This window comes from Diplotaxodon limnothrissa, linkage group LG9, assembly GCF_057381915.1.
Source record: "Diplotaxodon limnothrissa isolate DT_005_m linkage group LG9, D_limnothrissa_male_GT1.1, whole genome shotgun sequence".
Classification (NCBI taxonomy): Eukaryota; Metazoa; Chordata; class Actinopteri; order Cichliformes; family Cichlidae; genus Diplotaxodon; species Diplotaxodon limnothrissa.
In genome coordinates this window covers 34,437,769-34,509,857 of record NC_140604.1, presented here as the reverse complement: position 1 = coordinate 34,509,857, position 72,089 = coordinate 34,437,769, and the positions used below count along the sequence as shown (strand labels likewise).

Below are 72,089 nucleotides of genomic sequence, written 5' to 3'. Positions count from 1 at the left end.
GATCCTGTCCATGGCCCTGAAGATTTGCCCAATAATTAAGCATAAGCTGTGTTCTTCTCAGTCCTAGTGGCTTTTCCCCCATTTCCACCTGCAAAGCTGCAGTAGGAGTTGTTTTAAAAGCACCTGTACAGAGTCTTAGCGCCTGATGTTGAACAATGTCTAACTTAACTAGAGTTGTGTCTTCAGCTGAATAGTATGCTACACATAATCTAACACAGATCTGACCAACCCCACACATGTGGCTCTCAAGGACTTCCTATCTGCTCCCCACTCCTTCCCAACCAAACACCTCAATATATTTGATACTTTTTTGCATTTATCCACCATTTTCTGAATATGAAAAGCCCATGTCAGCCTTTCATCCAACCACATTCCCAGAAACTCAAACTGCCTAACTCTTTCTAACTCTAAACCATACAACTTTATCTTAACTTCCTCACTAACCCCTTTTCCTTGTAAAGAACATTGTCTTAGTCTTATTCACTGAATATTTTAAACCCCACTTATACGACCACTCTTTAACTTTCCCAAGTGCTCCCTGCAGTTTCTTCACAATAAAGTCAACATTTTTCCCTCTCTTCCATATTGCCATCATGTGAAGCCTTCCTCATAAGTAGATGGCTTTTACCCTTTATATACCATCAGCAAAAAGCCAACACCCCAATCCACCCTCTATGTCATCAAACACATCATTTATCATTAAAGAAAACAACAAAGGGCTCACTATGCTCCATTGAAGTGTACTGTTTTCTACCAAAAACCATCCATCCATCCATCCATCTTCATCCGCTTTGTCCGGGGCCGGGTCGCGGGGGCAGCAGCCTAAGCAAAGAGGCCCAGACCTCCCTCTCCCCAGCCACCTCCTCCAGCTTGTCCGGGGGAATACCAAGGCGTTCCCAGGCCAGCCGAGAGATATAATCTCTCCAGCGTGTCCTGGGTCTGCCCCGGGGCCTCCTCCCAGTGGGACATGCCTGGAACACCTCACCCAGGAGGCGCCCAGGGGGCATCCTTGTCAGATGCCCGAACCACCTCAGCTGGCTCCTTTCGATGTGGAGCAGCAGCTGCTCTACTCTGAGCCCCTCCCGGATGGCCGAACTTCTCACCCTATCTCTAAGGGAGAGGCCAGCCACCCTTCGGAGGAAGCTCATTTCTGCCGCTTGTATCCACGATCTCGTTCTTTCGGTCACTACCCACAGCTCGTGGCCATAGGTGAGGGTAGGGACGTAGATCGACCGGTAAATTGAGAGCTTCGCTTTTACACTCAGCTCCCTCTTCACCACGACGGACCGGTGCAGCGTCCGCATTACTGCAGCTGCAGCCCCAATCCGTCTGTCCATCTCCGGCTCCCTTCTCCCATCACTGCTACCAAAAACCTTTCAGAATAAACCTCCCCAATCCTCACTTGAATTTGTCTTCCCTTTAAAAAATCCATTATCCCCCTAATACCAAATTTACAGATTTTAATTAGTATGTTTTCTCTCCACATCATATCACAGGCTTTCTCTATATCAAAAAACAACTACACTTTCTTTGTTTATTTGTGCTTTTCTAACTTCATGTTCCAAACACAATACTGGTCCATGGTATTCCTCCCTGTCCTAAACCCACTTTGATGTTCAGAGATAAATCCTCTAGTTTCTAAATAGTACGTTAATCTTTAATTTATCATACGCTTCATTACTTTACAAATATGCGATGTTAAAGCTATAGGTCTAAAATTTCCTGGATTTGTGTCATCCTTTCCTGGTTTCCGTATGGGTACCACCACAGCTTCCTTCCAGCTTTTCGGCAGCCTCCCACCCTCCCAAACCCTACCCTATCCTACAACTCTAACAAAAGCTCTTTACCTGACTGACTAAGATGGTTTAACATGATATAACACACCTGATCTTTTCCTGGTCCTGATATTTTTAATTTCTGGTGCACTCAATGCAGTTCTGACTTCGTAAAAAGAATATTCAATAGATCATCTGTATCTTCTACCATATCCAATAAATCTATATTCTCTGTGACTGTCAATTCTCTTCCTCTTCGCCCTACTTCACTAGCATTGCCTGAACTATGGATTTTGACAAATTATTTTGCCAACATGTTAACCTTTTCCTCATCTTTAATCGTTGCTACTTCTCCATGCCTCAGAATTGGATACCCATACTCCCTTTTTATGCCATTCATGCTTCTAATGACCAAACGCTGTGTATTTTAGTCTCCCTCCCAACTGAGTTACAAAAACCTCTCCAGAAATCCTTCTTTGCTTTTTTAACAGTTTGACTTACTTTAACTTATAACTTTCTGTATCCAACAAGATTCTGAAAATTGTGATTCCTCTTTAAAATCTTAAAAACCTCAAAGTTTAATCACTTCCAGACACTCCTTTGTCCACCAAGGTACAATCCTCTTTTCCCTTCCTTCTTCCTTATTGCCCTACGTGCCACCTCTAACACTGCCTTACAAATAGAATCCTATAAATCATCAACTTCAACATTCATATCGATCCTTTGCATTTCTTGATCACTAATTAATCCAAATGTATCCCAATTAGCATCACTGAAACACCACTTCTTGACACCTCTTATATCCTGTTTCTCAACACCCAGCTCTACCTCAATCAGAATAGGATAATAGTCACTCCCTACAGTAGTCTCTTTCAATATCTCCCATTAACAAATGCCTGCCACTGAGTCCGATACTAAAGTAAGATCAATGGCTGATTCGACCCCTGTTCTAACATTTACCCTAGTGCCCCCTATATCATTCAAACATGCATAATTCTTTACCTCCATCAATTCCTCAATCACCGCCCCATTCCAATCATTACTCTTACCCCACAACGTGCTGTGTGCATTAAAGTCCCCACACCAGATTACTCTTACCCCTTAAATATGCACCAGGTTCCTCCACTGCTAATAGTTTGTTAGCTGGATTATGAAAGTTTACCACTCTAATGCTGCCAGTTCCTCCCCATATATCAAGAATTATAAATTCGAACTGCCTTCCTGTAGCTACAACTCTATATTAGATCCCTTGTTTCACAAACGTTACACATCCTCCTCTATTACCCTCCTTCCTATTCCTCTGGACACTATCATCAGGGTTACGCCCCTTCATGCGTCACAAATGAACATAATATGATTGAACCTTGACACCACACCCATTGCTTGTGCAATATCTGGTCGTGTGGCCATGGCAGCATACAATAAACTTCCAACCATTGACTGATACATGCTTGGGTTTACAGGTTGACTGACGTCATCACTCTTTCTTAATTTGACATTTGTGTTAGCTGGAATTTCTACTGGATTTGCACTGTCCATTCCATACTTTTGTAGTATGTTTTCAGTAAACTGTCTCTGATGAAGCACAACATGGTTTTTGTCCTTGTCTTGGACCACTGAGATGCCCAGAATGTAGGATAGCTCAGCCATGTCCTTCATTTTGTAGTGTTTCCTCAGAGTGTCCTTTAAGTTCTTCGTGCTCTCTGTTGATTCGGTAATCAAAATCAGATCATCAACATACACAGCCAATATTTCCAACTCCTGACCTGTTCTAACAAACACACAATGATCTGAAGTACTCTGTGTAAAACCAATGCTTTTCATAAACTCTGTAAAAGCTTTGCTCCAGCAACGTGGAGACTGCTTCAGTCCATATATTGACTTGTTTAGTTTGCACACTAGATGTTCCTGCCCAGGTTTGATGTAACCCTCTGGCTGCTCATGTAGATTTCCTCTTCCAGGTGTCCATTCAAGAATGCAGTCACAACATCCATTTGAAGCACATTTAGATTGTTTTGCACAGCAAATGATAAAGTACGAATTGAACCAAATCGTACAACCGGAGAGAATGTTTCATCATAGTCTGCACCATAAATCTGTGAATAGCCTTTGGCATTAAGTCTGCACTTGAATCTTCCCACTTGTGCATCACTGTGATGCTTAACTTTAAAGATCCATTTTGATCCAACTGCTTTGCAATCCTTTGGTAGAGCCACTAAATCCCATGTGCCATTTTCCAGCAGTGACTCATATTCCAAATCAGCTGCTTCTTTCCACTCCTTTGCATTTGGACTTGACATAGCCTCTTCCAGTGTATTTGGTTCTGTGACACAACAGATGTTTGCATAATGGTCAACTGTAACTACGTCAGCAAACTCCTCAAATCCATATCTCTTTGGAGGTCTTCTGATCCGCTAATCTCCTTTTGTAGCCTCACTGGTGACAGTCTCCTCAGTATTGTTTGTCTTTCACCCGTGTGTAGTGTCACTTCATTCCCCAAACAGAGATCATTTTCACTTTCTTTGCAATTAAAATCTGTTTCATTGAAGACCACATCTTGTCAAATCAGTATTTTTCTTTTTTCCTCATCCCGCAGTCGGTAGCCTTTTGCATTCGTTGCATATCCCATGACGAACTTGCCTTTTTGTCCAGCTTCTTTCTCTCGGTGTTTGGAACATGTGCATAAGCAACACATCCAAATACTTTCATATGACTAATGTCTGTTTTTTTCCATACCATCTCTGATAGGGTGTTTCATTCTTTTAAGCAGATGTTGGGAGCCTATTCTGTATGTAAGCTGCAGTAGCAACAGCTTCTGCCCAGAATGTGTTTAGCAACTTTGCATGTGATGGCATACTTCTAGCTGATTCCACTAGAGTTCTGTTTTTTCTCTCTGCAACACAATTTTGCTGCAGTGTATGTGGCACAGTCACTTCATGGTGGATGCCTTGAGCTTTCAAATATACTTGAAACTCTTTAGATGTGTATTCCCCACCATTGTCAGTTCTGAGTAGGGATGGGTACCGGTATCCACATAATAGATACCGGTACCCATCAAGTATCTATTACCGGATGGGTACCGGCAACTTTTTCCATAATGGCACCGGTTCTGACATAAACATAAGATATTGGGCCGCTATTGTGTTGCTTTAAATGTGTATTTTTTGGTGGTTAAAAAAATGTTGTTTATTTCTTTAATAAATAATTTTGACCAGTAAACTCTCCTTGTTTAAACATGCACCATTGTGTGATCTTTCTTTGCTTGTGACTTCTTGATGTTGGTAAATACAATAATGTCTGTGAAGGTTCTCAGTCATCCAGGTCATCGTAGTCTAAGGAGCTTGGAAAGAAAAGGGTCTGGACTTCTTTAAGTTGCTTGAAGACGTTTCACCTCTCATCCGAGAAACTTCTTCAGTTCTAAGGTCAAATGGTGGAGAGTCCCAGATATAAACCTAGTGGGAGAAACCCCCCACAGAGGGACAAAAGGACCCCTGATGATCCTCTAATCGCCTGAGACAAGGTGTGAAACTGGGTGTGGGTCCCAATCAGCCAGAGTTTCGGGTGAGCTCATTGTGAAACCTGGCCCCACCTTATCATGAGAATTCCTGAGATCAGATGGCCCAGGATGTGAGTGGGCGTTAAGGCGTCTAGGGAGGGAACTCAAAACTGGATTATAGATGGCAGAGAGTTGGTGTCGTAAACCACCGCCTCTGGTCGCTCACAGTGGACATAGATGGCTTCTTTTACTCCTCTTTCAAACCATCTGTCCTCTCTGTCCAAAATGTGAACATTGGCATCCTCGAAAGAGTGTCCTTTATCCTTAAGATGCAGATGGACTGCTGAGTCTTGTCCTGTGCAGGTGGCTCTTCTGTATTGTGCCATGCGCTTGTGAAGTGGCTGTTTGGTCTCTCCAATGTAGAGGTCTGGGCATTCCTCGCTGCACTGTACAGCATACACCACATTGTTAAGTCTTTTTCGTGCTTTTCTTAGATGACACCCAACTTTTTCTATCCATGAAGCCAAAACACAACAAATAGTTAAACTGCAGGAATGTCTTAAAGACAAAGACTTTATCCCAATTCAAGGTCTGCAGCCTTAAATGCAGCGTTTTAAGGCCGATTACGTCACAGCGATGTGACAAAGATCGTCCCAATTAAAAGAGTCCTCCAATTGCCCCCTTCTTTTCCCAAGATTTGAAGGCTGGGTCCAGTGTAGCCTTCGTGGCCCAACATATCCCACAATTCCTTGTGCAGTGGTGGGTGCGGATAATTTTTTGGGAAAAAAACGGCGGCTCTCTGAAACAGATTGACTGAAGAGTAAACTTTTAAAAGTAAGTACTGGACATTATGTCACTTATTTATGTGCAAATCTTTAATAGCGAAGAACAATAAAACATTACTGTTGGCCACATGTCTGCAAAGTTATGTGATATTAGTGATGATAAAACTTTCAGCGTCAACTTGTTTTTAAAGCCTTTACTTTAGAATAGTTCAATAGTTAACCTTAATCTTACATTGAATGTGATGATTTTATGGATGACTAAACTCAGTAATATATGACCTTTCTTTTTCTGTTCTAAATTCAGGTCATACTGAGGTCACGCACGTGGCACTTTAAACAAAAAAAAAAAAAAAACATGCAGTAGAAATACTCCTGTTCATGACTTTAAGTAACAAACTGATACAGTGTCTCTTTTTAGCCGTTTAATGTCAAATGACCATTCCTTCTTTAAAATTCAAAGCTTTGTATAACCTTTCCATATCATTTTCCAGAAACTCTCCGCATTTAAATGACAATAAAACAGCAGTTACAACAAAAGATGCACATTTTGTAGTCCATCTTCACCTATTGTTTAGGAGAGACAATAGTAAGACTGTTCAAATTCGCAGCACCGCTCTTCTCTTCTACTGAGTCCTTAGCAATTCTCCTACCAGTGATGAACTTTTCGTCAAGGCCAGGAAAAAAGATTAATAGAAGGAAATAGGATGTACCTCACCTACTTGCGAAGCGCAGCTGCGTCACGTGACCGCAAAGTAACGAATCACAGCAGAGCAGGAAGAAGGGGCGGAGCAAAGCGTGTGTGCAGGGAAGAGGAGTCGCGCAGAGAGAGCTCCCTTTTCACGAAACGGGAGTAAAGTAGTGAACTTAGAGGAGAGAAACAAACTGAAATGTCGATCATAAACCACTACCAACGTCCTGATCGATATCTGCATCGATCTGCCCACCCTTGTCTCCTGGATCGTAGCTGAGATCAGCGTGAACCACGTGGGTCTCCGCTCCCTGATCTGTTTCCTGTGTTTGGAAAGAGTTGCAGCTTCATCGCGGAGTTTCTCTCGGTTTGTGGGCTCATCTAAAGGTAAGCACCGAGCTAACTTTACTGTGAGTTCAGTTCATGTTGAGTTTAGCTCCTGAATGAGGTCTTCTGCTGCTCTCCTCGGTGTCTGTTCACAGTTTATTGTGAACACGTTGAGAGAAGAGTGAGAGAGTGTTTGGAGAAAAACACCAACTAATCATTAGCTCAGCATGCTGGGAGAAGTTGGAGCAGAAAAGTCTTTTCATTGTCCCTGCAGCTGTTTTTCTGCCTGCACCAAACCTCTACAGCCTCGTTTCTATTTGAAGTGATAACAGGAAGTCAGAGCGATCTGCTGCAGTATCAGGGTCACAATAAACTTTATTGTCCAGCTGCTGTGGATGAACACATGAGAGGAAGTGAACTCCTACAAAGTCTCATTTTAATGAGTGTGGCTGCTGTAAAGTGATGCACAGGAAGATGTTAACAAAAACTAATGAAACAGATGAAAGTAAACAGTGTTCATATTTGAAAGCACAGAGAATAAAAATATATTGTGGTGGTTAATGTGCAGCTCTTTTTGATTTGGGAGAAGAAGAATGTTTTTAATCATGTTGTGGATTGAATGTTGGACTTTATTTAGTTTTGCATATCAACGGCAGAAGTTCTTTCCACTTGTCATTGATCAGATATTTTTACTCACTTGAATATTTGAAGGTTTAAAGCTTTTTTTTTTTCCACAGGTAAACCCGACTATAATTGCATTTGTTCATTCTACACAGCAAATCCAGCATGTCCAAATTAACACTGTCAGATTTGATTTCAACACTATTAAAGTGTCTATATGGGTCCACACCAGAGAGTGTTAATTTAACTCTTTTTGGAGAGTTTGTACGTTAACTCTGATTCAGTGTTAAACACCAAATCTGTCTGGAGTTGATAATTTAACACTTACTAATGCTAACTAGGTGTTAAGAGTTTATATATTAACTCTCAAAGACTATTTTAGTTTAACTACGTAAGAGTTATCTTCTAATTAACAGAGGTGGGACCAAGTCATTGTTTTGCAAGTCTCAAGTAAGTCTCAAGTCTTTATCCTCAAGTCTCAAGTCAAGTCTCAAGTAATGTCAGGCAAGTCAGAGTCGAGTCTCAAGTCACTGGTGTAAAAGTCCGAGTCAAGTCACAAGTCTGAAACTTTGAATTTCAAGTCCTTTCGAGTCTTTAAAAAAAAAACAAACGAAAAAATAATGTTGCAGTTATATGCTAAATGTAAATATTAGACCATGTAATTTTAAAATCTGTGTTTTTCTCAACACATGACAAAATAGTGAACTTAGAAAATATACACAAATTGTGAAATTGCACCTCTTTAAAATGCAGCTCAATTAAACCTAGCTCCAAGAATAATTTTCACCGACAGTTCTGAGATAAGCTGCATGTTATTCTTGGATGCGGTTGTAGGACCAGCTTTAAAATCGCATGACAAAAATATCATACACATTAAAAAAAACTGTATCACCAACGTAGCCTGGACAACATTTGCTAGTTAGATGAAGTCAGCTATCTCATCCTAGCATATTTATATGCATATTTATAATTACACGGTTCTTGGAGTGAGTGCATACACTCATGAAGTTTAGTAACTTCAGGTCACTGCAACAAGCCCAGGTACAGTTTACCGACGGATGGGTGCAGGACCTTGAAATGCACCGTGTAGAACGAAAGACCATCGTACGTATCATAAGTTTACCAGTCTCACAAATTGTCGTCATAAATACACATTCGTTAACCGTTTATTAATAGGACCTTTGAGCTCAACGGTAATTAATTAGTAGTGGAAATAATTTCTGGTACCCATCACAGAAATGTAGCAGTGACAACAATATTGTATGCTGTAATCGTACTGGACAATTAGTGATACAAAAAACCTGTTTTATCCTGTGAATAAAAGTATATGTTTTTGTCAATGTACCATAATAACAGAGGCGAAACGCAATATTGTGTCAGGACAATTCACTATTTATGCACAATAAACAAAGGAGCATAGCGCGACAATTTCTGTTCAGCGCCAGACTTGCTTGTAACCTATATCACCAATTATGTTGAGAAAAATGACGTATTAACTACTAAAAAACACTGACCTTCGTGTAAATGCTTGGAGCAGACTAACCTGTGAGCTGGAGTGTTCTGGGACGTTATATTTTATCTTTGAATGGCTGCAATCCAGGCCATCCGTCGCGTCTTTGTTACTTCGGAAACATGGCTTGAACAATTTCTCTTCAACGACGTAATCCGATAACAACCGATCTCTTTACCCGTCGGCTTCCCGTGGCTGTCATGCGACCGGCTATTGCAGTTAATAATACAACAGCTTCTTGACATTTTTGTGTTTCTTTTTATCGCTGTATAACTGATTTTAATTGAAAGCCTGCGTGCGCTAGTACCGCTTGCCACGAGTTCCCAGAATCCTTTGCGGTTCTACCCGTGAATGACGTCACATTTTCAATCTCTATATAATATGCATGTTAAATTTTATATTTGGGGTAAAATATCAAGTCTTTTCAAGTAAACCGGTTCAAGTCCAATTCAAGTCCCAAGTCATTGGTGTAAAAGTCCAAGTCAAGTCACAAGTCTTAGAACATTTTTTCAAGTCAAGTCTAAAGTCATAAAATTAATGACTCGAGTCTGACTCGAGTCCAAGTCATGTGACTCGAGTCCACACCTCTGCTAATTAATTCTAAAAAACGGGAATTTTACTGTTCTGAACTTCTAGAAATTTCTTTTGGAAATAAACATTTACTAAATAGATGCAATGGTTTTTAAAAAACTTTTATTCTGAACTGTGCACCACAATTTCAAAACATTTTCTGAAAGATGTAACAGTATACATGTTCTCACTTTCATTAGAATTTTGTTTGTCAAAAGGTCTGACATGGTAAATGCAAATAACAGCATCTCATCACTTATTTCTTCAATACAACATGCATGTCCTTCATTCATCCCTTTGTGGAACTTCAACGGACTTCTGCTCTCCCCCATATTCCATCTTCACAAGCATATCCTGTGTGGAGATAGAATAAAAATTAGTTGACACTAATTAATGGTACAAATAATCCGGTAATCAATTGCAGCACAGCAAAAAAAAGGAATCCTCTTTAAGCCATTACTTGTGTAAAGTATTTTCCCAAAAGACAAGGACACAGGCAACAGGTAATACTGAACTAAATGTAAAACCTCAACCTTTTTCATTTTTACCTAAACCGTGTGCACAAAACTCTAAATGCTAACCCCAGTCAGGACGTCAGCTACTGCTGTTTGCTCGATTTTAAATTTTTTTTTTTTTTTTTTATGGGAGATCATTTTCAGGCTTTAAGTAGCACCATTATACCAACATTTCACGTTCTACACATTGTTTTAGGTGTATTTGACCAAAAATCTGACTGAAAATTCACATGCAAGCTTTTTTTCAAGGCTGTGGTATTTGCCCGCAAACAATACCTTTCAGCTAGCTAAAACAGAATATTATGCTATCAGCGAGCAACATGGCTAATGCCTTTCACACAGCTTTGTCTCAACTCCAAAGAGCCACAGAAGTAAAAACTAATAATAATAATTGAAACAATCTTTGAAAAAATGACTTACCAAGCATGGCAAACAACTCAAATATGTAGAGCAAAATGTTCTGAAACGGCTTCACTTCAGCTTCGATTGGAGCCGTGCTGGGGGCGGAGTCTGTGAATTTACTCTGTTGGTGTCATAGCCCCTCTAGGAGTTCAGAGTTAAGAGGTCAAGAGTTAATGTTTCCATTGTAACACCTCCAGATTTGAAATAGAAACACTAATTTTTAACACTTGATTTTAACTACTATCATTTTACACCTCAGAGTTTAATTAAAAGAATGTGACTCTGCTTAGAGTAAAATTAACTCTACTTTTGCAAGAAGACTATTAACACCAAAACATTTAACACTTTTGAATTTGGTGTGTGTGAAATAAATGTTTAACAAAGAGTGAATTTATGTGTTTTATTCAGTTGTCTTTCTATAGTTGAAGTATATATATGTATATGTATGTATATATGTGTATATATGTATATGTATATGTGTATATATGTATATGTGTATGTGTATATATATATGTATATGTGTATATATATATGTATATGTGTATATATATATGTATATGTGTATATATATATGTATATGTATGTGTATATATATATGTGTATATGTGTATATATATATGTGTATATATGTATGTATATATGTGTATATATGTATGTATATATGTGTGTGTGTGTATGTGTGTGTATATATATATATATATATATATATATATATATTTTTGTGCTGCCAGACGCTCGTGGAGTGCAGTCAGCTTCTTCAGCCAGTAGGCGTGAACCATGTCGGGCCCTGGTGCTGTCCAACTCTTCATACTGGAGACCCTTTCTTGGATATCTGCCACTGTGATGGTTACTGGACCCTGTTCAGGGAGGTCGCTGTGGTCTGCCCTCAGATCCTCTAGCCACTGAGCATTGCCGTTATGGGTTGCATCCTTCTCCCATATGCTCTTCCAGTATTGCTCCGTCTCCAGCCTTGGTGGTGCTGTTCTCTTATTGTTCCCTTGCCACTGAGAGTACACCTTTGCTGGTTCTGTGGAGAACAGCTGGTTTATTCTCCTGCCTTCTATCTCTCTGGTGTACCTCCTCAAGCGGCTGGCCAAGGCTGTGAGTCTTTGCTTGGCAGTTTCCAAGGCCTCAGGTATGGACAACTTGCTGTATTTCTTAGGCACCTTATTTGTCGCACCTTTCTGCAACTCCGTTAGTTGGCAGCACAAATGAACCAGCTGCTAGTTAACGAAAGACACCCGGAATGGCTAACTGAAGGCCGGACGGTCCTGATCCCCAAGGACCCCAAGAAGGGACCGGTCCCCTCCAACTACCGACCAATAACCTGCCTCAGTACTACATGGAAGCTCCTGTCAGGCATCATATCGGCTAAGATGAACAGGCACATGGGTCAATACATGAGCGGGACACAGAAAGGAATTGGCAAGAATACCAGAGGTGCAAAACACCAGCTACTGGTAGACAGAACAATCAGCCGAGACTGCAAGACCAGACTGACCAACCTGTGCACTGCCTGGATTGATTACAAGAAGGCCTATGACTCAATGCCCCACAGCTGGATACTGGAATGCCTAGAATTGTACAAGATCAATGGGACCCTAAGAGCCTTCATCAGGAACTCAATGGGGATGTGGCGTACAACACTAGAGGCCAACTCCAAGCCCATAGCACAAGTTACCATCAAGTGCGGGATCTACCAAGGAGATGCTCTGTCCCCACTGCTGTTCTGCATAGGCCTGAACCCCCTCAGTGAGATCATTAACAAGACTGGCTACGGATACCGACTACGGAACGGAGCAGTTGTCAGCCACCTCCTGTACATGGATGACATCAAGCTGTATGCCAAGAGTGAACGAGACATCGATTCACTGATCCACACTACCAGGCTATACAGCAATGACATTGGAATGTCATTCGGACTGGAGAAGTGTAGTCGGATGGTAACAAAGAGAGGGAAGGTAGTCAGAACTGAGGGGATTGAACTACCAGAAGGCAACATTGCAGACATAGAGGACAGTTACAAGTACCTGGGGATCCCGCAGGCAAATGGGAACCATGAAGAGGCCGCTAGAAAGGCTGCAACCACCAAGTACCTGCAGAGGGTCAGGCAAGTCCTGAGGAGTCAGCTGAATGGTAAGAACAAGATCCGGGCCATCAACACATACGCCCTGCCCGTGATCAGGTACCCTGCTGGGGTAATAAGCTGGCCAAAGGAGGAGATAGAAGCCACTGACATAAAGACAAGAAAGCTCCTGACCATGCATGGAGGGTTTCACCCCAAGTCCAGCACCCTGAGGCTGTACGCTAAGCGGAAGGAAGGGGGCCGGGGACTGGTGAGTGTCAGCACCACAGTCCAGGATGAGACAAGGAACATCCAAGAATACATTGGGAAGATGGCCCCAACTGACCGAGTGCTCAGTGAATACCTCAGGCAGCAGAAACCCAAGAAAGAGGAGGGAGACGAGGAACCATCATGGAAGGACAGGCCCCTGCACGGTATGTACCACCGGCAGATAGAGGAGGTGGCTGATATCCAGAAATCCTACCAGTGGCTGGACAAAGCTGGACTGAAAGACAGCACAGAGGCACTAATCATGGCAGCACAAGAACAAGCTCTGAGTACAAGATCCATAGAGGCTGGGGTCTATCACACCAGGCAAGACCCCAGGTGCAGGCTGTGTAAAGATGCCCCAGAGACTATCCAGCACATAACAGCAGGGTGCAAGATGCTAGCAGGCAAGGCATACATGGAACGCCATAACCAAGTGGCCGGCATAGTGTACAGGAACATCTGTGCCGAGTATAACCTAGAAGTCCCGAGGTCAAAATGGGAGATGCCCCCAAGGGTGGTGGAGAATGACCGAGCTAAGATCCTGTGGGACTTCCAGATACAGACGGACAAAATGGTGGTGGCTAACCAACCGGATATAGTGGTGGTAGACAAACAGAAGAAGACGGCCGTAGTGATCGATGTAGCGGTTCCCAATGACAGCAATATCAGGAAGAAGGAACACGAGAAGCTGGAGAAATACCAAGGGCTCAGAGAAGAGCTCGAGAGGATGTGGAGGGTGAAGGTAACGGTGGTCCCCGTGGTAATCGGAGCACTAGGTGCGGTGACTCCCAAGCTAGGCGAGTGGCTCCAGCAGATCCCGGGAAAAACATCGGAGATCTCTGTCCAGAAGAGCGCAGTCCTGGGAACAGCTAAGATACTGCGCAGGACCCTCAAGCTCCCAGGCCTCTGGTAGAGGACCCGAGCTTGAAGGATAAACCGCCCGCAGGGGCGTGCTGGGTGTTTTTTTTTTGTTATATATATATATATATATATATATATATATATATATATATACACACACACACACATATATACATACATACATATATGTATGTATATATGTGTGTGTGTGTATGTGTATATATATATATATATATATATATATATATATATATATATATATATATATATATAAAAGATTAACAAAATGATATGAGACCACTCGATTTAATTCTGCCCATAATCGCTCAATTCTTTGATTATGCACTGACCTGCCAGTGATAACACTATGCCTGTTCAGTCCTTGCCTGTAAAGCATGAAACAGGCAACACCAGTGTTTTCTAGTCCGTGATCACACAGGCGACCACTCACCGCTGAGCATCAACGGCTCCTCTGTGGAGATCGTTGACAGCACCAAATTCCTGGGCGTACACCTGGAGAAGGACCTCGGCTGGTCCCTCAACACCAGCTCCCTGCACAAGAAAGCCCAACAGCGTCTCTTCTTTCTGAGAAGACTGAGAAAGGCCCGGCTTCCACCACCGATCCTGACCACCTTCTATAGAGGAACTATTGAGAGCATCCTGAGCGGCTGCATCACTGTCTGGTTTGGGAGCTGTGCCATATCAGACCGCAAGACCCTACAGCGGATAGTGGGAACAGCAGAGAAGATCATCGGGGTCTCTCTACCCTCTATTGAGGACATCTACACCACACGCTGCATTCGCAAAGCCACCAGCATTGTGGCTGATCGGACACACCCCTCTCACACACTCTTTACACTCCTGCCATCTGGAAAAAGGTACCGAAGCATTCGGGCACGCACATCCAGACTGTGCAACAGCTTTTTTCCACAAGCCATCCGTCTCCTCAGCAAAAAGGGACTGACTGATAAACACGCACACACACACATACACTAACATTATCACTCAGCTTAACTCAAATACCTCAAAACATTGAGACTGGACTGACTAACCAACACAAGCGCAAACACACTGACCTACACCACCAAACCATCGCACACACCAACCTGTAAATGCTCTTTTGCACAATATTATTACTAGATATATTATATATTATTATTTTTTTTTTTTTTGCACTAACTTGTCTTGTAGCACCTTGGTTCCTGGAGGAACGTTGTTTCGCCTCACTGTGTATTTTTAAACTGTATATGGTTGAAGTGACAATAAAGTTGAACTTGAACTTGAACTTGAACATCTCACTCTGGATGGCATTCCAAAGTTCTGAACACCAACCATGAACAGTGACAAAACACTTGATGCCCTGTTGTTATCTAAACACGCAAGGTAGATGTTGGTTCTACTGAAACCATCCACACAGCCATGGAACACCATCCTCCATCTCACAAGTTTGTGGTTTTCATCTATATGCCTATAGAAAAATGAAATAAGTATAAGTTATGTATGGGGAAACTATGACATGGTCGAGGATATGCACAAGTTTGAGTAAATAAAACAATGAGTTATTTTTCTTTAGATAATCCATTTCGCTATAGACTTAGAATCAGGACTGTTTTTCTGTTAGAATTTTCTCACCATAACTGATTGGGGAAAGGAACACTGTACAGTCGTCAACGTATTGCATTGCGTCTTCTGAGGGAACGTCCAAAGGGGTCAATTTCTTGTAGACTTTGTCTTACATGCCACCTTTGGATGCGTAACCCACGTGATCTCAAGCTGTCATGCACATATCGTTCACCTGCATTTGTGGTATACTGAAGAATTTCCCTAACAACCCTGTTCAGGTTTTCATCGGAAAATGTTGCATAAGTCAGTGGCTCAATGCCAAGGTCCTCTCTGTGCCTGTACAGAGTACGGGAGCTAACCCCTAAGCATGTTGCAATGCTTTGCCAGTTCATTCCAAGAGATACTAAATGAGATATTTGCTCTCTTGAAATGCTGTATCGCGGTCGACCTTGAGAGCAAGTCATGAGAGGTGGAGGTAACAAGACAAGTCTGTTCTCAGATATAGTTCGTTGACTGGTTTCATAAGCAGTCAGTAAAAAAATTAGCCATCCATTTAAGGACTGTAATGTATTCACTGCTTCTCTATTTCTTGCATCGTCAACAAATCTTGAGATGGACAAAATTCCAGATAAGGTTTGAATGTGATCACAAAGTTCTCTATGGAGCCTCTGACGAACAAAAGAATCTGTAGCTTCTCTTTGAATTTGTTCCAAACATTCTAATACATTATTTAAAAAAGTTCTAATGTCATTTTCATTACTACTTACTCGACAAATTAACTGCAATACTAGCAAAGAAAGCAGGATGACTTTGAACAGCTTCATTGCTTGGTTCTTCTGGTTTAGGTCTGGGTATGTCAAGTAAGTTCTCCAAGTGTATCACATTTCCTGGTTTAAGAATAACTTCCTGCTTAAAGGATGAACTTCCTGTGTTAGGAAATGCAGATGTGAATGTCAGAGTGTATGTATGCAAGGGTAGAGGATAAACACTGGGATTGTATGTATATATGAGTATAGGAGTACAAATATATATGTGTTGAAAGGTAAAGGGTGTGTATGTATATATATATATATATATATATATATATATATATATATATATATATATATATATATATGACTAGAAAGGGCTGCACCTGCAAGGAGAATAAATATACAGTGGGGCAAAAAAGTATTTAGTCAGCCACCGATTGTGCAAGTTCCCCCACTTAAAACGATGACAGAGGTCAGTAATTTGCACCAGAGGTACACTTCAACTGTGAGAGACAGAATGTGAAAAAAAAATCCATGAATCCACATGGTAGGATTTGTAAAGAATTTATTCGTAAATTAGGGTGGAAAATAAGTATTTGGTCACCTCAAACAAGGAACATCTCTGGCTCTCACAGACCTGTAACGTCTTCTGTAAGAAGCTTTTCTGTCCCCCACTCGTTACCTGTATGAATGGCACCTGTTTGAACTCATCATCTGTATAAAAGACACCTGTCCACAGCCTCAAACAGTCAGACTCCAAACTCCGCCATGGCCAAGACCAAAGAGCTTTCGAAGGACACCAGGAAAAGTATTGTAGACCTGCACCAGACTGGGAAGAGTGAATCTACAATAGGCAATAGGGCTGAACGATTATGGAAAATAATCTAATTGCGATTTTTTGCCCCAATATTGCGATTGCGATGCGATATGCGATTATTTTTTAAGGTATTTGTCTTCTGTATTATTAAACAAAGACAAGCAATACATCATATAGTATGGCCAATACTATATTACATTAATTTTAAACTGTTCTTTCCTGGAAGACAGACCTCTGTTATGATGACATGAGGTGATGCATGAATTGATGACTGACATTTTTATTTAACTTCTTCAATCACAACAGTATATTTGAACATACACAATAGTTTATTTTTAGCTTACAAACATCTGAGCATAAAGTGCTGACAAGGAACCCTGGTGTAAACATTAAAATGAAAGTGAGTACAATGTGCAGATTGCAGAAATATACATAAAAAAAAATCAGTGGCTTTACCACACTCAGTTTTTCGACATCTGTGAACTACTAGACAGTCATTCAATTAAAAAATAATATTAAATAAATAAAACTAATAAATAAAAAATACACACATCTTACTGATCTCTGCAGTCAGTAACATTACACATAAAGTGCAAACATAATAGCAATTGTATAAACACACACACAAACACGCCTTTAAAGTTTAAAGGCGTGAAATTGGACGGTCTAGCCTTCTGATTAGCGTCACCGCTGTCTCGGTGGAGTTTAATAAACTCGGCCGTCTGCTTCTTGCTATCTAAAATATAACCAGACACTGGTGTAAATTCTCGACTGTCTCATACTTCTGTTTAATAAGTTTTCTGTTTGACGTTTAGTCAGCTGTGTGAAAACCAAGGAGGAACCCACCCGGGGGATTAATAAAGTTTTATTTTATCTAATCTAATAACTTTAATCTCAGCCAAACCGATTTACTCACGAACAAACAAAACACTGAAAAAAGCCCAACAATAACATTTTTAGGTTGTCTAAGTGACTTATATATTACGTTTAACCCGAGCAGCGAAACTCCGCGGTGATCTGAAAATGATGTGCCGGGAGTTGTGCCGTTCTCGGCCGCATCAGTAACCCTCAAGCTCCCGGCTAGCTGTCGAGCTGGTGGGTAGCAGACGCCTCTGAAAACGTCGAAGCACTTTTGCAAATATGGGATATCTTGATAAACCGAGCAGATATTTGATGTTTACACAACTACTTTCTCGCCTGAAAATATGTTAAAAGTTTATTTTGTGACCCAGAAAGATTAGTATGAGTAATTTTAAAACTTAGTAGCGGCCGCCATTGCTGGAAACTGGAGTTTGGCTGGGCCGCGCTATGAATTCTGGGATATGGTAGTAATTTGGACAGCCTTCGGCGCGTCGCTGTGACGTAATCGGTCTACAAATGCGGCCTCAGGAGGATGCAGCCCATGAATTGTATAATATAATCGCAGCCTTTGCGGTTAGAAAATTGCACTTGATCATGTCGCGATATTATCGCAAATGCGATATATCGTTCAGCCCTAATAGGCAAGCAGCTTGGTGTGAAAAAAATCAACTGTGGGAGCAATCATCAGAAAATGGAAGACATACAAGACCACTGATAATCTCCCTCGATCTGGGGCTCCACGCAAGATCTCATCCCGTGGGGTCAAAATGATCATGAGAACGGTGAGCAAAGATCCCAGAACCACACGGGGGGACCTGGTGAATGACCTGCAGAGAGCTGGGACCAAAGTAACAAAGGTCACCATCAGTAACACACTACAACGGCAGGGAATCAAATCCCGCAGTGCCAGACGTGTTCCGCTGCTGAAGCCAGTGCATGTCCCGGCCCGTCTGAAGTTTGCCAGAGAGCACATGGATGATACAGCAGAGGATTGGGAGAATGTCATGTGGTCAGATGAAACCAAAGTAGAACTTTTTGGTATAAACTCAACTCGTCGTGTTTGGAGGAAGAAGAATACTGAGTTGCATCCCAAGAATACCATACCTACTGTGAAGCATGGGGGTGGAAACATCATGCTATGGGGCTGTTTTTCTGCCAAGGGGACAGGACGACTGATCCGTGTTAAGGACAGAATGAATGGGGCCATGTATCGTGAGATTTTGAGCCAAAACCTCCTTCCATCAGTGAGAACTTTGAAGATGAAACGAGGCTGGGTCTTCCAACATGACAATGATCCAAAACACACCGCCCGGGCAACAAAGGAGTGGCTCCGTAAGAAGCATTTGAAAGTCCTGGAGTGGCCTAGCCAGTCTCCAGACCTCAACCCCATAGAAAATCTGTGGCGGGAGTTGAAAGTCCGTGTTGCTCGGCGACAGCCCCAAAACATCACTGCTCTCGAGAAGATCTGCATGGAGGAATGGGCCAAAATACCAGCTACTGTGTGTGCAAACCTGGTAAAGACCTATAGTAAACGTTTGACCTCTGTTATTGCCAACAAAGGTTATGTTACAAAGTATTGAGTTGTAAATCAAATCAAATCAAATCAAATTCAAATTTATTTGTCACGTACACAGTCATACACAGTACGATATGTAGTGAAATGCTTGGACAACTGCTCGTGACCTAAAGAGAACAAAAAAGGAAAAGGCTATGAATAAGATAGGAAATAAATATGAAAAATTAAAAAGGGTAAATTTAACTAGGAAGGAATAAAATATAAATTAAGGTTAAAAATGAAATAACTGTACAACACAAATTAGAATGAAGGGTAAATTTAACTGGGAAGAATAAGATAAAGATAAATATATAAATTAAAGTTGAAAATAAAATAACTGTACAACAAAATACACAATACACAATATAGAACTATATAAGAATGTATGAAGAAATCTAAATCTAAATAAATATATACACAATAACAGCAGCTGTACAAGTATTAACCGGAAATGAAGAATATAGTGTTTAAGTGAAAATAAATGGATGGGGGGTAGGGGGGTGGGGGTTGCGCTAGTAAAGTTGTGGAGTTGTATTTCGTCTCGCATCAATTATATCGTCAGTTATATCGTTATCGCAAATTGTCAAATCTATATCGTGATAAATATTTTTGGCCATATCGCCCTGCTCTAGTGCTTGGAAATGTTGTAGGTGGCTGAGTTTATGTTGCTACCAATGAGTCTGAGTGGGACTCCTTCTTTGTGGATCTATGGAAGTTCATATATACAGGGTGTAGGGCTGCCACGATTAGTCGACTAGTCACGATTATGTCGACTATCAAAATCGTTGACAACTGATTTAATAGTCGACGTGTCGTTTGAAGCTTTGTAAGATCACAAAAGATGCAGGAATAAGTAGCAGGATTTAAGAGTGTAATCACGGACTGAAACAGAAGATGGCAGCACTGCACGTACAAGGATGCCAGCTGCCGTTAAACCCTGAAGAAGAAGTAGAAGCTGTGTCCCAGAATTCATAGCGCAGCCCAGCTCAGTTTCCAACAATGGCGGCAGCTAGTTAGTTTTAATATTATTCTTATTATTCTTTCTGGGTCACAAAATAAACGTTTAACATATTTTCAGGCGAGAATGTAGCTGTGTAAACCTCAAATATCTGCTCAGTTTATCAAGACACCACATATTTTCAAAAGCGCTCCAACGTCTGTTACCCACCAGCTCGATAGCTAGTTGGGGGCACCGGACTCCCGGTGTTCTGGCAATCCATCCTACCTGACAAACCATCCTACCCGTATTTTCTACGCATGCGCACAACACGAAATTCTGTGGCGAACCGTCCTACCTTTGTGAATATAAGCTACAAACATACTCTGACGGGTAACCGTTTTCAAACCCACCGCCGTCTTTCGCTACTCAGGTTAAATATATATAAGTCACTTGGATAACTTAAAAATGTTATTGTTTGGCTTTTTTTTTTAGTATTTTATTTGTTCCTGGGTAAATCGGTTTGGCTGAGATTAAAGTTATAGTTTTTACACAGCTGAATAAACATCAAGCAGACAGCTGATTATCAGAAGTGTGAGATGCTCGAGGATTTACTCCGGTGTCCTGTTATATTTTAGATAGCAAGGAGTTTATTAAACTTCACCGAAACAATCTGCAAATCATTAAAATTGAATGAACTATCATCTTGTCTTTAATTTTAGTTAGCACATACTTTAAACACTTAAAGCTGTAAGCTAATGATAGTTATATACGAGCAGATGCTGCTGGTGCAATAATCTGTACGTTTTACGTCCAATGGATGATGATCTGATTACTCGACTAAACCCCAAAATAATCGTTTGTGGCAGCCCTAACAGGATGTAGCATCCGCTGGGTAAAGGTGGTGGTATGCAGGGCGCTCAGTGGCCTTTTCAAGTTCTTGTAGGCAGCTGATGACTTTCTTTTTGCTTCTGGGGTTTCACCTTGAAGCTTCATAGGTATTGTTGTCACTGAGTGTAGTAATGTTTATTTGCTCTGCTTCTTCTTGTCAGGGATAAAATGCATATCTATACTTTTGTGTCCCAGCTGAGTAACAGGAGGAGAAGAGTCTGGTGGAGCAGCAGAGGAACAGTTTCAACCATTTGGACTCAGCTCAGCCACTACAGAGGAAACAATGACTTCAACACAAAAGGTGAGAAAAATATCTCAGTTACACTGTTATTGAAACTGTGTGCACAGCTGGTTGTTATCAGCAGCTTTATCTTTTTCATCCTGGGCTCCTCCATACAATACAGAATCTACGTTCACAAACAAAAACCACAGAAGTTACAAGGAAATACAAAGATCATTTTTAAAAAATATTTTTTGGGGGATTTCTCCATAGTAGCAGACAATGACAAAAGGAAAAAGTACACAAGAACCAGAACAGAACAAAATAGAGCTCAGGCAATACAAAGTTCTGAGGCACATACAAGGCAGTTGAGGTAAACCACAACCCCACTAGGAATCAAAACAAACCAATAAGACCAATATTCAGGCAAATTAATTCAGTTTGGGAAAGCCCCGTAGCAAGGAGGATGACCATACAGGTCCAACGTATTTCAGATATGGGTCCCAGGTTCTGTGGAAAGAGTCCAAGGTGAAGTTGAGCATACAAGTTATATATTCATTGGGAATACAGTCCATAACAGTGTTATGCCAGAATTTCTTAGTTGGGATTGCTGGCCTGCCCCAGAGGAGCAGGATATTCTTCCTGGCCGCAAAAGATAACAGCTGGAACAGTCTCTTGTGCTTGCCTTTGATAACCGAATTGTCCATTACTCCCAGTATGAGACAGAGAGGGTCCAGAAGAACAACAGAAAAGATCATATTTTATCAGCACACACTGAAACAACAATATCATCAGCTGAACTAAGAATTGTTTATTTATATTTCCTATCACTTTATAGCTTCACATAAAGACGAGCATGTACACAGCAATGTGTTAGATGTTTTATACCTAAGAGACAAATATTGTTTTTTTTAACATGTTGGCATTACTAAATCTGTCTGAATGCTTACAAATATGGGTACAAATTTCTTACAGGCTGTGAAAACTGTTTCTGATAGAATGAAGAGTAGACTGGTATATTAAATATTCCTTTATTGGGTGAGAAAATCAAACCATGTCATAACTGCTTTAAGTCATACAGAATAGACATCAGAGGCTTAAACAGGCTGACTTCTGCTAAATGGGTCAAACTGGGCAGAAAGTATACAAACACATAACATCCTTATACAGGGAGTGCAGAATTATTAGGCAAATGAGTATTTTGTCCACATCATCCTCTTCATGCATGTTGTCTTACTCCAAGCTGTATAGGCTCGAAAGCCTACTACCAATTAAGCATATTAGGTGATGTGCATCTCTGTAATGAGAAGGGGTGTGGTCTAATGACATCAACACCCTATATCAGGTGTGCATAATTATTAGGCAACGTCCTTTCCTTTGGCAAAATGAGTCAAAAGAAGGACTTGACAGGCTCAGAAAAGTCAAAAATAGTGAGATATCTTGCAGAGGGATGCAGCAGTCTCAAAATTGCAAAGCTTCTGAAGCGTGATCATCGAACAATCAAGCGTTTCATTCAAAATAGTCAACAGGGTCGCAAGAAGCGTGTGGAAAAACCAAGGCGCCAAATAACTGCCCATGAACTGAGAAAAGTCAAGCGTGCAGCTGCCAAGATGCCACTTGCCACCAGTTTGGCCATATTTCAGAGCTGCAACATCACTGGAGTGCCCAAAAGCACAAGGTGTGCAATACTCAGAGACATGGCCAAGGTAAGAAAGGCTGAAAGACGACCACCACTGAACAAGACACACAAGCTGAAACGTCAAGACTGGGCCAAGAAATATCTCAAGACTGGTTTTTCTAAGGTTTTATGGACTGATGAAATGAGAGTGAGTCTTGATGGGCCAGATGGATGGGCCCGTGGCTGGATTGGTAAAGGGCAGAGAGCTCCAGTCCGACTCAGACGCCAGCAAGGTGGAGGTGGAGTACTGGTTTGGGCTGGTATCATCAAAGATGAGCTTGTGGGGCCTTTTCGGGTTGAGGATGGAGTCAAGCTCAACTCCCAGTCCTACTGCCAGTTTCTGGAAGACACCTTCTTCAAGCAGTGGTACAGGAAGAAGTCTGCATCCTTCAAGAAAAACATGATTTTCATGCAGGACAATGCTCCATCACACGCATCCAAGTACTCCACAGCGTGGCTGGCAAGAAAGGGTATAAAAGAAGAAAAACTAATGACATGGCCTCCTTGTTCACCTGATCTGAACCCCATTGAGAACCTGTGGTCCATCATCAAATGTGAGATTTACAAGGAGGGAAAACAGTACACCTCTGAACAGTGTCTGGGAGGCTGTGGTTGCTGCTGCACGCAATGTTGATGGTGAACAGATCAAAACACTGACAGAATCCATGGATGGCAGGCTTTTGAGTGTCCTTGCAAAGAAAGGTGGCTATATTGGTCGCTGATTTGTTTTTGTTTTGTTTTTGAATGTCAGAAATGTATATTTGTGAATGTGGAGATGTTGTATTGGTTTCACTGGTAAAAATAAATAATTGAAATGGGTATATATTTGTTTTTTGTTAAGTTGCCTAATAATTATGCACAGTAATAGTCACCTGCACACACAGATATCCCCCTAAAATAGCCAAAACTAAAAACAAACTAAAAACTACTTCCACAAACATTCAGCTTTGATATTAATGAGTTTTTTGGGTTCATTGAGAACATGGTTGTTGTTCAATAATAACATTATTCCTCAAAAATACAACTTGCCTAATAATTCTGCACTCCCTGTATGTTCATATACTTATTTTTAAGGATTCGCGCGATTGCAAAGTGAAAGCAAAAAACGAGCGCAAATTCAAACGTGATTTCAATATGTCACATATTGACAGTGGCTCACCGATGCCAATGACATAATTACCCAGCTACATTTCCGAAAGAATGCAAAAGCATTGACATATATTTTTCCTTTCTATGACAGCCCAACGGGCAGGGCAGAGATAGATTTTGGTAGCCCGACTGGAAAAATCGCTAGCCCCGGGACGTCGGGCTAGCTATTTTGCAAGCCCTGGATGTAACACTATAGATCAACTTAGCTCAGAATATATAAAGCATATAAACAATTACAGCAATATGATGCAACTGTTAGGATGCCTGGGTCGTTGACCCAGGGTTTTTGAGTTTATTATATTATTTATCATCTCTAGTCTTTGGTTTCTTTGAGTTCTGTCTTATGGTTTATGTCTCTGTCTTTTCTAGTTGCTCTGTCTCCCCTGTCAGCTGTATCCCCTTGTCTAGTTTGCGTCTCTGTGTATCCTTAGTTGCTATATCCCCGTGTCCAGTCAGTGTCTGTGTCTGCCCTGGTCCCACGTCTCTGTTCCCTCTGTTGCAGTGCCTGCATGTGAGTCTGTGTCTTTAGTTCAGTCTGTGTTATGTTTCCTGTTTTACTTTGAAAGTCCGTGTCTCATGTATATGCATCTGGTTTTGCTTCCTTTGTCTCGTTAGACCTGATTTGCCCCAGCTGTGTTTCCCTCCTGTTACCCATTCCCTGATTGCTCCCTCTGTGTATTTAAGCCCTGTGTTTCTCTGTGTCTGTGTCGTGGTCTACCCTAATTTATGCTGTGTGTGCTGTCTGCCTGCTCATGTATGTTTATTTGGATTTTTGGATTTTTGTTACGTTTGCCAGCAATAAAAGCTGAGTTTTGAAATACACTTTTGCCTCCGAGTGTCTGCACTTTGGGTCCTCCTTACCACCACTCCTGCCTGCACACAGCCCAAACGTGACAGAAGACCACGACCAGAACATGGACCCCGCAGACTCTTCAGCTTTTGAATTCAACACTGAGATGGTGCGGATGATTAAGCTTCTTGGCCACATTGCTCAGGCCAATGATTTGAGGACTATGGCAGTTAGGCTAAGTGCCATAGATGCTATCATTCGGAGCAACCCTCGGCTTACTCAGCTTTCTACGGACACTGTGCTGGGCAGCTCCATAGCTGCCTGGAGGGAGCAAGTCAGGGCTGGCGAGCTTGCTCTCTCTACCTCCACTTCTTTACCGCCGCTCCAGGACAACACACACTCACCACCTGCCTCATTGCTACCACAGACTTCCTCTCCTTCCTCATGCAGGCCGGGACCTTGTTCGCCTATCCATTCGCTTGCCTTTTTCCTGGCGGCTATGTGGTCGGAGGATGAGGAGGAGGTCTCTACATTTCTCCACCGGTTCCTGTTCCCTCGTCTAGAAGGAAGCGACGCCACCGTCACTCCTCTCCTCGGTCATCCATCCAGCAACCAGCCTCCGCTGGAGGGTCCAAGGGGCCCGTCCAGCAACCAGCCTCCGCTGGAGGGTCCGAGGGGCCCGTCCAGCAAGCTGCCTCCGCTGGAGGGTCCGAGGAACTGCTTCAGCCGTCTGTTCCTGCTGGAGGGTCCGAGGGGCCCGTCCAGCAACCTGCCTGGCAGGTCGCCGCACTGCTACAAACTGGATTAGTAGTGGTGGTTTTTCTTTCACATAGGGTTTTAGGTAGCACCTCCTTTCCTGACTTAGCTTGTTTTGTTTGTTATTTTGGCCTGTGTTCACCCCGGACTTAACATTTCAGTGTAGACACAAATAAACCACCGTTCACTTCAAAGATTGGCTTCTGGGTATGATTTGGGGGACCCGGGTGGGGTCACTTCCTTTCTTACCCTTATGTTATGGTCCTGTATCCCTAGACTGGGGAACAGCACACCTACAATGTCTCCAAAAAGTCGATTCTGTCCAGATTGGACAAGCTTAAAAACACACCAAGTCATCCACCTACAATGTGTTTGTTGACATCTTGGATCCCACTAATGGAGGCAGTTTCAGTTTAGTCCATGACTGCATTTCACTCACTGCCTCTGTTTGTATCTCTGTCACTGCAGGACCAACACGGAGCGAGAAGTCAGCGCTCTCAGGAGGCCGACAAACCTCACAGAAGAAAGGGAGAGAAAAAATACAGCTGTGATGAGTGTGGGAAGAATTTTACCCATCTTGGAAACTTTAAAGCACACCAACTGGTCCACAGTGGAGATAAACCGTACAGATGTGACTTGTGTGGAAAACGTTTTACCCAGAAAGGACACCTAAAATCACACCAGCTCATCCACAGTGGAGTTAAACCATACAGCTGTGAGTTGTGTGGAAAGTCTTTTACCCACCCTGCAAGCTTAAAAACACACCAAGTCATCCACGGTGGAGTTAAACCATACAGCTGTGAGTTATGTGGAAAGTCTTTTACCAACCCTGCAAGCTTAAAAACACACCAAGTCATCCACAGTGGAGTTAAACCATACAGTTGTGAGTTGTGTGGTAAAGCTTTTACTTGCAGTGGTAACTTACAGCGTCATCAACTCATCCACTCTGGAATCAAGGCGTACAGCTGTGGTCAATGCGGTAAAGCTTTTGCTCGGAGTAGCACCTTACAACGTCACCAAGTCACTCACTCTGGATTTAAACCGTACAGCTGCGACTTGTGTGGAAAGTCTTTTAACGATCCTTCAAACTTGAAAAAACACCAACTCATCCACAGTGGAGTAAAAGTGTACATAGGTGAGTTATTTGTAAAGTCTTTTACCCAGGCTGGAGGCTTAAAAAGATACCAGTTCATCCACAGTGGACTTCAAGCGTATCCTTAGACTGGGGCTGAAAATAAAGTGGGGCTTGTACGCTCTTTTTGTTTGCCATTTTTTTTTTGCTCATTGTGTTTTGTAGGTTTCCTTCAGCTTTTGGTTGGCAGCTTTCTTGTGGTGTAATGGGTAAACTAGCTGTAATTACTTTGATGTGTATTATTTTGCACATCAACCCACCATGGCTAAGTTGGATCGATGCACCAAGGCAGATTTGTTGTTGGTGGCAAATTTGTTTAATGTTGGTGTCCTCTTGAATCCAAAAAGGCAGAAATTAAGCAGTGTCTGGCAGAGCAGATGGTGGAAAAAGGGGTAATTGCGAAGGTGAAACTTCGACCTGAAAGAGGTGGAGCTTTAGGCTAAAGCCAAAGAAGTTGAGCTACTGCATCTCCGAATAAGGCCTATGGAGCAATGTTACCTCTACCCCATTGAGTAAAAATGTGAGTAAAACTTGACTGATTCTCCTCTGACCAGTTTGATGCAAGAAACCAAATTGCCTTAGTGCCACCTTTCAGAGAAAGTAAGGTTGACTCTTACTTTAATGCCTTTGAACGCATCGCAACCACTTTAAAATGGCCCAAGGACGTGTGGAGTTTGTTGTTGCAGTACAAATTGGTGGGGAAAGCACAAGAAGTGAGCACGAGCTTATCCACTGATCACAGTCGGGATTATGAAATTGTGAAATCCACTATTTTAGTGTTTTCTGAGTTAGTTCATGAGGCATGTTGCCAAATGTTTCGGTCCTGCGAAAAATCTGCCAACCAAACACATGTAGATAAGTTTGATAAGTAGTTAGGTGCAAGTAAAGTGAAGGATTTTACTTAGCTAAGACAATTGGTTCTGTTGGAACAATTCAAAACGTGTCTTCCAAAAAATGTTGTTATGTACCTCAATGAGCAAAAGGTGGATTCAGCTGCTGTTCTCGCAGATGAGTTTCTGTTGACCCATTGCGCTACATTTTCAGCTGTGTGAATATACTCCGTTGTCTGCGCCTGCGAGGAGCTTAAGGGTTTCTCCTGCACATCAAACACACCCTGATCCAGTTCCCATGAACGTTCGTGAATGCTTTTATTGCCATGACACCAGCCATGTCATTGCTAATTGTCTATCACTTCGTCCCTAAGAGCAAACTCAAACCTGGAGAAAACCAAAGAGTGTTGGTTTTCTCCAGGTTTGAGTCGGTTGGTCTCTATGCCTAATCCCGTCGGATCCTCCGGACCTTTCTTTTCAAAAGCGTTCGCCTCACCTACTGGAAAAGAGGAGGATCGTGTGCTGATTGTGATTTTGTGTGACACTGGGGCTACCAAGTCTCTCATTTTGGATAGCGCGTTGCCTTTTTCTAGTAACTCGTTTTGTGGTGCTGATGCTCTCGTGTGGGGAGTGGAGATGTATGTGTGTGTCACGGGCTCCGCTACACAGCGTTTTCCTACAGTCACCTCTCGTTTCGGGCCCGGTAGCAATTGGGGTGCGCCCTCGCTTGCACGTACAGGCAGTTACTATTATTCTGGGGAATGATCTAGCAAATGGAAAGATTTTCCCAATCTCCGAGGTAATTGAAAACCCCATCGATGATTTGGTTTTTGTTTCTGAATCTGCTGCTGGCAGTCTGCCCTCTGTTTTCCCTGCCTGTGTCGTCACATGTGTGTATAAGCGCAGATACAGTGATGTTGATTTGTCCCACTCTTTCCTGTGTTCTGAAGATGATCCTGTGAAAGCTGAGCCACCTGTGGAAAAAGAAGAAAAATGTGTGTCTGATAGCCTGCTACCTGCTACACCTGACCTGTCTATTGAGGTAAGCAAAGCAGATTTTGTCCATGTGCAACAGAATGATCCAACTCTGGCCAAATGTTTACTTGCTGTAAATTCCAACGAGCAAACCCCCATGTTTACAACATTGGCAACAACGTGTTAATGCGTAAATGGCACCCTCCCTCATCAAGTGATCTTGGGTGGAATGTATTTCAACAGGACATGGACAGTGTAGACACAAATAAACCACCGTTTACTTCAAAGATTGGCTTCTAGGTATGGTTTGGGGGACCCGGGCGGGGTCACTTCCTTTCTTACCCTTATGTTATGGTCCTGTACCCCTAGACTGGGGCACAGCACACCTACAGTGGGGCAAAAAAGTATTTAGTCAGCCACCGATTGTGCAAGTTCCCCCACTTAAAATGATGACAGAGGTCAGTAATTTGCACCAGAGGTACACTTCAACTGTGAGAGACAGAATGTGGAAAAAAAAATCCATGAATCCACATGGTAGGATTTGTAAAGAATTTATTCGTAAATCAGGGTGGAAAATAAGTATTTGGTCAATAACAAAAATACAACTCAATACTTTGTAACATAACCCTTGTTGGCAATAACAGAGGTCAAACGTTTACTATAGGTCTTTACCAGGTTTGCACACACAGTAGCTGGTATTTTGGCCCATTCCTCCATGCAGATCTTCTCGAGAGCAGTGATGTTTTGGGGCTGTCGCCGAGCAACACGGACTTTCAACTCCCACCACAGATTTTCTATGGGGTTGAGGTCTGGAGACTGGCTAGGCCACTCCAGGACTTTCAAATGCTTCTTACGGAGCCACTCCTTTGTTGCCCGGGCGGTGTGTTTTGGATCATTGTCATGTTGGAAGACCCAGCCTCGTTTCATCTTCAAAGTTCTCACTGATGGAAGGAGGTTTTGGCTCAAAATCTCACGATACATGGCCCCATTCATTCTGTCCTTAACACGGATCAGTCGTCCTGTCCCCTTGGCAGAAAAACAGCCCCATAGCATGATGTTTCCACCCCCATGCTTCACAGTAGGTATGGTGTTCTTGGGATGCAACTCAGTATTCTTCGTCCTCCAAACACGACGAGTTGAGTTTATACCAAAAAGTTCTACTTTGGTTTCATCTGACCACATGACATTCTCCCAATCCTCTGCTGTATCATCCATGTGCTCTCTGGCAAACTTCAGACGGGCCGGGACATGCACTGGCTTCAGCAGCGGAACACGTCTGGCACTGCGGGATTTGATTCCCTGCCGTTGTAGTGTGTTACTGATGGTGACCTTTGTTACTTTGGTCCCAGCTCTCTGCAGGTCATTCACCAGGTCCCCCCGTGTGGTTCTGGGATCTTTGCTCACCGTTCTCATGATGAGATCTTGCGTGGAGCCCCAGATCGAGGGAGATTATCAGTGGTCTTGTATGTCTTCCATTTTCTGATGATTGCTCCCACAGTTGATTTTTTCACACCAAGCTGCTTGCCTATTGTAGATTCACTCTTCCCAGTCTGGTGCAGGTCTACAATACTTTTCCTGGTGTCCTTCGAAAGCTCTTTGGTCTTGGCCATGGCGGAGTTTGGAGTCTGACTGTTTGAGGCTGTGGACAGGTGTCTTTTATACAGATGATGAGTTCAAACAGGTGCCATTCATACAGGTAACGAGTGGGGGACAGAAAAGCTTCTTACAGAAGACGTTACAGGTCTGTGAGAGCCAGAGATTTTCCTTGTTTGAGGTGACCAAATACTTATTTTCCACCCTAATTTACAAATAAATTCTTTACAAATCCTACCATGTGAATTCATGGATTTTTTTTTTCACATTCTGTCTCTCACAGTTGAAGTGTACCTCTGGTGCAAATTAAATTACTGACCTATGTCATCATTTTAAGTGGGGGAACTTGCACAATCGGTGGCTGACTAAATACTTTTTTGCCCCACTGTACAATGTCTCCAAAAAGTCGATTCTGTCCAGAGTGGACAAGCTTAAAAACACACCAAGTAATCCACCTACAATGTGTTTGTTGACATCTTGGATCCCACTAATGGAGGCAGTTTCAGTTTAGTCCACGACTGCATTTCACTCACTGCCTCTGTTTGTATCTCTGTCACTGCAGGACCAACACGGAGTGAGAAGTCAGCGCTCTCAGGAGGCCGACAAACCTCACAGAAGAAAGGGAGAGAAAAAATACAGCTGTGATGAGTGTGGGAAGAATTTTACCCATCTTGGAAACTTTAAAGCACACCAACTCGTCCACAGTGGAGATAAACCATACAGATGTGACTTGTGTGGAAAACGTTTTACCCAGAAAGGACACCTAAAATCACACCAGCTCATCCACAGTGGAGTTAAACCATACAGCTGTGAGTTGTGTGGAAAGTCTTTTACCCACCCTGCAAGCTTAAAAACACACCAAGTCATCCACGGTGGAGTTAAACCGTACAGCTGCGACTTGTGTGGAAAGTCTTTTAACGATCCTGCAGACTTGAAAAAACACCAACTGATCCACAGTGGAGTTAAAGTGTACATAGGTGAGTTTTTTGTAAAGTCTTTTACCCAGGCTGGAGGCTTAAAAAGATACCAGTTCATCCACAGTGGACTTCAAGCGTATCCTTAGACTGGGGCTGAAAATAAAGTGGGGCTTGTACGCTCTTTTTGTTTGCCATTTTTTTTGCTCATTGTGTTTTGTAGGTTTCCTTCGGCTTTTGGTTGGCAGCTTTCTTGTGGTGTAATGGGTAAACTAGCTGTAATTACTTTGATGTGTATTATTTTGCACATCAACCCACCATGGCTAAGTTGGATCGATGCACCAAGGCAGATTTGTTGTTTGTGGCAAATTTGTTTAATGTTGGTGTCCTCTTAAATCCAAAAAAGGCAGAAATTAAGCAGTGTCTGGCAGAGCAGATGGTGGAAAAAGGGGTAATTGCGAAGGTGAAACTTCGACCGGTTGATGCGTCTGGAGGTTTGGTGGTGGATGGAGGCTCCTGCTGCCGTTCAAGTCCCAAACATTATCCTGGCCAGACAATTACCAGAATTGATTACGGATGATCTTAAGCTTGCCCTTTGCCTGAAAGAGGTGGAGCTTTAGGCTAAAGCCAAAGAAGTTGAGCTACTGCATCTCCGAATAAGACCTATGGAGCAATGTTACCTCTACCCCATTGAGTAAAAATGTGAGTAAAACTTGACTGATTCTCCTCTGACCAGTTTGATGCAAGAAAGCAAACTGCCTTAGTGCCACCTTTCAGAGAAAGTAAGGTTGACTCTTACTTTAATGCCTTTGAACGCATCGCAACCACTTTAAAATGGCCCAAGGACGTGTGGAGTTTGTTGTTGCAGTGCAAATTGGTGGGGAAAGCACAAGAAGTGTGCACGAGCTTATCCATTGATCACAGTCGGGATTATGAAATTGTGAAATCCACTATTTTAGTGTTTTCTGAGTTAGTTCATGAGGCATGTTGCCAAATGTTTCGGTCCTGCGAAAAATCTGCCAACCAAACACATGTAGATAAGTTTGATAAGTAGTTAGGTGCAAGTAAAGTGAAGGATTTTACTTAGCTAAGACAATTGGTTCTGTTGGAAGAATTCAAAACGTGTCTTCCAAAAAATGTTGTTATGTACCTCAATGAGCAAAAGGTGGATTCAGCTGCTGTTCCGCAGATGAGTTTCTGTTGACCCATTGCGCTACATTTTCAGCTGTGTGAATATACTCCGTTGTCTGCGCCTGCGAGGAGCTTAAGGGTTTCTCCTGCACATCAAACACACCCTGATCCAGTTCCCATGAACGTTCGTGAATGCTTTTATTGCCATGACACCAGCCATGTCATTGCTAATTGTCTATCACTTCGTCCCTAAGAGCAAACTCAAACCTGGAGAAAACCAAAGAGTGTTGGTTTTCTCCAGGTTTGAGTCGGTTGGTCTCTATGCCTAATCCCGTCGGATCCTCCGGACCTTTCTTTTCAAAAGCGTTCGCCTCACCTACTGGAAAAGAGGAGGATCGTGTGCTGATTGTGATTTTGTGTGACACTGGGGCTACCAAGTCTCTCATTTTGGATAGCGCGTTGCCTTTTTCTAGTAACTCGTTTTGTGGTGCTGATGCTCTCGTGTGGGGAGTGGATATGTATGTGTGTGTCACGGGCTCCGCTACACAGCGTTTTCCTACAGTCACCTCTCGTTTCGGGCCTGGTAGCAATTGGGGTGCGCCCTCGCTTGCACGTACAGGCAGTTACTATTATTCTGGGGAATGATCTAGCAAATGGAAAGATTTTCCCAATCTCCGAGGTAATTGAAAACCCCATCGATGATTTGGTTTTTGTTTCTGAATCTGCTGCTGGCAGTCTGCCCTCTGTTTTCCCTGCCTGTGTCGTCACATGTGTGTATAAGCGCAGATACAGTGATGTTGATTTGTCTGACTCTTTCCTGTGTTCTGAAGATGATCCTGTGAAAGCTGAGCCACCTGTGGAAAAAGAAGAAAAATGTGTGTCTGATAGCCTGCTACCTGCTACACCTGACCTGTCTATTGAGGCAAGTAAAGCAGATTTTGTCCATGTGCAACAGAATGATTTAACTCTGGCCAAATGTTTACTTGCTGTAAATTCCAACGAGCAAACCCCCATGTTTACAGCATTGGCAACAACGTGTTAATGCGTAAATGGCACCCTCCCTCATCAAGTGATCTTGGGTGGAATGTATTTCAACAGGTAGTTGTATCACAAAGGTTCCGACCCCAAGTAATCAGTCTTGCACATGACAGTTTCTCTGGACATTTAGGAATTAGAAAAACCATCGTATTCTGCATCACTTTTTGTGGCCAGGGTTAAAAACGGATGTAACTAGGTACTGCCGCTCCTTTCACCTTTATCAGGTCAGTGTAAAACCAACCAAGTTATTCCTCCCGCTCCATTGCATCTGATCCCGGCTTTAGGGGAACCATTTCAGCACATACTCATTGATTGTGTAGGACCGCTTCCCAAAAACAAAGTCAGGACGTTAGTATATTTTAACTTTGATGTGCGCCGCCACACGCTTCCCCGAGGCTATTCCGTTCCTCACTGTTAAAGTCAAAGCTGTTGTCAGAGTGCAAGTGAACTTTTTCTCCGCTTTCGGTCTGCCAAAATCTGTTCCAACAGACCGAGGGTCAAACTTCAGAGGGCCTGGTGGCGCCAGTGTCCGGCAGCCTCGCCTCTGTCAGTGCACCCCAGGGTGGCTGTGGCTACAATGTAGCTTACCATCACCAGTAGGGATGGGTATCGTTTAGGTTTTATCCGATACCGGTGCCAAATTGGTACTTTTGAAACGGTGCCGGTGCTTAAACGGTGCTCAAACCGGTGCTTAAAGAATGGAGAACACAAACTTTGTCCAAAAACCTCTCATGTTCAGCTGTTTTTTTTTTTTTTTTGTAAAAAGATAACAATGTTAGCCTTTTCTGCAGCTATAGGGCATATATGGTATCACTCTTGGCTGGAAGCAGTGCTTAAACAATGGAAAAAAAACACAAACTTTGTCCAAAATCCTCTCATGTTCAGCTGTTTCCCACTTTTTCTTTGGTCATTTTAGCCTTTTTGTCCAGGGTGAAGGGAGTATCTGCCATCAAACAAGAGGACAGCCGCATGTAGCTACGACGGTGTTTGCTAGTTCACCTTACATGCATTAATGTAATAACGTGGTTAGCCTACTCAACGTAAATTAGCTACTCACGCAGAGAAGAACGGCTGCTGCCACCATCATCCGTCATCATTTCTTTTTTTTTCTTTTTTTTCTCGCCTGTCCCATTTGGTTCTTTAGCCATCAGAATTGTTGTCTGAAGACCAACAAGGATACCCAATGGATTTACTTTGCCAAATGGATCATCGTGGCATTGCCGTATTGGTCCATTTGGTCGATCTTTGTTTTTATTATTTATTATATTTTATTTTCAGATGTTACAGACGGGACAGACATGAGTGAGAGATAGGAAAGGGAGAAAGAAAGAGGAAGGAAAGGAAAAACAGAAGGGGAGAGGGACAGTGAGAAAAGGGGGGAGAAAAAAAATAAAAATCTCCTGGATCACCTGTTGAGAGAAGAATAGAAAACAAGCAAAAAAAGACAAAAAAAAAACAAAGCAACATACTAAACACAACACCATCGCATTAATCTAGCTAAGTGTAAACAGCAGTAAATACTAAATATTCAATGTTGTTGTGCAGCACGCAGGACAGATGTGCTTCGAAGTAGCAGCCAAGAAAGGTGTAATTTGGGTCTACGAGCAGTGAACACCCGTGTGCATACCCGTGTGGATCAGCGCTTGTATTCCAAAGGTTTCTCCATGTAACGATCTGCTAGGGAGTGTGGGGGGGCCACAGCCCCGTCCTCCAGGGTGTGAAGCAGGTATGGAGGAGATCAAAACTCCAGACATCCAGAGGCCCCCAGAACACAAGAGACCATGGAAGACCAACAGAGGGGCAGCCGCGCCACTGTTCCAGTAAGAGCTGAGGAGAGTCCCAGATGAGGGTTCACTCAGCAGCCACGGAGCAGAAGCCAGGGGGAGTTGCAGTGACGCGCCCGTGAGCCCCGCCGGCCGCCAGCTGTGCCTGAGTGACCGAGCCCCAGGCCGAGAGGCCGGGGGCACCCCACCCCCGAAGGGGCCCGAGCGAGCCCCAGGCTCCAGGCCCCGATAAGCGGCCGCCAAGGAGTGAGCCGGTGTGTACCTGGACGCCCACCCCCAGACACAAAGAACCACCAACGCACCGACACCTGAGGGAGTCCGCCACCGGCAGGGGAAGTGGTGGTAGGTGGAGATAGGCCTCCAAACCTTGGAGGGCCTGAGGTGTCCCCAGAGAGGTGGCGTCTGATACCCAACCTGACATATAGACACAGACATACAGGCACACACAGACACAAACATCCATTCCCACCCTCATGCTCTCATATGCACTTACTCCACACTCAACCAACGTGGAGACAGACATAAAGAGACGCTGTACACACGATCACACTCCCCAAGCGTACTCTACAAACCGGGTCTAGGTACCCTTGCCCCTGGAGGGGGGAACTGCACCCAGACCCAGGTGGTGTTACCCTTTTCCCTGCGGTGGGGAGAGGCAGACCACCCCGACTCCGTAGCAGCAGGGAGGCCCCACACTCCAGACCGCAGTCGGACGGCCAACTCCACCTAGCCCTCCCGCTCCAGCAGGCCGCAGAGAATGGGGGTGGGAGAAGACTCCAAACCTCCCTCCACCCGCTCATTGTAGTGTTGATGCATGTGTGTTCTAAGGTGCATTTAAAACCCAGGAGGGCATGGAGCTACCTGCCAAGGAGCAGCAGGTAAGCGCATAGTCCCTCCTGATAGCCCTCAATGTCTAAGTGTATTTAGAGGTGGGCAACGACGCCAGGGGTGAGGTGTACACCCTGATGGTAATTTGGACTCCGTGATTGTGCCCACCCCCAAGATCCTATATGTATGTGTAATGAGAGTGTGAATAATGTGAATGTCTAAGTTGTGGGATAAAATTGAGGCAGAGGCAGCCAGAAGGGGACAGAGGGGGGGGTAGCCTCCTCTGCACCCTGGTGACATACCCCTACTCCAAGGCCCTGCATGTGTGGGTGGTTGTGGTGGAGCGGGAAGAGGGAGGCAGCTGGAGATGGGGAGGGAAGGAAGGGAGGGGCAGGTAACCCCTCCCTGGGGCCAGCTCCCCTGCTGACCCCAGTAGGCACTCCCACACTCCGCGACCCGCCAGGGAAAGGGGGCCCAGGCCCATCCAGACCGGGGCCCAGTGCAGCAGCGCCTCCCGGCCCCACAGAGCCCGGGACAGTCCACCCAACCCCACCACAGAGAAAACTGCACCCACCCCACCATCCACTCATCTTCCAGACTACATAAGACAATAGATGCCCAGGCTGAGATCTTCCTCCACCTCTCCTGTATCTCCCCCTCCTGCAGAGAGAGTTCCTGAAGAGAGGAAAGCTCCTGCAAGATGTGACCATCTCCCCCACCAGTTGAAGAGCCCCCCAGGTGGTTCGACGCACCGGCGGCACCCTGCTCCAGGGCCGGGCCCCCATGCACCCACCCGCCCACAACCCCGGCAACACACCAACCAGGATCCAAGCCCCCGAGGCCCGGCCCGGGCCCCAGCCCAGAGACGGAGCGCCCCCAGAACCTCACGCCCATCCCGGACCCACCCAGGGCAGCCAGGCTACCAGGTCAGTAACCCATGTCCGTCAGCACAGACCCTCCCCTAGCCCCGCTGCACGCAGCCGCGAGGAAACAGTCACCTGAGAGCCAACAGAGCCCCCAACCGGACATGACCGCTACCCCGGGTTGAGCCCCCCAAGGAAGATGCCTCCGGGGAACCCCCCGACGCCCTAAGCCTGTCCCTACCCCCACACCAATCACAACAGTGAAGGCGGGACCAAACTATGACCCCCCACCCCCACTAGGTGATGGAGCTGATAAAAGGAGTCCAGAGCAATTGATCTGATGTGGTGGCAGAGGCTGTATCAAGACTAATGTAATCTAATAGATAATTTCTATATTGGTTAGAATTAAGATTATTTTTATTTTTCCAGTTCATGAGGACTGTTTTCTTGGCTATGCATAGGGCAGTGAAAACCATATGGGCGATATTCTTTTCTGAAGTGACATTATCTAAGCTGCCCAGTAAACACACTAAGGGGGAGGTTGGAATGTTACATTTCAGACACTTTGATAAGTCTTCACATATCTCGCGCCAAAACTTTTGCACTGGTGGACAGAACCAAAGAGCGTGGATGTAATTGTCTGGTGTATTGCCTTGACAGTGTGAGCAGTTGTTGGAAGATGTAAAGCCCATCTTGAACATCCGATGACCTGTATAGTGCACTCTATGTAATATTTTGTATTGTATTAATTGCAGACTGGGATTTTTAATTAATTTAAAGGTTTTTAAGCAAATCTGAGACCAGAAGTTTTGGTCTAAGCTGACTGATAAATCTGCTTCCCACTTTGCAATAGGAAGGGATATTGATTCATCTAATTTAGAAAGTGTTCTGTATATTTTAGATAATAATTTGGGGGATTTAAGAGTAAGAAAATGTGCCGCACTTAGTGGTGTTTGTAATTCAACTTGACTGAGGTTAAATTTCTTTTTTACTATGGATTTAATTTGTTGATATTCTAAAAATCTTGTCTTGTTGATCCCATATTGTGCAACTAGTCTGTCAAATGGAATAAATTCTGTTCCCTCTAATATATGTTCTAAGTATTTAATTCCTCTACAACTCCATTCTGGGAAATTAATCATATTATTGTTTTGTAATATGTCAGGGTTATTCCAGATAGGTGTACGTTTGCATGGGATTAATGAAGACTCCGTTATTTTTAGAAACTCCCACCATGCTGTCAGAGAAAAGCTGATGTTGATACTTTTAAAGCATTCATGTCTTTTGATGTTTGAGCTAATAAATGGTAGGTCTGAAATCTCTAGATCCTTGCATAGTGCCTGTTCAACATCTAGCCAGGGCTCAACTAAGAAGGTATGTTTTAACCATTCTGAGATGAACTGAAGCCTGTTGGCTACACTGGCAGGGCTAGGGGCCAGGACTCTATTCTTCGGGTTTTTGGGGGATGTTGCTCCGGTCCGATAACTGGCAACCCACCCAACGTGCACAGTGTGAGGTCTCGCAGCAAGCTATCAAATACGGCGCATTTCTCGGCTTTTAAAAAAACCTGCTATGCGTCGCCAGGTGTTTCATCGGATACGAGGTGTTACCTCCTTTGACAATATCACAGTATCAGCTTAAAGCACTTGTTGCTGCTGAGTTTGCATCTTTTGCTGTGAAGTACAGCCAGACTATTGACCGCTTCGCCTTGGACATTTTTAATCTGTAGCTCTGCTCTAACTGAACGTACGTACCTGGACCCGCCTACTATCCTGGGAAACGTAAAATGATTGGCTAGAAGTGTATCACAGCTCAGGAAAAAAAAAGCACCGAAATAACGCACCGAAATGTGTGCTGCTTTTCGGTCTGGTTACTACCGTTTATGTCAGAACCGGTGCCATGACACCGGTACCCATCCCTAATCACCAGTGTGTGAATGTGTGCGTGAATGGGTGGATGACTGGATATGTAAAGCGCTTTGGGGTCCTTAGGGACTAGAAAAGCGCTATATAAATACAGGCCATTTACCATTTACCATTTACTTCATATCCAAGATTTTCACTCAGCTCATGAAATCGCTTGGCATAAAGCATTAAAAATCCAGTGTGTATCATCCCGAATCACAGGGCGTGCTCAAGCGTTTCCATTAAAACATTAAAAGCTATGATGAGAAAGTTCTGCCTCGAGTCAGGAAGAGAGTGGGATGAGGGTCTGCCTCTTCTCCTTCTATTGGTGAGAGAGCGTGCGCAGGAGTCCATAGGTTTCAGTCCCGCAGATCTAGTGTTTGAACACACAGTGCGTGTCCCCGTGGCTGCTCAAAGAGATCTTCTCTCCAGACAAAGTTCTGTGACACAGATTCTGTTATAGGCACCCCAGACTGTAAGGCAAGGCAAGGCAAGTTTATTTGTATAGCACAATTCAACAACAAGGTGATTCAAAGTGCTTTACAGAGACTGTAGAAGAAAGCGTCATGTGACTTCATCTCGTCAACCTGATGAAGCCTTATTTTTTTCGCGAGGCAGGTGTAAACCCCTCTTCGTCCCCTGCTGCACCATCAGCCTTGCCTGTAGTTGTGTCAGCGGCCCCATCTGAGTATAATCCAGAAAGTGATGACTTAGTTTTCATTTGTGCTAAGGGTTGCTCCCGACTCAGAAACTCTGAAATATTAGTGAATTTAAAATACCACCTAAAACATTTGGATGACGCTGCCCAGAATGATTTGTGCTCTCTGATCAAAAATCACCCATCCCTGATTGCTGACACTCCATCTCGCACCACTGTCATGAACATGACGTAGATGTAGGTGACCATCCTCCGAACAAACAACACACTTATCGTGTGAACCGAACTATTAAATCTTTTTCTTTTTATTCTTTTACTGGACAGAGAGAACACGACTCACTTGCCAAAGTATTTATAATTATTTTATTGAATCATTACTTTCCGGAAAGGGATGTGCACCAGGCTAAACCCTCTGCAGATCTAAAACATTACAAGCATATCACCTATGTTATAATCCGCTTGCTCCTCCCCTACTAAACCGTCCCTTGATCTATTTCAATACTATATGTCTACCCTATAGCTGCAAAACTGTCTGCATCCTCGCTCCTCATGTTATTTTAGTAACCCTACTTGATCTGTGTGTTTGCGTTGCTTAGTTCCGCTTTTCTGTACTTCCTGTTCTTCACAGTTTCCTGTTTTTGCACAGTATTTCAGTCTGGCTAAGCAATTGGTTTGTGAGTCAAAGCTGGCCTGTTATTAAAATACATAAACAAAATAATCAAATAAGCACTAAGAAAACGTATATGTTCCTCAACACCTACCAAATGCGCAGTTTTTCAGCAAGAAGTTTCCTACTTTTGATTGATTGATTGATTGATTGATTGGTAATTTATTTCAACATGTGAACAATATACAAGTACATTTAGAAAAGAAATAAGAGAGAAAAAAAATACTATACAAATTACATACAAAAAAACATTCTGATTAATTTACATGTTGAAAGGGAGTGGGAAGAAGTATACACTTATTTAATCCCACCCCTTTGCCATAAATTATCAGTGAATATTTAGTCAGCTTCCTTACTGATATAATTTGTAATAAAAATAGTGAACAGATTTCTGATATACTATGTACTATAATATCACATCATGAATTTTTTGTTTGTTTGTTTGTTTTTAAATAGAGACATTCACTTAATTTAAATATTTTCCTTTTCTTTATAGATCGAGAAGATCATATTTTTATAACTCTTTTTGAACAGTTTTATGTTTGGACATTGCTTTAATTCCATATTCAGTTTGTTCCATAGTTTCACTCCATGAACAGAAACACAAAAGCCTTTTCTTGTAGTACGTACCTTCATTGTTTTGAAGTTACAAAAACCCCTTAAATTATAACTTCCTTCTTTCAAAAAAACATACTCTGAATATTACCTGGCAGTTCTTTATTTTTTGCTTTGAATATAATTTGTGCTGTTTGGAATTTCACTATATCGTCAATTTTCAATATTTCAGACTGCAAAAATAGTGAGTTTGCTAAAAATGGTCTAGCTGTCCCGAGTTCTAGTACATGGAGTGCCTTCTCATGCCGAAGGAAGACAAAACCCCATGTTTTTGTACAGATTTTCAAAAAGTAAACAGTGTGACCAAACCGGACTCCTATCCTCTCCCCCGAATGGAAGATTGTGTTGATAGGGTTTGCTCTGCAAAGTTTGTCACTTGATTTATTAAAGGGTTATTGGCAAGTTCCCCTCACTCCACATGCATCAGTTCCGCCTTCGTCACTCCCAATCACTTTCTCCAATATATATCGTCATGCCTTTTGCCATTCGAAATGCCCCTGCCACATTCCAACGCCTTCACTAGATAAGCCACAGTGGCTTATCTAGTGAAGCAGGTGGGTCCGGTGCGCCCCCTCCTGGCCAAAATTCAGGCTGTCCTACATTTCCGTGTGCCTCGCACTAGATGTGAGATTCGCCGGGACCTCGGAATGGCTGGCTACTATCGTGGTTTCTGCAAAAAGTTTGCTGATGTAGTTGCACCTCTCACCAGTCTCACTGGTGTGTCAAAACCATTAGTGTGGTCATCCACATGCCAGAAACCTTTTCAGTCTGCCAAAGCTCAGAACACCAGTCTTTGCCACTCTTGATTTTATGCGTCCTTTCAAACTACAGGTGGATGCCCGCGCCAGCTGTGCAGGTGAGGTGCTGTTGCAGAAGGATGAGCAGGGTGTTGATCATCCAATCGGTTACTTTTAAAGGAAATTCAACATTCACCAGCAAAATTACAGTACCATAGATAAAGATGCTCTTTCCCTGTTGCTTGCACTACCACATTTTGGCGCTAAAACATATATAGGTTGCAGTTCATCGCCTGTCTTTGTCTACACCGATCACAAGCCCTTTGTGTTTTTGACTAGAATACACAATTCCAACTAGAGGCTCATGAGATGGTAACTCCTAGTAAAGGATTTTAATTTGGAGATCCATCACAAAAAAGGAACTGACAATGTGACAGCAGATGTACTGTCAAGTGGTTTTCTCCACTCCTGAGTGCCAAACATCTGTAGGGGAGATGTTTTGTCTTGGGAAGGGCGGTGTTACGGCCCTGGCCAGCTGTATATTTTGTGGTGTTCTATGTCTTTAAGAATCTACAGGTCCTTCCTGATTGGAGAGCTGGTGGCGGCTGATTGATCCCCTGATCATGTGGCTGTTTTTAAAAGATGCTACACCAGCAGTTGTCGGCGGCAGCGCCTGACAGCAGCAGACCTGACCCTGGCTTCCAAACCTTGTGTTACCCATGTGTGGCTCCTGAGATTTACTGAGTTTTTGTATATAGTGTGTAAATTAGTTCACTTGTAAATGGACAGTGTAGACACAAATAAACTACCGTTCACTTCAAAGATTGGCTTCTAGGTATGATTTGGGGGATTCGGGCAGGGTCACTTCCTTTCTTACCCTTATGTTATGGTCCTGTACCCCTAGACTGAGGCACAGAACACCTACAATGTCTCCAAAAAGTCGATTCTGTCCAGATTGGACAAGCTTAAAAACACACCAACATCCACCTACAATGTGTTTGTTGACATCTTGGATCCCACTAATGGAGGCAGTTTCAGTTTAGTCCATGACTGCATTTCACTCACTGCCTCTGTTTGTATCTCTGTCACTGCAGGACCAACACGGAGCGAGAAGTCAGCGCTCTCAGGAGGCCGACAAACCTCACAGAATAAAGGGAGAGAAAAAATACAGCTGTGATGAGTGTGGGAAGAATTTTACCCATCTTGGAAACTTTAAAGCACACCAACTGGTCCACAGTGGAGATAAACCGTACAGATGTGACTTGTGTGGGAAGAATTTTACCCAGCAAGGACACCTAAAATCACACCAAGTCATTCACAGTGGAGTTAAACCATACAGCTGTGAGTTGTGTGGAAAGTCTTATACCCATCCTGGAAGGTTAAAAACACACAAACTCATCCACAGTGAAGAGAAAGCGTACAGCTGTGAGTTGTGTGGTAAAGCTTTTACTTGCAGTGGTAACTTACAGCGTCATCAAGTTGCTCACTTTGGAATTAAGGCGTACAACTGTGATCAGTGTGGAAAAACTTTTGCTTGTAGTGGCCGCTTACAACGTCATCAATTTACCCACTCTGGAATCAAGGCGTACAACTGTGATCAGTGTGGAAAAACTTTTTCTTGCAGTAGCCACTTACAACGTCATCAAGTTACTCACTCTGGATTTAAAGCATACAGCTGCGACTTGTGTGGAAAGTCTTTTAATGATCCTGGAAACTTGAAAAAACACCAACTCATCCACAGTGGAGTTAAATCGTACATGTGTGAGTTGTGTGGAAAGTCTTTTACCCAGGCTGGAAACTTAAAAAGACACCAAGTCATCCACAGTGGAGTTAAACCATACAGTTGTGAGTTGTGTGGTAAAGCTTTTAGTTGCAGTAGCACCTTAAGACATCATCAAGTTACTCACTCTGGAATCAAGGCGTACAGCTGTGATCAGTGTGGTAAAGCTTTTGCTTTCAGTAGCACCTTACGACATCATCAAGTTACTCACTCTGGAATTAAGGCGTACAGCTGTGGCATTTGTGGAAAAACTTTCAGGACGCTAGGTTACCGCAATATTCACGTACGGATTCACACCAGACATGATGTTTACTCCTGTGATCTGTGTGGCAAACTGTTTACAACATATCCACACTTGCAACGCCACAAACTTACCCACACTGAGGAGAGACCTTATAAATGTGACCTGTGTGAAAAGGCTTTTAAAGAGCCACGTTTCCTGAGATTTCACCGTCAGATCCACACCAGAAAGAGACTATAAGTGCAGTTACTGTGAGGTATGTATTTGTATTTGTACTGTTGCCGCTATTTTGAAGTATTACGTGAATGAAGTTTAACCCTCTCAAGGCAGCCGTTGCCGATTTGCAACAGTTAAAAACTAACAACCTGATTACCCCACATACATATTTTATGAGTTTTTTTTACACAGAAGTACCACTGCAGGACTTGGTTGTGCATTAGCAACAAAAAGTTTAATTTGAGCCTGAGAGGGTTAATTTCAAAGCTAAATTAGACATGAAAACTTTATGGACAGAATATTGAGTCAAATCGGATACAAATCTCCTGAAACTTGTTGGAAAAAGTAAAGTTTTAAAAGCTCCTCCCCTTTCTCTCTGTCTGACATTCACAATCCAATGGATGCATCGGAGAGCAGCTTGGGGTCAGTATCTTGTGGCATGCAGAGTAGAACATCCAGGGGTTTAACCACCAATCTTCCCATTAAGTAGATCACCTAGAAATGAAGAGTCATTTTCGCCCAGTAAGCTGAACGTTATAATGTAAACAGTAAAATGTGGATGTTTGCAGAGATGCTCTTTATTTCAGGCAATATTCGGGATAAAAATGTTGAAGGAATTGCCTGACCTTCACTGTCTGTGTGTCTTTGTTTAGAAGCAGAGCGACACAGATGGATCCAGTTCTCCACCCTGTCGTCACTGTGGTGGTGGGAAAGCGTTTCAGTCAGCAATGGAGTGTAAAACGACATCAACGTACACAGAGTGGTGACAAAATGAGCTACTGCAAAGAATGTGGGAAAAGCTTCCCCACATCAAGTGAATTAAAAAGACATGAATTCTGTCACAGTGGGGTTAAAAAGCAGCTTCAAGAATCTCAGTTCATACTCCAAACATGAACGATCCCACGCTGTAAATAGTTTTACTCTTACTAATGTGCAAAAACATTCACTTCATTTTCTGCTCTGTGCAAACATCAGCGTGATCATGCAGGACTGAAATCACTGGATCACAATGGATCTGAAGAGACAGTGAATAATCCTGGATGTTAAATTTATGAATCTGCAAGTATAGATATCTACGCCAAGATTTTTTCCTTTTCTTACAACCACTGATCAATGGCCATGAGTACCATTCGCAGAGAATAGGGATATACGTGAAAATGGAACGACCATCTCTGAATCGAGGAGGGGGCCTAAGGGTACATCTTTCACCATCTTACAACGCTATGATTGCAGCCATTCCCCAACTCTCTGTGAATGGTACTCATGGCCATTGATCAGTGGGTTTTGGTCAGTGGTTGTTGATCAATGGTCATGAGAATTTGCATAATTAAGATTAAGGAACTGACCTCCCAGCCCATTTTTCCTTCAGTGGGCTGTTTTCAGTCATTATTTAAATGTACTGTTTATAAGGTTGGGGAAACCTGCAGTCAGCTGAGACTGAAGACGTCACTTGGATGAGTGACGAAACGTTTCTCCCACAAAACGCTACGTCCAGATGAACAGAATCAACTTTTGGAGATTTACTTTCCTGGATGATTGAGCGTGCATCAAGACGTTAGTAGAATTTAGTACTTTAATTTTTATGTAGCAATGGTATCTGTTATACAGAACTGATACTGCAGCAGTCCTCGCCCGTAAGTTTAATACATATTTAAAGATTTAATTTGTGCAGTATTTGCTTTTTTTGATAACCAGCCAGGGGCGGATCTAGAAGGGTGGCATGGGGTGGCAAGTGCCACCCTAAAATGATCCCTTGCCACCCCAAGTGCTACCCCAGTTTTGCATATGACAGTGTTGTTTATTAAAATAAGATAGCATTAACACTTTAAGCGTAATTACTGTCAACAGTGAATATAAATGCTAAAACTGAATATATTCTATAGTGTTACCCCCCCTTCACCAGTAACAAATGGTTCAGCCCACAGCAGGACCGGCTTTTTTCTTGTTTTCAGTAGCCAGCGATGCTTATGATTGTGTCGGAGCACAGTTTGAATAACACCATGGGAATTTCAGATTTCACACAGGTGGTCGGTTGTTACACTCTGGAAATGGAAGCAAGGTGAGTGTTATTAACCCTCTGTGGTCCACGGACACGCTGCACCTCCAAATCACATGACTGATGTAAGCTGACACAGCAACAAGCTGCAGCCACGCTGAGTCTCTATTTCAGCCCACATTGAAAGTTCGGACTTCAAAGTTTTTAAATTTTAATTACAGGCCAGTAAATCCAGAGTTATGATCATATATATAAGCCACGCTTTTTTTCTAAACACTGTTGTCACATTTTTATGTGTGTGTTTTTTAAGCGTTTTCTAAAGACTGCGCGAAAACAGTAAAGAAAGGGGGAAAAAAAGCCACCTGTTTCCTATCGGGGGAAAAATGTACCATGTCGACCAATTTTTAAAAAAAAAGGCAACACGTAGGATTTGGTTGTTTAGGAAGAGGGAGAGTTTTGGGAGCAACGGCAGCGAGACAGAGTGAGAGAGAGAGGGTTTTTAGATGTGGGAGATTTGTGACGTTTAGTGTGGAGTGTATAGTTAGTGTGTTGTGTTGTCTTGTGTAGTTAGTTTGTTGTGTAGTCGTTTTGTTTTGTGTGTCAGTGAGGGCACTAATGAATGTCACAAAGGCACATTTGCAATGTAAACACTGCCACTAAGGAGAAAACCAGCGGAGTGATACACCTCCTGTTGTCAGGCCTGCAGGTTTGTCCCTGTGCTGTTCTCCTGTCTCTTGGTGGAAAAACATTTTTTTTTAACTGGCACACATCATTTGTGGGGCATCTTAGTGCAACACCTGATTGTTCTCTCATTTTAGTTTTAGTAATACTTTTAAATGGTTGTACAAAATGAAAAAAAAAAACCGGCAAGTGTATTGGCTGCATTTTTAGATAGATAGTTGTATATGTTTACAATATGTACAATTTATATTTGCATTTCAAGTTATGAAAATTTACTCAACATGTCTGTTTTTTTTTTTTTGTTTTTTTTTACAGTAAAAAATACTACTAGGATTTTAAGTTCTTTGTGTGATTTCAGATCACTAATACTATTGCAGTATGTCAGTGAAAAAAACAACTAAATTCAGTTGAGCTGAAAAGAATGACACCAAACAAGGCAACGGGGGAAATAAAATAAAACAATTTGAGAGTGAAATACAAACGTAAACTCAAAAGGAGTCAAACATGGCCGGTTGTATTTCAGACCTCAGTGGGTTCATCCAACAAATCATGAAAAATTAGGTTTAAATTTTTGTTCATGACGGTTTAAGCTGTAACAATGTGATTGTTTTCTAACAAAAAACAGTGAAACTTAAGTTAGACCTGTGTTTGTAAAGCAACCGCCCCATGTTGTGTAGCTTTCTGGATTTTATACTTATTGGGCTACATATGTATTTATTATACAGGCTGTACAGTACATACAATCAAAACTCACTTGTTTTATGTAACTAAAGTGTTTAATTATGTGGGCTACAGACAATAATTGAGTTACAGACTATATTTATATGAAAAACGTGTGTACTTACTGCATTTGACTCATTTTAACCATATGTAACCACCTGCGTATGTGTTTGACAAAAAGAAGACTTTGATTTTGCCACCCCATTTGATTTCTATGCCACCCTAAGAAAATTTCTCTAGATCCACCCCTGTAACCAGCTAACACTTATAATTAGAGGCCTCGTGAGTCATTATTATTATTATTATTATTGTATATTAAATGAGAGAAACTACATTTCTCAAAGAGAACACTATGATTTGTTGTTATGAGTATTAGGAGGTAATTAACATTGATTTGTACCATTACAATAATCCAGCTGGAGTTTCATCATTTTGGATTTTAATCAATGATTAATTTTATTATTTTCTGTTTTTAATTTGTTGGATTTTTTTATTGCTCTGTTGTGAAAGCTCAAGTTATTAGTTGTATTCAATGAACTCTGTAAAGTTTGTCTTACAAAACAGTTTGGTGTGAAAAATAAAGAAATGGTTTCATAGGTAATTATTTGAGCCACGATTTCCCTTCCTGTATTTCAGAGTAAAGCCTGAGGTGACAAATGAAAAATTATTTACAGTCAGAGTCAGATGAACCTTTTTCAAATGGAGGTTTATCAGAGGAGGAGACTTGGCTGTTTTCTTTTCCCTCACAAATAAACTGAAAAACAAATAAAATGCCAACACAGATTAGTTTTTAGTTTACCGTCCGAGGAATATGTATATGTAAATGTATATTTATTACCGCTAATCATTTTAAAGCTCAGTTTATAGGGCTGTCAAAATTGAGAGCAAACCAAATAACTGCTGTGTAATGCCCTCCGCTACCTTAGTTTAATTGGTCACATGACTAAAATACATAATGGATTTTCCCATGCAGCAGTATATTAATGAGTAACCTCGTATTGTGGATGGATTATCTCTGTGGTCAAAGGAGCTTGCAAAGAAAAGCGTCTGGACTTCTTTAAGTTGCTTGAAGACGTTTCACCTCTCATCCGAGAAGCTTCTTCAGTTCTAAGGTCAAATGGTGGAGAGTCCCAGATATAAAACTAGTGGGAGTTTCCCCCCACACAGGGACAAAAGGACCCCCTGATGATCCTCTAATCGCCTGAGCCAAGGTGTGAAACTGGGTGTGGGTCCCAATCAGCCAGAGTTTCGGGTGAGCTCATTGTGAAACCTGGCCCCACCTTATCATGCGAATTCCTGAGATCAGATGGCCCAGGATGTGACCTCACATCCTGGGCCATCTGACCCCACCTTATTGTGCGAATTCCTGAGGTCAGATGACTACAATGACCTGGATGACTGAGAACCTTCACAGACAGATTATATCTGTGGTTCTCCTGACTGACGGTTTGTCTATTTACAGTATCCTGCCATGCCATTGCATTTCCCCCCAACCATTGGGAACACTTACGTTAACTTTCATTGAGTAGAAAAACGTCCTCCAGCTTTATTGTTTATGTTATGCTAACATAGCTTTGTCGCGTTAGCGCTCACGTAGCACATCTTACCAGCTAGCCCAACTTCAGTAACCCTACAAACGTCACTGCTTTTTACTTTCCTGTCTTCATTTATGTTGGAAGTGATAGCAGAGCTGTACATTTTAATTTGTGTCATAAATCCCTCAGTGAGAACATGCTTAGATGGAAGCTAGTGAGCTAACTCTCTAATGTCATAAATTCCATTTTCATGGATGCCTGGATGTTAAACTTAATTGTTACACCTGGTAGAGAAGCCACACGGATCATTTTATTATAGATGAAAGAATTTAGACAGTTTTTCAGCTCTCAGTAATACTGCAGTGATCATTTGACTTTGGGACCTGCTGTGGAGTTTAATGGGTTTAAAAACATGAACAGCTGTGGGATACTGTTTGTCCGTGATTTGAACTGGGGGAACAAATCGTGACAGGATCAGCCTGATAGTATTTGTAAGTTAAGTTTGGTTAAGCCATTTACTCAGAATAGCGTCCCGTATCTGGTTATCATTGTCAGCTTGAAAGTCACAGTCCTTTGCAGCTCGCCTTAAACATGTACAAAATTGTTGCACAGTCTCACCTGGTGTTTGGGACAATTTGTGGAAAGTTTGGCGTGCATATGCAAAATTCACTTGAGGAACAAAATAAGTGTTGAGCGCCGTCACCGCCGCGGTGTAGTCCTTCGCCTCTCCCGTCTGTGGTAGAGTGGAGAAGACGTCCTGCCCGGCCAAGTGCAGTAGAAGAGCGCGTCTCCGCTGTCTGACCACATCTGTAGCATTATCCGTCAAAATAAGACCTTTCCCATCAGCAAACAACTCGAAGGATGTTAACCACCGCGTCCATCTTGGTCCGAGTGTAGCTGGGTCAGTGTAGCAGGCGAACGGTTGAATGCCCGACTTTTACATGTTAGACCACGTAGCGAAGTTTTCACTAACACCATGCCGCCGCCGGGTCTGCTTCTCACAAAAACAAATCCAGGTCCCTGTCATCCTTGTCGTCATTGTTGTGTGCCCGCCTTATTACTGAATTAGGCAGGGCACCCTGAATTAAATCAGGACATAAAGCACGGTCTTTCTCTTGCTTTATTCAATACAGTCGATCTGACAACTAGCCACTTAACGGGGCCTCCTTCCGGACAACAACATCCGGTTCAAAAGTCATCACATTAAGACATAGCCATATCAGTACATGACACCATGTTGCTGAGCTTTTTTTATAAAAGTTAATTCTGTGATAGACTGTATATATGAGACAGATGTAGCTACAGTGGCATCACCCAATAAAAAAAAGTTATCACGTTATTAAGTAAGTGTAATGTTGTGTCTCTTGATCATGCAATCCAACTGACTGATGCACAATTCATCTTTCCACTGTTTGGAATGTTTCTGTTGTCTGTCATGGAAAGTTTTACATTTTAAGATGGATGAGCTGCTGAATGCTACAAATACAAATAAAGCAAACGAACCATCTGCTGATGAATGTGACCACACGTACACATTTCCGCTCAGTTGATTAATTTTCCAGTTCTTTCTCGATCTTCCTGTATGTTAGAGTAAAGACCGAAGTGACAAATGGAAACATGTTTGCAATCAAAGTCAGATGAACTGTTTTCAGTGGCACAGATGGAGGTTTACCTGGCAATAATTTGAACTTAAAGTCAAAAGTCTTATTATTATTATTATCTTATTTTTCCCTCCAAATTTGCTGTAGGTATTACATTTACAAATGGTGTTTAGAACATCGACCTTATACATTGTAACGTGTTGCACAAAAATGCACAATAAACATAAAAACCTTGCGTCTACAACATGTGGCCTGAAAAACTTGGTATTTTTACTTAGCCCTCTATCCGTGTTATAGTTCTTTTGCTTTTAATAACTGAACTGAGAATGCAGACTCATGTGGAAAGAATTCGGAAAAAAAACCCCTCCTTTTTTATTCTGGTGGTTCTGTCTTTTGTTGATATGCATTTACTTGAGTACAGAAAAACACTTTTTGTGTCTTTCAGAAAAAAAAGGCATCACTCCAAAATTCAAGCAGGATTTACATCCTTTGACAGAGAAAATACTTTAAAGGCTAAATAATTACACATTGTTATTACATATTTTTCTTCAGTTGGAGAAGAATGATGAAAATACTTCAGTCTAAATCAGTCTGTCCAACATCAGCTTTCAACAGAAATCAGTTGAAAACTGATCTCAGCATCACTGAAAGTTTCCTTCAGGTTCGTGCTCCTTCGTCAGCATTGCAGATTGTCCAATAGACGAGAACACCAACCAATGCATGATGACGACGCGGGGCTGAGCCTGACCTTGGAATATCAGCGGTACATGACAAACCTGGACGAGTTTGAGTCCAGAAAAAACCCTTAAAAACACTTCAGATATACTGTGTTCACTGCTCTTGGTCAAAAGTCCAGCAATACTCTAATATTCACAGATCTTATGATAGCTACACCATTACAAACAGAGCCTAATGCATAAACAAGCAGGTGGCATGTTACAGCCGAACCCTCCCTTTGGTCTCAGTCGGTGCTGTAATGCCAGATGTGTCTCTTACAGATGTTCTACAAAGATACTGTGGCTGGATTTGATCAGAAAGCAGCTGTGTGCAGAAATAAAAGACCCTCTGATAAATACTGGTATTGATATACCTTTATTAGTCCCACAAGGGGAAGTATAGCATAGAGTTGGATGTCACGTGGTCTTGGTCTCAATGGACTATTGTCTTGTTCTTGTCTTAGTCTCGACGGACTTGCTTTCTTACACAAAGAGAGAGAGAGAGGGAGAGAGAGAGACAGAGAGGAGCAGAGAGGGAGATGGAGAATGAGGACAGAACAGAGATGGAACAAGAGCAGGTGAGACACACATGTTAGTCAAATGGTTGTTTGCCAAAACTCATCAGAACATGTATCTCGTACCTAGTGTAACTTTTTAGACACCATTTGTTATTTTTCAAATTCTATATTTATTAAGTTATGCAGACTTGTTTGCACAACAAGGCTAAATAATTATATAAACCTTTCTGAATCTAAATAGTGGACTTTGGTAGAATTAAAAAATAAGTGTAGTGCAGGTATATGATGATTTTCAGTGCTACCATCATCTAGTTTTGATTCTGGTTCTGTCTTGGTTAAGTCCTAAGTAGGGATGGGTATTGATAAGATTTTCACGATTCCGATTCCATTTTCGATTCTGTTTAACGATTCGATTCTTTATTGATTCTCTTATCGATTCTTTTTTTAAAAAAAAGGAGAACACTAAGGTCGATTAGCTTAGAACTTTTTTTTTTTTTATCTTCTCTTTGAACAAGATAGAAATTTAGGAGTAACATGGCCTTACAAACCCAACAGTGAGATCTTAAGAGATCCAGCCTACGGCTCTTCGATGGGGCGTCACAGGGTCCCCAGGAAAAAATATTGTAAATGTAAAATAATAAAGTAAATATTCTTCTTTAGCAATAACAAAGTATAACATACATTATTCTGTAGCAATTACACAAGAATATCCAGTAATGTCCCTGCCTACAAACACATTCATTTATCGAAAATCGGGGGCATCTGCTGTGGCAAATGGGTGCAAGCCTTTGACCACAAACTGAGTCACTGCTCGGTGACATTCGTCTATCCTGGCCTGAAAGGAGACGCTAACGGTAGACTGCAGCGAGAACTGGTCACCTAAATGCACAGTAATGGCAGGTTTTGTAATAAGTAATAATAATCGCACTAACATAATATGCACTGTTAGTTGATTATTTACCTGCCGCATTAACGGGAGAGGACGTGCAAACGTTACCGCTGCTGCTGGGTTGAGATTCACGAGTCCGGAGCGGAATTTAAAACACGACATTCATTTAAGGTCATCGCGTGTTTTGTGAGCAAATGCTTTTGCATATTCGTAGTGTTTCCTCCTATTTCTAAATTAAATATCTACTTTGCAAGTATTGCAAGTTGCCCTGTTGTCATCCGTTCTCGTAAAGTATAACCAAACTTTTGAGCGTTTGAGCCGCCGTGTTTCCTGCCAGGTAAATTGAGCTCCGCAACGTGGTGACGTCATTCGGGGCGACTGGAATCGATAAAGGAATTGTTTGCAAAAATGGCAAACAAGCACTGACACTTTCAGTCAATGCTTGCTCAGCCCTTTGTCCACTGATCGTGGACAGAATTTGTATGTGGAGTAGTGTTGGCAGTGTTAATGTCGTTAAAATTATGTTAACGCCATAACTGCATTAATGCGGCAATGCGGCGTGGGGCTGCAAGGTGTCGACACATTAGTGCGGTTAGCTTTTTAACAGAAATTTGCTGCGTTGATGCAGTTATGGCGTTAATGTCATTTTAACGAGATTAACGCTGACAGCACTAATGTGGAGCAAAGGTGCAGGGGCAGCACACTTCAGTGGTCTCAGGATCAGTTCTTTGATTCTAGTGGATGATGAGGTCCTCCTGGCTTCATCAAATAATGACCTATGACTTCTGCAGAGATGAGAATTGGCACCTCTGAGTCACAACTTTGAGGGTGAGTTAACCAGCAAGTTCTGGGAAAATGACATGTACTGTAATCTTGCTCTTTTCATGATAGACATGAGGCTAAAAGCCATGCAATTTGAGGGAAATGAATGAAACTGTGTCCCATTTCAGGGGAAGAACTCTCAAGAGTCCAAGAAGGACCCTAACATAACTTTAGGTTGCACCTTTCCCATCAAAGTTACAGAACAAGGCAAAGTAGGTGTGTTTCAGAAATGTAGAGGGAAGTAAATATTATAAACACACTCCAACATCAATTATATTTTTTCTTTAAAGAGACTTTTTTTTAAACTAAAGATGCTGAAGAGGTGTCTTCATAATTAAGATGAGGAGTGAAGCTTTATTGAAGTGTCTGAAGCTGCATGTAGGACGCTTCCCGCCTGCTCCGTTTCAAGGTCGACTTTCACAGTGTTTCCAGCTGTGCGCAGCAGAGCAGGAGAAAAAAAACCCCTCAACAGCTGGATGAGCGCCCTGCACAGGTAGGCCTAACTGAAGTGAAATCCCTGTGCAAAAATAAACTCCAACAAACTAGTCCATCTGCTAGAAAGCTGTGAAGCCTCTCAGGTGCAGCACTAATTTTTATCCTTTGTGACACTTGCGTGAGAGTCGTCCTCATTGGTTATAATGATGTCGTCTGAACCCAGCGCTCCTCGTTTTAGATGGAAGCTGGGAGAGGTTACTGCCTTATGTAATGAAATGACATTTATTTGTATACTTCCTTTATATTTAAAAGAACCCTCAACCTTCCAAGTCTCCAGCTCAAAAACCAAAAAGTTGATCATCAGGATTTAAACATCACAAATGTGAGCTTATTACTATAATTTATAACAGTGTGACAACACTTTTACACCTCCCGCCATCCTGCTACATCATCTAAACTTACAAAAATATGACAAACCATCGTCCAAAGTGATGCGCATCACACTGACTCGACCAACACTCGAACAACACATTTAGCAGGAATCACAAGTGATGGTGACATAAGCTGTACACACCCAGCAGACATGTCTGTAGTAAAAAAAACAAGCTTATTGGTTCATAGATGTGCAGAAAAAAACAATAAAATGCAAATAATCTGTAGCATTTCTAAAGTTTCCTTGCATTGAAATTTGAAAGCAAGTTGAATAATCTTCCTCACAGAAAACTCATCATAAACCATCATCAGCCCTGAAGCTGCTGGATCAGGACTTTCAGCTTCACCTGGAGAAACACTCCAGCCATCATTTACAGAATGTATTTTTGATCTGAATTCAGACATGAGAAAAGTGTCACCAGCTTTATTATTGCTGTCTATCATTATCATTATTGCTGCTTTCTGATTTTAAATCTATGAACGTGTCAGCGTGACGTCATGATTGTTTCCTGGTCTGGCTGTTTGGGCTTCTTTGGCATCATAACGATCTCTCATAGATTTCTTTTCACACATATTACTTCTGTAGTGTTCTGCTCTGTTTTTACTCCTCCCCATTTAAGTCAGCTTTCTTATGATTGGCTGGTTGAGATGTGTCCTGATGCATGCTCAATCATCCAGGTAGAAAATCCCATGAAGTTGATTCTGCAGATCTGGACGTAGTGTTTTCAGACTGAAGAAATCACTTGGATGAGTGATGAAACATTTCTCCCACTGAAAATGCCCGGCCAGATGAACAGACTCAGCTTGTGTGTGTTTAAAGTCTGAACCTTTGGCTCACAGGGAGTATGTGTATTAGGGCTGCCACGATTAGTCGACTAGTCACGATTATGTCGACTATTAAAATCGTCGACGACTAATTTAATAGTCGACGCATCGTTTGAAGCTTTGTAAGATCACAAAGGACGCAGAAATGAGTAGTAGGATTTAAGAGTGTAATAACGGACTGAAACAGAAGATGGCAGCACTGCATGTACAAGGATGCCAGCTGCCGTTAAACCCCGAAGAAGAAGAAGCTGTGTCCCAGAATTCATAGCGCAGCTGTCAACAATGGCGGCAGCTAGTTAGTTTTAATGTTACTCTTATTATTCTTTCTGGGTCACAAAATAAACGTTTAACATATTTTCAGGCGAGAATGTAGCTGTGTAAACCTCAAATATCTGCTCAGTTTATCAGGACACTACATATTTTCAAAAGCGCTCCGACGTTTTCGGAGACGTCTGTTACCCACTAGCTCGTTAGCTAGGCGGGGGCAAGGCTAACTAGAGCCGTGAGAACACCGGACTCCCGGCAAATCGTTTTCAAACCCACCGCCGTCTTTTGCTAGTCAGGTTAAACATGATATATGAGTCACTTAGATAACTTAAAAATGTTATTGTTTGGCTTTCTTTAGTATTTTATTTGTTCCTGAGTAAATCGGTTTGGCTGAGATTAAAGTTATAGTTTTTGCACAGCTGAATAAACGTCAAGCAGACAGCTGATTATCAGAAGTGTGAGACGCTGGAGAATATACTCCGTTGTCCTGTTATATTTTAGAAAGCAAGGAGTTTATTAAACTTCACCAAAACAATCTGCAAATTTCATTAAAAATTAATAAACTACCATCTTGTCTTTATTTTTAGTTAGCACAAACACTTCAAGCTGTAAGCTAATGATAGTTATATAAGACCAGATGCTGCTGGTGCAATAAGCTGTACGCTGTACGTCCAATGGATGATGATCTGATTAGTCGACTAATCGCAAAAATAATCGGTGACTAGTCGACTATCAAAATAATCGTTTGTGGCAGCCCTAATGTGTATATGTAGCATTTGCCACTGTAATATACATAAGACAGAAAACCAAAATTATAATAATACGTACAAAGATTTACATTAAAGATATATATATATATAGAGAGAGAGATATATAGCTCCAGAAGCAGCTTCAACAGATCGCAGAGCAGATTTGTTTGTCTGAAACAAATCACAGGAAATTAATTTTGAATTGTGTGAAACCTGATCCCTGCTTTGTTTGGGGAACCAGACGAGGTCTTCCTGTTGTTTCAGATGCACTGTGTGTCGTCCTGTGTTCTTGCAGATGATTGGAAATGATCTTCTGCTCTGCATGATCACGCTGATGTTTGCATAGAGAAGATAATGAAGCAGGGCTCTAGAGTGCGACAAATTTTGTCGCAAATGTGACCAAATTTTTCAATGGTGCAACAAAAAAAAATCCTAGGTTTCACTGGTGCGACCAACTTTTCGAGTAAGAAAAAAAAAAAAAAAAAAATTCTCCGCAACTCTGAAAGTCTCCCTGTGGTCAACAACTGACACACATTATGCCTCTATTGTGGTCTAAACCAATCAGAGATAGCCAGGGGCGGGACATCTCAGATTGCCCGCAGTCCACATATTCCCGTAATCCTTCGTGTGTACATTTGAAAGTGCAGGTGGTTAGAGAGAGGTGAGTAGCTTGACTGAAGCGATATCGATTCATTAAATCCTGAATCAACTTATGAATATAAAAGTATTTTGCCAGAAATGCCAGAATATCAGGTTAAAGATCACAAAACTATTTCAACAACCACCAAACAGCAATTGAGAGCAGGTAAACGGATTCCACGCAAAGAAGTAAACATAGAGCAGACCCGACGCATCAGAATCAGCTTTCTGAAAAAGCACAGCGTATCAAGAAAACACATTATATGCTGCGATAAATGCACTGCCCAAGTCCCCCTCTCCTCACTGCCTTTCAGCGGCAGGCAGCAGCAAACAGGTCATCCAAAGGACTTTAAGCACAGGCAGTTTATCATTAACTCGTCTTTCTTGTATAACTGTGCTCTGACTAAAGAACTCTGTGTTGACAAGATTGTTAGTTAATCATTTACAAGTTAATATTGTCTGTATGGACAGCAATTTCCCCCCCAAAAAAGTGCACACGTAAAACTGTGGTTTTAAGCCACAGGTGTCAAACTCTGGCCCGCAGCCTAATTACATTTGGCCCGCGAAGCCATACCAAATTACTATTAGAGCTGGCCTACTGGTATTATACAGCTAATATATATATTGTTTAGTATTAAGGTTTGCTTGTTCCATATTCAGTTTTTCAGAAAAATGTGTTTGAGTCCAAAAGATTCATTCTTTTATCTGGAGGAATAAATATATTTCAATAAATATTAACGTTAGCCCGTGACTTTGTTCCAGTTTTGAATTTTGGCCCACTGTGTATTTGAGTTTGACACCCCTGTTTTAAGCAATGCAGTTGAAAAATTTGGGTGCGCCTAAGACAAGGTGCCACCAGTGCAATCGTGGCAAAAAAATGAGTCTAAAGCCCTGTGAAGTTTATTATTGCTGCACGCGGTGAAACAGTGCATTAGTGATTATGAAACTCTTCCCACGCTGTGATTACTGGTGTCTTCAGCACAGCTGTGTTCACGATGTGTACGATGACGTGAGTACGAGAAGCTTTTCTTCCAGTGTCTGGATATGAATGCTTTCCTCAACGTGGGCTAGTTTATGTTGTCGCAGGCCTTTGGCAAACGTGAATGACGTCCCACACTGGTCACAGACGTGCTTTTTAGTCCTGTGGAGGAGTTCGTGGCGTTTTAATGCACTCGGTGTGGGAAAGCCTCTGCCACATTCTTTGCAGTAGTTCAGTTTGTGCCCAGTGTGCATACGCTGGTGTCTCTGTAGGGTTCTTTGGCTGCTGAAGGATTTTCCACACTGGTCACACTGGTACGGTTTAACGATGGTGTAGTGCTGACAGGGCTCAGCACTGGGTCCACCGTCACTGCTCTGTGTGTGAGACAAAGACTGTGTAAGTCTGGGAATTAATAAAGATCACTTCTGCCACAAGACACCCACTGATATTTGTTTGTGTTTTTATGTGACTGATAGATGTACTTGGACATGTCACCAGAACCAATACTTATGATACTATTGGATCCCAAAATTCTGAAAATGTGATGGTATTGTTTCTGGATGTTCAGAACTGAAGGGGGCAGTATAGCGCTACAAGTGTTCTTCTGTCCTACATGCCAAAGGAAAAAGGAAGTCCAACACCACAGGAAAAACTACAAATAGCACAAAAAACTACATGTGGAAAATGGTGACTAGTGCTGCTGCCTTAAACTCTCTTTCAAATCAGAGTCAACTGTGAAAGTTTGTTTCCAAGGGTGACAAGGGGATGATAATCAATTCAGAAAATATAATATACAAATTGGAGATGGCACGATGCCACTTTTTTATGTCCGATACCGATATCATAAATTTGGATATCTGCCGATACCGATATAGTATTTTTATATATATATAGATATAGTACAGTTCATTTTATAATTAACAGAACAATATCTTGCTTGTATGAGTTTATACTCAAGTTTTAAAAAAACAAAACACTTACCGTGTACGGAAGAGGACTCCCTTACTACATTTATTTATATTATCTGTATAGCACTTTAGAGCACACTTTTCACTTTATTAAAAGCACCTTATCAAGTACTTTATTTAGCATTGCACTTTAAGCATGGATTTGCACAGTAAAACATTTGCACACAAGAAGTTTAATTATTTATTGAATATTTATTGAGAATTTTAAAACGAGTTTGTAGCCTTGTTTCAGATATTGCACAGCTGCTCCTCATCAAGCAATGTGGTGGTTGTCTGTGAGGAAAAAAGAATGATGATTAAGATTGTGATTAAGGTTTACCAGTAAGGAAAACTAATGCAAATGTGTGTGGGGGAAATCTAAGAATAAAAGTGGTGCAAAAAAGTGTTTGTAAGATAATGATTACTCACCTTTCTTGCTTGTGTCCTCTTCAAGATGTTTGGGCAAATGTTTCCCGGGGGTCCAGACACCATTTAAAGGTTCCGGGAGAGATCACGGGTTAAGAGAGTGTGGTGAATCTTTTTGTGCTTGGGTTTTGGGGTTTTTATAATATTGGGTTTGGTGCATAGCTGGACTGGCCATCGGGCATACCGGGCATTTGCCTGGTGGGCAGATGGTGATTTTTCGTTTTTATGGGCCGATGGGTTTTGTTTTGGGTTTTTTTTCCGTTTTTTTCCCATGACGGTATAAACACTGAAAGGTGGTGGATTGGCCAGATGCTGGGAGATGTGTAAAAATAACTCAGTTGTTTGGTGGTGGCTATTGCGGAGCTTCCACAGATTCAATAACATTAGCAAGTGGTGGAGGCCAGCAGGTGCAACACGGAAAGACAGGAGGAGCAGAGACCCGAGGCGGTGAACTGAACTTCAAGTAAGAAGTTATGACCTGCAGTCTATCTGGTCAGATATAAACCAAGTTTAGGTGGAGTTTATTTTCGTTGTGCTGACTTTTTACAGTCAGTTACAATAACTTGTACTGCGTACTAGCTAGCATGACAGAGTTTATATACTGCTGGGCGGGTGCTATGATGTTACTGATGTTGAACTTGTTTTATCTTATTTTATTTATAAGGTTTAGTTATTAGAGTTTCCAACCGTCCCGTAAAAAACGTAATCGTCTCGTATTCAGAGAAAATATTACGCGTTTCTTATTGAGGTGAAAAGGAACATTTTGTCCCCGACTTCAGCTACAATGAAAAAGACACAAAGCTGGAGTTATTCTGTGTCTTTGCTGCACAGCTGCCTCTTCTCCTCTCATTCTCTCCCCTCCCTCTCCTGTTTCTACTTCAATCGTGAAACTGATCAATGATCAGCTGATCGGCTTTTCTCTCTTGTTTGTTTATCGCCCACTTTGTGCCAGAACGGGGAAACCAGCGGATGTCGCGCTAAACAACAGCAGCACGTTTAAGCTTGATCAGCTGTTGTTAGAATTTATTTAATATTAATTTCTAGTATCAGCTGATGTTTGCTGGAGCCACAGCTGTAAAGCTGCTGGTCAGGATGGTTTGGATATGTGGTGAGAGGGAAACATGAAGATGAAACCAGGAGATGTCCTTACTGAATCATGGGGCAGACTGACAGCCTCGCTTCTGTCAGTCTGCCCCAGGGCAGCTGTGGCTACAACTGTAGCTGCTTCCACCAGTGCGTGAATGTGAAAGTGAATGAATAGTGGAATTGTAAAGCGCTTTGAGGGTCTTGAAAAGCGCTATATAAATGCAATCCATTATTATTTTAACTATTATTATTATTATTATTACCTGCCCCCCAACAAAACTTTGCTAGACCCGCCCCTGCACAGTTGCCAGCTGTCAGCTACATGGAAAAGGATCCTGGTGTAGAAACTAATAAATTCTAACAACAGCTTATCAAGCTTAAACGTGCTGCTGTTATTCAGCCACTGGTTTCCTCTTTCTGGCACAAAGTGGGCCAAAAAAGCAAACAAAGAAGAGAAACGGACTCGCGACAGAAAAGCTGATCAGCTGATCATTAATCAGTTTCATGATTGAAGTAGCAACAGGAGAGGGAGGGGGAGAGAAGAAGAGGCAGTCGCTCCATATATCGGTTGTTAAGCTTAACGTACTTTACAAACATTCAGAGATGAACTTACAACTTTCTCGGAGATGAAATGCCTTGTAGCGAGGCTCCAAATGCTCCACCAGACCACCAAAAGGTCTCACATGCCACAGCCGCTCTATCACATAACGCATGCTGCTCCGACGTGCTACGGTTATGAGCTGACTTACGCTATGTTGCAAGTTTTGTGAAGTGCTTTTGTGATATTTAATGGATGAGATTACAATTTTAGTAATTTAGTAATTCAGTAATTTAGATCAGTATTGGACCGATACCAATATGTAATATCCGACCGGTCCATCTCTAGTACAAACTATGTTACTATGATTTTCAGCAAAACACCTAAAACTCCAGCATCAATATCTGTTCAAAGATTAAAGCTGAGTAAATTTCAGTTCACAGTAATAACGATGCTGAAGTGCACACCACCATTGTGTTTGAGGCAGCTGGTACTACTGTTGACATCAACTTTGTTTCAAAGTCTAAAACACGGTAAATGCTTATACTAATGTAATGTAACTTTGGTGGTACTTTAGGAGCCATATATTTTATGAGGTGGTACTCATTCTGAAAAGTTTTAGAACCACTGGCCTAGCCCATCTTTATGTAGGGTAATAATTATTTTTTTTATATCCTCAGAGAATACTTTCCTATGATGTGGCATGTTAAACTTCCAGTGACCAGTATGAGAGAGTATGAAAGCAATAACATGAAATTCAAACACCTGTTTTCATTTGCACCTGATACCTTTTAAAGCTAATGTGTCACATGACACCAGGGAGGGAAAAGGGTAATTGGGCACAATTTGGACATTTTCACTTAGAGGTGTACTCACATTATTTAGGCAATAATGGCTGTGTTCTGAGTTATTTAGATCTAATTACTTTCTTGGTTTGAACATTCCCAAATTGAAACTGCACTAACTAAACTTACCTTACACTGACTGCACTTGAACGGCCTCTCCCTGGTGTGGATCTGTTGGTGTCGTTTTAGGACATCCGAAGACTTAAACGTCTTTTCACACTGGTCACACTTGTATGGTCTCTCCCCAGTGTGGTTTCTCTGGTGGACTCTCAGATCACTAATGCGTCTGTAGGCTTTCCCACACTCGTCACAGCGGTGTGGTCTATCTCCAGTATGGGTAATTTCGTGGGCTTTTAAGTGGGAGTACTGCACAAACGGTTTCCCACACTGCTCACAGCAGTACACGTCCTCCCCGGTGTGCATGCGTTGGTGTGTTCTTAGGGTCTTTTGCAGGCTGAAAGCTTTTCCACAGAAGTCACAGTTATATGGTTTACTTCCAGAGTGGGTGCGCTGATGGGTAACCAGGTTCCCCTTACAAGTGAAATCCTTCCCACACTGATCACACCTGTAGGGTTTAAGTCCGCTGTGAGTGAGCTGATGTGTCTTTAAGTTGTCCATTCGAGTAAAAGACTTCCCACACAAGTCACAGCTGAACAGCTTAACTCCAGTGTGGATCAGCTGATGAGTTTTTAAGTGATCCAACCGGATAAAAGACTTTCCACACAGGTCACATCTGAAGAGTTTGATTCCAGTGTGGATCAGTTTATGAGCTTTTAACTCGCCCATCCGGGTAAAGGCCTTCCCACACGCATCACAGCTGAATGCTTTAACCCCCGTGTGGATGAGATGGTGTCTTTTTAGCTCCCCCATGAATTTAAAAGCCTTTTCACACTGATCACAGCTGAATGGCCTAACTTCTGTGTGGATGTATTTGTGGGTCCTGAGATGTTTTGTGGTGGGAAAATTCTTCCCACACTCATCACACTTGTATGGTTTCAGCCCACTGTGGAGAAGTCGATGTGCTTTTAAGTTGTCCATTCGATAAAAAGACTTGTCACACAGGTCGCAGCTGAACAGTTTAATACCCGTGTGGATCACCTGATGTGCTTTTAACTGACCCATTCGAGTGAAAGACTTTCCACACTGCTCACATATGAACTGCTTAACTCCCGTGTGGATCAGCTGATGTGTTTTAAAATGCCCGATCCGAGCAAAGGTTTTTCCACACACGTCACATCTGTGAGATTTATCTCCACTTCCTGTTGCTGTGAAGGACTTGTCAGCTTCCTGATAGGAGTCAGGTTTTGACCCATCTTCATCTTTTTCCTCCTGCAGTAAACAAAAACAAAAAGCAGGCAGTAAGTGAAATGCAGAGATGGAGCAAACTTACACTACAAAGTCTTTAAGTTACTGAAGTTTAAATAAATTCAAGAATCTGCTGTTGTGTTAGGAGTTCTCAGATAAATAAACAGATCAGATGTCGAAGGGGAAAGAATCCTGCTCATATCGACACTGACAGGGACTGGGTAATGTGCTAAGAATGAAAGGATGCCACATCATTTGATAGAAATAAAAATGATCAACCTACAAAGGACTAAATTCAAAGACACCCTGGAAATCAAAGTGAAACAATGATGTGGAAGGCTGGTCCATTTTGCTGACAATGCAGAATGGTACTCAGCAGTTGGTACGGACCACACGTGCTTGTATGCATGGTTGACAGTGTCGGGGCAGGCTCCTAATGAGATAATGGACGGTGTCCCGGGGGAACTCCTGCAAGATCTAGCCCATGGCATCAGCGCCTGCACAGTCTGAGGTGCAACATAAACGAAACATAACGTCCCAGATGTGCTCTGTTGGAGCCAGTCAGTCGTATCAATTCCTTCATCCTCCAGGAAATGCCTGCATGCTCTCACCACCTAAGGCCGGGCACTGACGTTCACCAGGAGGAACACACTGGGTCCTGGGTTGAATAAGATTATTAGAAACCCTGCCACAGACTGGCGACCTGTCCAAGGTGAACCGTTTGTCTGCAGGTATTAAACCATTTTTATTCAGATTTGTTTTCCTTTATTGAATTTTGATTTGAGGATATGTTTTAAAGGGCAAGAGCAGACAGTTCAAACAATAAAATGTTACTGTGAAACTTTTCTTACCTCCTCCTCTTCTTCCATTCCTCCTCTGTCAGACTCCTCTTCTTCTTCTCTATCGGATTCCTCCTCTTCTTCCATTCCTCCTCTGTCAGACTCCTCTTCTTCTTCTCTATCGGATTCCTCCTCTTCTTCTTCTCCTCTGTCAGACTCGTCTTTTCCTGAGATCAAACAGATCTTTATTAGGCTACCCTTGATTTTCACTTCTAACCAAACAGGAGACTGAAACCCGATTTAAAGCCAACAATCAGTTTGAACTCAGTTTAATTCAGTTACGACTCATTCAAATGAACCCAAACAGGTTTGATCATGAAGTTAAAAGTCAGGAAAAGAGTGAGTGCAGACCGCTAACATCAAAAAATAAAATCTGAACTAATAGCAGGCACTGAACGAGATAGGTTAAATATAAAGTAGAAGTTAGAGGGGACATGTTCTCAGCTCGATTAATGTTATTTCACTTTATCAGCATGACGTAGATCAGCTTATCTGCTAATTGGAAGGTTGTTGGTTCAATCCCTGGCTTTTTCGAACCAACAACCTTTGGCAAAATACTGAATCCCAAGTTGCTCCTCATGCTTCCAGTGTTTGTATTAATGTGTGAGACATGTTGTTGAAAGTGCTTTGAATACTCAGATTACATATTTCTGATCTATTTAAGAACCAGTCCTAAGTTATAGTAACTAATAACTTTATGAACTTAAGGAATATGTCAATTTTGCTTCTGAATGAAAAAGAAATTCTGCTTTTAGTTTTACTTGATTTAGTTCTGAAACACTGGGAGACGTCTGAGTCACCAGTTAGCATCCGACATGCATTTCATACATCCTGAATCGGGGCTGGACTGGTATCGTAGCACACTAGCCTTTGACCAGTGGGCTGACACACTCGTGGGCCGATTGGTGGATGTTATTTTTTTTTCTTTGTCATAATCATACACGCTACAGTGTGGCCTGAAAGCCTGCTGTGCATCGGCCCTACAAGCACCGACAGTAGCCTATTGATTCCTTTTTGATTACTGACACTGGATTGCCCAATCAAATTTCTGAACGTGACCGGTCACCCTACCTTCCCTGTAGAGCGGTGCACCTTGTAGAACAGAGACTAGTGTTGAAGAAGTGTTTGATACAGATGGACAAAGAAAAAAAAAAGATGGAGCTGAAAAGCTAAGAGAGAAAATGAAACTAAATGAAGTAAAAGCATCAAATTAACCGACATGTTTGCAGCTGCACCGTCAACAGCAGTACCAACAACAAACAAAAGCCCTCACATTCACAAGAGGCTGCTGTAGCAAGCATTAGCCATGAACCATGCACCAACCTGATTAAAACTTTAACTCTATATCAATAATCAAATAAAATGAAACATGTGTATGCACAATACACATACACACAAAAATACATATTAGTGATGATGGTGGGCCTCCAGAGACCAGTCCAGCCCTGTCCTGATGAAATATGAAAAACCTCCAAAAAATTCATAAATGTTACCCAAAGACGGTGTGAATCAGTAGAGACTGTTTTAGGGGTAAAAAAAAAAAAAGGGAATATTATCACCAAAAAAAAGGCATAACACAACATGTCCAGGCACTAAGGCATTGTTTGGAAGAGTAAAGCAAGGCCTGGATTTCCCTGGGATAATGACATTAAACAGATACCAACATCTTCTTCAGTGATACAAAGATGCCAACAGAGCCATTATGGCTTCACCACCACAGGTGTACAACACCAAGGACGGGCATTTTCTGAAGTCTGTGCAGGAAATGGTGAGGGCGTGACCCCAGACACACACAGCTCTCCAACAGGCTGATGAACCATTTTTCTAACCATAACAGTGCAGATCTGTAAGAACTCACACATTAAAACAGAACACATACACTGACGCCACAGTACTTTCAAAAAGCATCACTGATGAAAGACAACAACTGTAGATGGACTCAGTGACCCCGACTATAAAAACTATGAGAAGCCTGAGTCTTTATGAAGATTAGGGAAACTGGTGGCCTTAAATCCAGTGTGGCTTGGTTTGCATTTCACTGAAACACTGGAGAAGAATTTAATGTCTGTATTCTTCATCGGCTGAAATTCACTCAGGATATCACAATCATGACCACCTAAGTGAAACACTTGCTGATTGGGATTATGCAGGAGTTTCAAAAGCTATGGAGACGTACCAGGCTGTTAAGTGTGTGTAATTTACCTTACTGCCAGGTGTGAGGTGTATATGTTTGTGACTAAATGATCAGTTTCTGAATGTGTGAGTTCATCAAAGGGAATATATATATATATATATATATATATATAAATAAAAGCTTGCCATAACCTGTGTGTGAATGGGTAGTTTAGATAAATCTAAGCTACGAATCCTTGAGGCCGAGTCCATAACATGCAACTGTTTCAATTAGATTGATTGTCATTTTAACTGACTTTTATTTTTATTTTATTTTATTTGTATTCTTTCACTTATTGTTGCATGTGTGTTGTTGCTGCCTGTGTTTGAGTAATTTCTGTAACTGTGAGACATCTGCTGCTGCCTATCTTGGCCAGGTCTCCCTTGAAAAAGAGGTTTTTAATCTCAATGGGATCTTCCTGGTTAAATAAAGGTTAATAAATAAATAATGACTGAATGTAGTGTAAAGCGCTTTGGGGTCCTTAGGGACTAAGTAAAGCGCTATACAAATACAGGCCATTTACCATTACCATATATTACTGAACAGATCGATACATCTTACATAATCTGATTGTTACAATTACAAACTAAATCTTGTAAACAGTGTATCACACACACACACACACACACACACACACACACACACACCTTTGTCCTGCAGCAGTGAGCTGGGTATGTCAGTGATGTGTTTGTTTGGATGTGAGCAGCAGCTCTGATGCCTCTCTGAGGTGATCAGTGTGTGAGTTGCACGACTGCTGGAAACAGGTTATCACAGTAACTCAGTCCAGCGGTCAGCAATGACCTTCAGCCTCTGCTAACAGGCTAAGCTAAGTCCAGCCACAAAACAGCTGCTGTGCTTCGGCTGCTCGTTTCCTCTTAGTCGGGTCAAACTGTCAGGAAGCACCGCGAAAGAGATAAGGAGCCGAACTGAAGCCACACCGGATCCAGACTAACGTCAGCTCGGTTACCTTTAGAAGACCCCAGACCATAAACCGAGACCAGCTCCATGATGAAGCTCCAGCACTTTCCCCGGTGTTCAGATCAGACCCGCCGGGATGAAGTGTGTCTCAAAGCGGCGGAGACGAGCGGGCAGACTGCGTGTGTGTGCTTGAAGGGCCTGCAGTCTATGGCGGACACACAGCTGCAGGAATCTCGGACACTTTCCAGGATCCTTCAGCCTAACAGGAAGTCACAGAAACACTCACATCCGGTTACAGCTGATTCCAGTACTGAGCACAATTCAGCCAGTACAGCAGGCAGCCTCTACCTGTCCGAAGGTTCAAGACATAAATCAAACGAGCTGACGGTGAAAAATATAATAACTTTATTTATTTATGATAGCGGGTTATGACTACTTCATATATATACACTTTTATATATATATACATATTAAAAACGAGGAAAAAAACTGTCAAAGTTTTCGAGATTAAATTTGGAAGGATAAAGCCAGAGACTGGGCTCGCCTTACCTTTTCATAATTGTATAGTGGTGTTTATGGCCAGCGAATAAACGAATGAATGAATGAATGAATCAATAAGGGGCTGGGGCAGGAGGTGGAGGTAAAATTCCGAAGAAAACCTCGAAATTTTCCATAAGGTGAAAAGTGACGCTACTTCACTTTATGTTGCGTTTGAATGAAATCGATCCCACACATGTAATAGCATGCATGCAGTTATAACTGTGCTCTCATGCAGTGTCGCCAGCACGCAGGGACCTCCATGGCACTGAAGATGATAACAGAATGATTAGAGATTTCTTATTTACTTCAGTCTGTGTGAATTTCTCTCCACCTTAACCCTGAAAACTGAACGAATGGTAACTGGACACAGAGATTTATTTATTTGTTGTTAATTGTGAGTTGTTTTTCCTTCTTCCGTGAATATTTTAATAGAAAGTTTGTGTTTCTTCTCATTTCACCTCAGTGTACTAGCCTGTACTTGAAGGTAAAGGGGTGAACTGTTTATAATAAATCCAGTCGTCCACTAGATGGAGACAAATACACATAGATGAATGCGGACTCTGGTTTAGTGAGTGCACAGGGTGGGCCATTTATATGGATACAGCGTAATAACATGGGAATGGTTGGTGATATTAAAGTCCTGTTTGTGGCACATTAGTATATGTGAGGGGGCAAACTCCTCAAGATGGGCGGTGACCATAGTGACCATTTAGAAGTCGGCCATCTTGGATACAACTTTTGTTTTGTCAATAGGAAGAGGGCCATGTGACACATCACACTTATTGGTAATGTCAGAAGAAAAACAATGGTGTGCTTGGTTTCAACGTAACTTTGTGGCCATTTATACGACAGGGGAATAGTTTTGTATTATCTCTGGTTTTCACATCACATCTTTGTGATTGTTTCTGTCTGACTGATGCTCTGGTTGGCGCAAATCCACATTTACGAGACTGGAGATCTGTCCTGTGCACCTAAACGGGCTCCACTTCATCCTGGGGATTACATCGATACACCCATCAGGAGGTGGTTAGAACCCCTGAGGAGGACAGTGTTTGCAGAGAAGCAAGCCCAGATGCTGCATGTGCACAGAAACATCTGTGTTATAACAGGACTTTTTTAAATTAAACAAACTATCTGCATGTCTGAGTATAAAATAAATCGATTTCAAGATTCTTATAAACACTTAAACCTCTTAAACCTGATTTAAAGTATGATATCTATCTATCTATCTATCTATCTATCTATCTATCTATCTATCTATCTATCTATCTATCTATCTATCTATCTATCTATCTATCTACTGTATATATAGTAACTACTTTTGCATCCTTTATTTAATCCAGCATCTTTGCACTCTGCACCATAAACATGCTGTGTGTCTTGTTGTTATGCTGATGTCATTTTTCTGTTTTGTAGACTGAGGGCCAAGAAATAGCCGGAGCCATATTCCTCGCATCCTGACACATACTTGGTCAATCAAGCTAATTCTGATGGAAAAGCTCTCAATATGCATCTCTATCCTTTCACCCAAAGAGGGCGCTGTAGTTTAATATTTAGCCAAACAGGAGGCATCTCCTCACCTGTATTCATGTCACTGCAGTACAAAAAACAACAAGAACCCTGGTTCCTGGTTCCAATCAAACACAAACTGAAGCCTAAAAGTGAAAGAAACGACAGCAGGTCAGGCGTCTGGAGCTGTGGGAGTCAAACCTGTGACCTGCAGCCTTGGACTCCTGTGATTGGTCCTCTGCTCAGAGCTTTTTCTGTGTTTCTGAAACCAGTGAAATATAATCTGTAAAAGAAGTGAAAAGTTGTTCGCAGTGAGAACTGATCAGTGACGCTCGAGGACTTTTACAGAGAGTTAAGCGGAGATTCATTTTCCTGTCTGAAGAACTGCAAAAATGTGGCGTCTATAGTTCTGGTGTAAATGTAGAAAGGGTGCTGGATTCGTTTCTTGCCTCCTTCACCACAGTGTTATATTATATTAATATCACAGCTGCAGATGTTTACGGCCGACCTTATTTTAAATACTTCGTGCTCACTTTCATCTCTAGTGAAACATGATTAAATGTAAAATATGCGTGCAGCATCTCTTACTAACTGCTGTGATGACAGTAAGTGATAACACACACCAGGGGGAGACTGTGATACGCTTCACACTGTGGGCTTGCTGCTAACAGGCGGCATGCTGGGAAATAATGGATCCTGCTGAGAAGTGGACTCAAAGTTATCGGATTGGGGAAAAAATCGCAAATAAATAAATAAATGTTGGACTGCTATCATGAAGCGATGATGTGACTCAATCATCTTCATTTTGCTGATTAAAGTTGATGTTTTTTGGAGTTTCTATTCATTTATCATTATATTGTTTTTAGATTATTTATGTTTATTCTGTTGCTACAATTTTTTGTCTTTATTATTAATTTCTCTTTTTTCTTAAATGAAACATTTTTGTTGTTTTTTCTTTTCCCCTGCTTTTACTGTTGGCAGAGATCAACTTCCAGAACATGTTTAAAAATATTATAAATTACATTGAAAACATTAAGTTGTGTTCTTTGGTTGTTACTGTTGTAAAATATTTAGTTTCAATCTACTTTTCCAAATCCCTCAGTGATAGTTTTACTCCTTAGTTTTTATAATGTCAGTGGTTTTGTGCAGGGAAACGTTTTGGATGTTTAGAGCAGATATTACAAGTACATGAAATAAAATGATGAACAACAGTCTCCTCAGGCCAGTTGTGCTGACAAACTTAACCTTAACGTTAGTTTTATAAGGACAATACTGAGTTCTTGTTGTTAGTTTTACTTTGCTGTAATAACCTTGTTGGATCATTGAATGAAACAACTACATGCAGCCATGATTTTATGATCTCGCATCAATCTCTCACAGCAGACAAGGAAAAACCTACAATCCAACTCGTGCATTCTGGGCAGTGTAGTCACACATGTGTGTTTGAAACGGTCGTGTTTAACTTTAAATCCTTGATTTTAGCGTGTTGTGATCATGCTTTAGAGATGCTGTCTTTAGAGTTCGAGTCTTGTGGGTGTGTGATGTGTTTCCTTGTGTTTGTGTGGCTGAGAGCAGCTTTACAGTGAATCCACACAGGAATACGCGAGCAGTGATGAGCTGACCAGTGACTGTGGATTATTAACGCAATTCAGCGACTTGTGTATAATAAGAATTAGTGACGCTGAATTAAACTTTGCTTAACTTCACAGTGAGTGATTGAGAAGATAACAGTTGGACTGAAGGATACTGCTGATTGAGACATGACTTTGCAGCAAATACATTAAAGGGACAGCCAACATCAATGTGAGCTACCACCTCCAAATCTAAGGCCAAAGTTCTCAGTCAAAAAACAGTGGAGTGCCCAGTCCAGGTTGGGAAGGAGTTAAATCTTTTTGTGAGTGAAGGAAAGAGCTGGAGATTTTCAGGTGGACTGGTGTGACATAGACAATAATGAGGGCGCTGTAACGCTGTGGTGATGAGAGAGCTGTGTGACAGTGAAACTGTGGAATTATGGATCGATCTATGTTCCTATCCTCACCTTCCCAACGTGGAGATGGCAGGGGAGGAGGAGAGCTGGGCATCTCTGCCTAGGCCCAACCCCCCGTGACCCAGAACTGCAGGAATGGATCAATCGATGTCAATACACTGCAGTGACTGACAAGCTGTGATCATAATACCAGGATTTACTAAATAAATGAGATAAAACCAGAGTTCCTGTAAATGATCCGGTGTATGGAGCACAAAAGCAGGCTCTCTCTCTCCTAACACAAAATGTAAACTCTATACTTGCAGGTTTGGCAGGTTTAACAGATCACCGGGACCGAGACTCCTGGGAAGTGTTGATGTTCAAGGTAGTCATTGTTGATAAATGTTGATAAAGTTGGTCTATGGGTCACAAGAAATGAAACATAAAGTGTGTAGGACTGAAACTATGTTTGGCTTTTTTATTTGGGCAGCACAGGCAGAATTCTATTTTATAAGGAAACATGTTTTTTTTACAGTGCATAAGACAATGAAAGTCATGGACTCTGACTTCATGTTGTGAATGATTAATATAAATTTCTGTAAAGTGTGCGGTGTTTGGGGCACATGTATGTAAAAAAGTCTTTATCGTAATATTTTTTATTTCATTTTTTAGCATAAAGTATATTTCAGTTAGAATTACACAGCACACTTCTAGTGCTACACATCATGAACTGTCAGGTGTACAGAGGTCTGATAAACTGCATTAATACATCTTAGCCGTTACTCTCATGCGTGGACTTTCTGCGTGTCTCTGCTTACAAAAGTGCGCGTGCCCTCGGCCACCACAGAGCGAGACAAACGGGAATTGGGGCGTAACCTCGCGATAATCCACTCCCTCTCTATCTCCCCTTTCCCAACTCTCTCCCTCTCTCTCTCAGTGCTTGGGGGCAATCAAGCGGCGGGGATGATGGGAGTCCTCAGCCCTGCCAGCCTACCGACGCACCTAAACGCAGCCCAGCACTCCGCTGTGACGGCTCAACTTCTCTGTGTTCCTCCTCCCAGAATCTACCCAGAGAAACAGTAAAACCAGCAGCTGGAGTCCACGCGGGACTTTATTGGAAGCGCGCGCTCCTTTGCTTTTTAATGATCACACCTGAAAAGGATAAAATTCTTTTTCTGTTTTTAAAATCTGCTTTCGTGATTCGGACCAGGGCTCCTTTCAGGATTAAAGGGGAGCAGATGAAGAGCTAAAGCCACTCCAGGAGAATTAAGAAGTTGGGGAGATGCTGGAGGAAGCGGAGCAGGCGGAGTGAGGGAGCCCGGTGCGCACTTTCTCCTCCCCGGCTGGACTGAAGCGCTACAGTCCGCTCCTCTTTGCGCTGCTGGAGGCGCGCGCAGGGGACACTTGCTCATTCATCTCAGCTACATCATCAC

The 72,089-nt window shown here is 42.1% G+C and overlaps 3 protein-coding genes across 3 annotated transcripts; 2 read left to right on the top strand and 1 right to left on the bottom strand.

Annotated features, from left to right (window-relative positions):
* Positions 1-21,460: 21,460 nt before the first annotated feature.
* LOC146625995 (uncharacterized) lies at positions 21,461-33,471 on the top strand. The gene is made up of 5 exons (XM_085362225.1): positions 21,461-21,562; positions 26,323-26,989; positions 28,767-28,858; positions 30,947-31,361; positions 33,260-33,471. Exons 1-5 carry the CDS (start codon positions 21,545-21,547, stop codon positions 33,469-33,471), a joined length of 1,404 nt encoding a protein of 467 aa, XP_085218351.1. The 5' UTR covers positions 21,461-21,544.
* Positions 33,472-42,551: 9,080 nt separating this feature from the next.
* LOC146625994 (uncharacterized) lies at positions 42,552-44,447 on the top strand. The gene is made up of 2 exons (XM_085363119.1): positions 42,552-43,800; positions 44,414-44,447. The coding sequence occupies exon 1, from the start codon at positions 42,570-42,572 to the stop codon at positions 43,782-43,784; it is 1,215 nt and encodes a 404-aa protein (XP_085219245.1). The 5' UTR covers positions 42,552-42,569; the 3' UTR covers positions 43,785-43,800; positions 44,414-44,447.
* An 11,994-nt stretch (positions 44,448-56,441) lies between these two features.
* LOC146625993 (uncharacterized) lies at positions 56,442-66,888 on the bottom strand. Its single transcript, XM_085363124.1, has 4 exons — positions 66,691-66,888; positions 63,563-63,717; positions 61,536-62,735; positions 56,442-57,938 (listed from the first exon to the last, which is right to left on the bottom strand). The coding sequence occupies exons 1-4, from the start codon at positions 66,728-66,730 to the stop codon at positions 57,576-57,578; spliced, it is 1,758 nt and encodes a 585-aa protein (XP_085219250.1). The 5' UTR covers positions 66,731-66,888; the 3' UTR covers positions 56,442-57,575.
* Positions 66,889-72,089: the final 5,201 nt, after the last annotated feature.

Coding starts and splice junctions, on each gene's coding strand:
- LOC146625993 (XM_085363124.1), bottom strand. CDS start 66,730: ATGGAGCTGGTCTCGGTTTATGGTCTGGGGTCTTCTAAAG. Junction 62,736..63,562: donor GAATGGAAGAAGAGGAGGAG/GTAAGAAAAGTT, acceptor TGTTTACTGCAG/GAGGAAAAAGATGAAGATGG. Junction 57,939..61,535: donor TCAAGTGCAGTCAGTGTAAG/GTAAGTTTAGTT, acceptor TCTCACACACAG/AGCAGTGACGGTGGACCCAG.
- LOC146625994 (XM_085363119.1), top strand. CDS start 42,570: ATGACTGCATTTCACTCACTGCCTCTGTTTGTATCTCTGTCACTGCAG.
- LOC146625995 (XM_085362225.1), top strand. Junction 28,859..30,946: donor CACCTGACCTGTCTATTGAG/GTAAGCAAAGCA, acceptor CTGTCACTGCAG/GACCAACACGGAGTGAGAAG. Junction 31,362..33,259: donor TGGAGTTAAAGTGTACATAG/GTGAGTTTTTTG, acceptor TGTGTTCTGAAG/ATGATCCTGTGAAAGCTGAG.